Here is a 70,982-nt window from a genome sequence, read left to right as displayed (position 1 = left end):
GGGGTTTGATCAGGACTCATGAGCTTTTACATGTTTGTTTTCTTCATTTCTTCTCCTGCATATTTATTGGGGACTGTATTTCTCTTTTTTCTTTTTTCTTTCCATTTTTCTGTTCTTTTTCTTTCTGTTCCTCAAAAAACTCAATGAATATAGAAGCACTATACGCTAGATTGACAAGACAAAATCAAATATATTGGGAAAATGTCTCAAATTCGGTAGAAGGAAATATTCATGCACAGAGGGAGAGGGACCTGGATGTATCCTAGTGAAAGTATCCCATATGCTGGACCCTTTTCCATCTTGGTGTGCAGCCCCTTCGTACTTCAAAATGAATAAAAGCCACAAACATAATCTGAGACTTCGATAAATATAATTCTATCAAATATTCATCTAGCAATGTTTAGCTGAGAATGTTACGTTAGCAATATTGAATTATAAATATTAAATAAAATTATAATATCTAGTATTTCTCGTTTAAGAATGCCATCGAAGTTGGTTGCATATATACCTGGTAAGCACTTGACCCCGCTCCGAACACGAAACCGGCCGGAAAATCTGTCCGGCTAAGACTCTCAGTGCAAGCCAAAGAAGAGGCCAGAGCAAGGAGGTAGAAGAGGAGAGGATGCTGAAGAAGAATTTCCATGTCTCAGTTTTTTTTGCTCGACAGCACTCTTTGACTCCACATGTGTTGTCAGGTGCAAATGCTTGATGACTGCCACAATTCTTAAATATAATTAATTTATACACTTTTTCCTATCCATGTGGTGGATTTTTTTTAGTATCGTGGATTACATGGCTTAATATATATATATATGAAAGGTCACTGCCGGGGCAATTTTGTTGCATATTAGGCCTCGTTTGGTTCGCGGATTGTCTAGTCCATTGGAAAAGGATTAGCTACCACTGGGAATAGATTAACTAATCCTATTCTTTTGTTTGGTTGTAACGCTGGAATAAACTACATAATCATATTCCTTCGTTTGGTACAGTGCAATATGTTGGTGAATGAAATTGTATTGTGATCTTATTTCCTAAAATATCCTTATAATATAAATACAATTTATATTATTAAGGACTTTCATTTTTTTTTTTTTTTTTGAAACATAAACAATTTTACTATAATTTTTTTTTTTTTAGTTATGTCATGTATATATAATTTTATATATATATACACGCTTGAACAGGTATGAATAACCTGTGTTCAAGTGTGTGTGTATATATATCAATGTGATTTTTAATTCAATCATATATATATATATATAATTGAATTAAAAATCAAACTGAGAAAATATAGAGAAAGAGAGATGGAGAAACAGAATAAAAAAAAAAAAAATTATTTTTTATTTTTTTTTAAAAAGCCTAAACAGAATCAAAGAGAAACGATACAGAGAATCAAAAGAAAAAAAAAAAAAAAAAAAAAAAAAAAAAACAGAGAAACGTTACAGAGAAAAAAAAAAATCCAAGAAATAGAGAGAGAATGAAATAACCAAGAAACAAAGAAGAGAAATCGAAGAGAAGAGAAGGGGAGAGAGATCGCTTGCGCAGAGAAGAGAGATCGTTGCTCTTTGAGAGATGGAGATCGTTTTGCAGAGTCTCCTTAAGAGATGTGGGTGCTAGAAGGGTGGGGTTTTTGTGGGTAATTTACACGATAATTTTAATCCCACAGAAAAGGATTAGCTAAGCCACTCGTTTTTTAGTGGCTTAGCTAACCCCGTGTATATAGGATTAGTAATCCCATGGGAATAGCTATTCCCAGGAATAGAGTGTTACCAAACAAAAGACTAGCTATACCTAGTGTTAGCTAGTCCAATCCAAGGGTCTAATCCGCGAACCAAACGGGGCCTTAGTGTCACGGAGGGGAACGGGGATGCGGGATTAATAATTAATTAATATAAAATAATATTATATTTTAATAAAATTTAATAATATTATAAATATGTTTTTATTCCAAACACTCTAAAGAAAGTATTGCATTTTAAGATGTAATTATTTATCAATCATCCGCAATTATTTTGAAGTTATTTTCATTTAAAGCAACATTTAATACCTTCTTTTAACATGCTGTCTCTATTATATTTGTTGTTATCTCTACTTCACTTCACATTTAAAAAACATATTTAAGAGATAATTCAAACTACATGCTGTTAACGACCTTTGCAGATTGGAAATTTACTTATGCTAGCAGAGATGCTAACCGTGCAGTACATGCATTGGCTAGATGGGCGGTAAAGCAGTGTATGGATCAAGAGTGGGTCTCCAACACTCCATCTTGTATTCAGGAGCTAATTGTTTTTGAACAGTCTGTAATGGTTTCTGATGATTAATGATAATAGACAATATTTTACAAAAAAAAAAAAAAAAAATGGGTGAAACTTTACTTTCGAACCCTAAACTACCGTATGTTTTAAGAAAACTCCTCAAAATTCAAAAACTCTCAATTTACACCCATGAACTTTTAATTTCAATCAATTTACCTCATTCGTTAGTTTTAGCCGTTAACTTCTAACAAAAATGCCTAAAAAGACCAAATTGCCCTTCAATTTTCCTTTTTTAAAAAATAAAAAATAAAAAAAATAGTTTGGTGACCTGTGAGTTAGGCCAGATCCACGCTAGGTCATGGCCAAACCCACATGGGTCTGGCCGTGACCCAGCAGACCCAAGTTGGATTGCGGCCATGACCGAGCTGTGGGTCTGCTGGTGACCCAGGCAGGTCTCGGCCAGAGACCCAGCGCTGGGTCACGGCTGCGAGTCTACGACCCATTGTGGGTCTCTGGTCGAGACTCACCTAGACCGTGGGTCAGCAAACCCACGGCTGGGTCACCATGGGTCTTTTTTTTTTTTTTTTTTTTTTTTTTTTTTTTAACTTTATTATTATTTTTATTTGAAATTAAGGGTAAATTTGTAATTTTGGAAAAAAAATAGGAGTATAAATGTCATTTTATTACTTTTAACATTTTAAATTTGACGGAGGGGATAAATTGATTGAAATTGAAAGTTCATGGATGTAAATTGAGAGTTTTTGAATTTTTTTGGGAGGTCTTCTCAAAGCACGTAGTAATTCAAGAGTTTAAAGTGAAATTTTCCCTTAAAAAATCAAAGCTTAAATAGTATCAGAAATAAGTCAATTGGATAGTCAATCAAGTGTATAATCGTGTTTGCATTGCTTTATCTCTGCCAGCAATCTTTTTGTTGTTGTTTTTGTTTTCTTCATGAGTTGGATTATTTATTTGTCTCATTTTTACCCGTTACTTTGTTTTTTAGGTTAAATTCACTTTATCCCCTAAAGTTTTAAGGGTTTTTCAATTTGAACCCCAATGTTTAAAAATTGGCAATGTATTCCCCTAATGTTTCAAAAATTTTCAATTCAGACCCTCAATTACTAATTTCCGTCAAATTGGACGGAAATCATCTCACGTACATCTTACATGGGATTTTGATGCCCTCTATTCCAATTTTGCCCTCACTAAAACCTATGAAATTATGTAATTACCCTCAATTTCATAGGTTTTAATGGGGGTAATTATGTAATTTTATAAGTTTTAATGAGGGCAAAATTGGAATAGAGGGCAACAAAATCCCACATGAGACGCACCTGGGATGATTTCCGTCGAATTAGATGAAAATTAGTAACAGATGGTCTGAATTGAACATTTTTGAAACATTAGGGGGGGTATATTACTAATTTTTAAACATTTGAGTTCGAATTGAAAAATTCATAAAACTTCAGGGGGTAAAGTGAATTTTCCCCCTTTTTTTTAATTAGTTTTCGCACTGACTTCTCATTATTTAGGGGCTATTATTTGAGTTGTCCGCCCATTTTATATTTTTTTTTTTAAATTTTACTTTAAACCCCTGAATTATCACACGTTTTGAGAAGACTTTCATAAATTTTAAAAACTTTCAATTTCATCATTTGAACTTTCAATTTAATGTAATTTACACCCATCCGTCAATTTTTAAGCGTTAAAAGTGGTAAAATGACCATTATACCCCCTACTTTTTTTTAAAAAAAAATTAAATTTACCCTTAATTTCAAATTAGATTTTTTTAAAAATTTATTATTAAAAAAAAAATCACAAGGTGACCCACAGTTGGACCACTTTGTGACCATTTTTTTTTTTCAATTTTTTTCTTTTTTTTTTTAAAAAAAAAGGAAAATCGAAGGGTAATTTTTTCTTTTTAGGGGTTTCCATTAGGGCTTAACGGTAAAAAATGACGGAGGGGTAAATTGCATAAAATTAAAAGTTCAATGGGTGAAATTGAGAGGGGTTTTCTTAAAACACGCGATAGTTCAGGGTCCTTTGTGAATTTTTCCTATATTTTATGGATAGAAATTTCCTCCAAATTAGTTTGGAGGAAATATCATTCAACTCATTTAAAATAGTGCCATGTGTCTATAAACATTTAAAAAGCACGTTAAATTTAATTTAAATTAATAAACTGTTATTAATGACGTTAAGAATTTAATGTGTCTTTTAAATGTTTATAGACACATGGCACTATCTTAAATGGGCTGGAAGATACTGGTTTGGAGAAATTTCTGTCCATATTTTATTAGGGAAATGATAGGTATTCTTCTAGTATTCTCCTAACTGTGATGTGACTTTTAAAATCATCAATATATTAAAAGTCAATAATGATAATCTCAAATTCAACGATAATTTTAAAAGCCACATCACAATTGAAATAACACATAGCATTTCCCATTTTATTATGTTGTAATTCTCATATCCCATTCACCACATTGAAGGAAAAAGGAAAAAGAAAAGGTGAAACTTCACTTTAGACTCCTGAATTACCACCCGATTTGAGAAACCTCCCTCAAACTTTAAAACCTCTTAATTTAGACTCCTGAACTTTCAATTGCAGTCAATTTGAACCCCTCCGTCAGATTTTAAACGTTAAAAGTGAGACAATGACGTTTATGTCCCTGACTTTTTTATAAAATTTCAAATTTACCCTTGATTCCAAATTAATAAATTTTTTTTTAAAAAAAAGGACTGTTGCTCTCCTTCACACACGAACCCTAAAAAATACAAAGAGACCCGTCGAGTGGAAGAAAATCTTCAAAGGCGTAATCTCAAACCAGACGAATCCAAACTCATGCAAAAAACCAAAAACAAGAACACTCTCAAATCTACCAAAAACCATAAGCCGAACAAAACAAAAAAAGGGGAGTAATTACTTTTTCCCTCATTAACTACAACGCATTGTCACTTTGCCCCCATGAACTGACAACTCTACTGTCTGACCCCATCAAACTACCATTTTGTGCCCAAACCCCTCTTCCGTCAGTCAAAGACGTAACTCAGACGGTTAAAGTGACAATGCGTTGTAGTTTATGGGGGCAAAGTGACGGGTTGACCACCTAAAAATTTATTTAGCCCAAGTATAATAATTGCTAGTTGCCACAAAAAAAAAAAAAAAAATTATCAAAAGTCACGTGACCCCACCGGTCAATTTGACAAAGGTTTCTTCTCATTTTCTAAAAAAAAAATCAAAACTTCTTTTATTTATTATCACATCAATCAATTCATTCTTCGTTTCGTTTCTCAAAACTCTTCTCCAAACACACTCGTGAACTTGTCAAAGCAAACTCCTTGCTGAGGATGGTTTGGCGGCCCCAAGTTGACTGAATCCAAATCCAGTTGGGACAGGTTAGTGATGGTTACTCATCAGCCCGGCCACCTTTGGTATCCTTAAAAGAGGGTGTTGTGACATCTCGATCAAGTTAATTAAGGTTTACCAAACACATGCATCAGAGGATCTGTGGAGCTGCTTCTTGTGAGACCTAACCCATCACGATGCCCAATAATTCAATATGATGGGTGCAGCAGTCTGCAGTGTTGGTGCAAATTGGGCACCTAACTTTCTTCTTGCCAATTGTGTTGCTTTAGCCACCTAACAATCGTTTCTTACAAGGCTAGGTGAATGGGGGAAATTAACCATGAGTAATAACTCAGATAGAAAGCTTTCAACTCAAGGCAATAATGGCTACTAAATTATTGACACATATGGTCAAACATCCATATCAACAACAACCAATTGTTTATGCTACGATTGCAAGAAAATAGGTCTTTAGCGACCACATGCCATCCTCGCAAATACTTTCTCGTTATTGCTCAAGTGGCAGCGACAATATTGTCATCGCTGATAATGTCTAGGGCCGTTGCTAATAGCTTCAAAACTCAAAACGATATGTCGTCGCTGATAATGTCATATCAGCGAGGATAAAATGTCGCTGATACTTTAGAACCCAAAATGAGTTGTCATCACTGATGATGATGAGTTAGTCGTTATGGATACTTTGTTATCAATGTATAAGTATTCAACACTCTCTTTGAGCAAAATATGATTTACGTTTAATTAAAAATATGAATACAAAAAGTATGTATAAATTACACTAATCATTGTTTATTATTCTACACACTCTGTTTGATACATTGACATATTCACTACACCTTGTTGTGACTTCACTGTAGATAGCAATCCCCATTTATGCTAAGCCTTATAGCCCAGGGCCTTGAACAATAACTCTACAGAATATCACCATTTCCTGACTAATATATCACATAATACATCTAAAAAAAGGTGTCCATGAACATCATTATTGTTTATTGGTATGAACGGGCATTTGTTGATAATTGGAGAATCAAGGGAAAAATATATTTTACTCCCTAAAGTTTTACTATATTTTTAATTTGGCCTCTAATGTTTAAAAATTGGTAATGTACCTCAACAAAGTATCAAAAATTCTTAATATAGCCATTCCGTTAGCTATTTTTGTCTTAATTGACGGAAAATAGCTCATGTGCGCCACACGTGCGCTTTTTGCCCTAAACTTTTCAAGATTGCCCCATATTTTTTGGAGGAATTCCAAAATGTCCCAATTAAATAAATAAATAAATAAAATTGGGGGTGGCTGTCAGCCACCATATGACGTAATAAATTCATTTGCTTCACTCTTATTCTAATCTCCCACTTGATAACTTGCATCAAACCCTCTTCTAACTCAGGAATTCTTCCATCAGTTATAGCTTTCCTCCGAGCCTAGATATGGTAATTGACTATATTTCAAGTCAGCTTGCACAACATAGCTCTAAATCCCTTTCCTTTTAAGTTTTGGAAACCCGTTCAACAACTTATTGCAACAGTTTTTTCAATGGTCCAGATTTGATTGATTTCACTTCTTTCTTTCTCATAGAAAATTTGGAATTACATTTGACTATCGAAAAATTTCTTGTAAGTTTTTTAACAGCACCTAAGTCAAATCCCATACCAACTATCCTTGTTATATATCACAATTCACAACTAAGACTAATATACGCTTCTTTGTTTCTTACCATCAAATTTGTATATCCTTTACGCCATTTTCTCTGTTATTTATTGAGTTTTGCTTAATTTATTTTTCCATAGTTAGCCAGCGACCCCTCAAGCTGAGTTTTGCCTATTGGCAATTTGGTTGGAGATGAGTTATTGTTGAGATAGGTTGTCTTTGATAGTTGGTCATAGCTGGGATTTGATTTGGAGACATAGGTAATGTCACTTGTATGAGATATAGAGATGTTTGATTTTAGGGAAAAATATAAAAAAGCCCCCCAAGCTACTAAACGTTTTCGATTTAGCCCCATAATATTCTAAAAGTGATAAAATAGCCCCCCAAACGACCAAACTATTGCATTTTGGCCACTCTGTTAGTCAAAACCGTCAGTTTGGACGGAAACTGCAAAACGACGTCGTTTTGTTATGGGTAAGTTACTACAATGCCCTTTTATGAAAAAAAAAAAAATTTGGAAAAAATATAAAAAAGCCCCCCAACTATCAACCATTTTCATTTTAGCCCCCGAATGTTCATAAAGTGATAAAATAGCTCCCAACAAAATGACGTTGTTTTGCAGTTTCCGTCCAAACTGATGGTTTTGACTAACAGAATGGCCAAAATACAATAGTTTGATAGTTTGGGAGGCTACTTTATCACTTTTGAAACATTAGGGGGTTAAATCGAAAACGGCTGATAGTTTGGGGGACTTTTTTATATTTTTCCCTTGATTTTATAATTATCATGTAGAGTTAAGACCTGAGAGGGCCATTTCCAATACATGGCTAATATATTGAAAAATAAAAATAAAAATTTCAGTTTTTATGAATCATATTAATTTCACTATCAGATGGACCTGTAAGTAGCTTGTTTTAACATCAAGTTCTGCAAGTGCAAGTACAGCTTAATCATGGAAAAGAGTTGGCAAGATATAATAGCTATATTTTGTATGATATTGAGTTAAATACTAACTTTAACTTCTCTAGTGGAATCTCAAAGACATGCTCTAAAAGACCCCCAAAAATATATATATTTAAAAAAGAAAAAAGAAAAAAAAGAAAAAAATCTATGCCAGAAAGGACTTCTTCACAATCCGTCACCTGCCCAGTGCAAAACTTTTCGAAGCTCATCTGCCATTCCTTGCAAGAGAATAGGTTTTCGAATCACCCCACTCATTCCTGTTTGCAGGCATCTTTCCATCACATATTCCTCAGCACTGGCTGTTAGGGCTATAATTACTGGCCAATTCTGGCTGCGGAGTTTCCGGATTCTTAACGCCACTTCAAATCCATCCATTTCAGGCATATGAAGATCCAAAAGAACAATTTGGTAAGTTTTTTCAGCAGCGGTAAGAGCACTCAGGCATTCAAACCCGGATGAAACAGAAGTTACTTGACAACCTAGCTTCTCGAGCAGCTTGTTCGTCACAATCCTGTTTACATCATCATCATCAGCTAGTATGACCCGAAGGCCTTTAAGCTTTGAGTTGGAAATTGGCTCTGAGGAACTTCCATGCGCAAATATGGCTCTTCCAAAAGATCGAATTTGGAATCTAAGAACAAGTGTCATGCATTGTGCAAAACCCAGCATGTTGTTGGATATCCATATATTACCTTGCATCATCTGCACAATTTTTTTTTTTTTTTTTTTGCAGAAAATTCAGAAGTTATTAGGATAATACTCTTTCATCCATTGCAATGTTAATGCATCATACTAACAATAACTAAATAAATAAAAAAAGAAGAATTACAATGCTATTGCATGAAGGTTTTGACACACGGAAATATATAACAAGCTCTGTAGAGACCATTCATGAGCTAACAACAGAATAAAAGGTGGAGGCAAACTTTCTTATCCCATATATACATATTAAAATGAAGATGAAAACAAACATGCCCACCACGAGCAACATGTAAGGCTTGAAAGTTGATTCTATAATTTGCTGAAAACTGAAAAATTTGAAGAGTCTTTTAATGTGATATAATAGTGGGATGTTGTTTGGTGGGGTCCACATTCGAAAAGTGTTTCACTTTTTTTTTTTTGTGTTTTGAATTGTTTGTTAATAATTTTAATAAATGTGTGTTTTTTGTTTTGTAAACAGAAAAGTGGTTTTAAAAATGTTACCAGTTCAGAAATTTTGCAGTAGACTCAAATGCCTCAAAATGCCAGTTTAAATAAACTAGCAAGATTATACGCAAAAGAATCCCACAAGTGCAATTTTTATTAGACCAAAAAAATGTGCATTTCTTAGGACATAATTGTTTCATAAGAACCTCAGTCCACATGTCAGTACCCTATCTCAACGCTGACAGAATTTTGTCTGGATCACTAGTGTTTTTGGTAACTTATTTCTAGTGGAAGCTTATCACTAATGGCTGCCTAGTTGATGAAACTAGTAAGCAAAACGGAGCCTTGTATTATAAGTAACAATGAATATATTTAAAGACAGAAAAGATTACCCTCAAATATATAGGAAGTATACAAGAGAACCTTAGAGAAGGTAGAATAGAAAATATAACAAATCCAGAAAACACAAAAAAAAAAAAAAGGGATGGTATACTGCCCAAAGCAATTAAACATTCACACAAGAATCTTATAAAGTATAAGGAGCAGCCAATTATTCGTACGCCGTTGAGTTTTTGTCTCCCTGTATGAATGAGATACCAAATTGTCCAGGTTCAGCAACATCATATTGGGTATTGCAGAAAGTAAAGGATATCCGCCTTATTGTGGTGTGGGGTTATTGCGTGAGGGTTTTGAAGAGGAGCTTATGACTTTGCTTACTGCCATTTATGTGAGTCTCTTCCGAGAGGGTTCGGCCTCCAGTTCCAAACTGGTTAATAGAGGAAATAAGGAGCTAAAAAGTTTGTCCTGCTCCATTAATTATGATTCGAAAGGTGGTAGTTCCAGCCAAGGCAAAGTTAAGGGGAGGAGTTTCTTCGGTTCTTTTTGAAGCCTAGGTTACTCTCTTGGAATGTGAGAGGGTTGATGAGGGGGATAAGCGCCAAAGGTTTAGAAATCTGCCCAGAGAATGGAAGACAAAAGTTATTTGCCTTCAGGAAACTAAACTAGATCACGTCTCGTAGCCTTGCGAGTAGTTTGTGGGGCTGTCAACGCGTGTATTGGTGTTATTTGGACTTTAGAGGGGCCTCAGGTGGGATTCTACTCTTGTGTGAAAAGAAAGTTGTGGAAAAAGTGGTGTGTATGGGGGAGTTTACCATTGCCTGTTCTTTCAGCAATTTTGATGATCAATTTATTTGGCCGTTTAACTCTGATTGCGATAGAAAGTTTTTGTGGGATGAATTGACTAGGTTGCTCAGTTGGTGGAACTTGCCTTGGCGCATTGGGGGAGACTTCAACTGCACTCGTTTTTCTAGCAAGAGATCAGGTAAAGCCCCTTTTTGTTCACCTATGGAGGAGTTCTCAAAGTTCATTTTTGAGCAAGGTCTCATGGATATGCCCCTTGTAGTTGGGACTTTTACGTGGCCAAACACTCAAGACCCCCTCTTGTTCTAGAATAGACAGATTTCTAGTCTCTCCTGATTGGGAAGCCCAGTTTCCTTAAGTATCTTAAAATGGATTGCAAAGCCTTGCTTGAATCATTTCCCTATTCTTCTTGATTGTGGATAATTTCATGGAGGAAAACAGTATTTTAAGTTTGAAAACATGTGGTTGAAGTCAGAGGGTTTTCTGGATAGGGTGAGACAGTGGTAGACATCCTACCACTTTCAAGGTTCTCTGAGTTTCATCCTGCCTAGTAAACTAAAGGCTTTGAAAGCTGATTTTAAAGTCTGGAATGAAGGTATTTGGCAATATATATATATATATATATATATATATATATATATATAGAGAGAGAGAGAGAGAGAGAGAGAGAGAGAGAAAAGTTTCTTTTGGAGGAGTTGCGTTTTCTTGATCATTTGGAAGATGAGAGAACTCAATGTGATGAGGACAATTTGAGGAAGGTGAAAGTTATTAGTGATATGGAGGTCTAATCTTTTGGAGGAGGTAAGTTGGAGGCAGAAATCGGAAGTGTTGTCATTCAGAGAAGGAGACAAATACACAAAGTTTTCTCATTGAGTGGCCTACTTGAACAGAAGAACTAACTCCATAGAGTCTTTGATGGTTAATGGTACAGTTTTTACAAATCCTTCTTAAATTAAGGATCACATTGTGTAGAACTGTAGTAGTTTACATACTAAACAGTTCAATTGACGACCTAAGCTGAATGGGTTTCCTTCAACTCCATTAGTGAGGTAGAGGCTAATTAGTTGGAAAGAGCATTTGAGGAAGGTGAGGTGGTGAAAGATTTGAACAGTGATAAGCCCCGAGCCTGACAGTTTTTCTATGGCATTCTTCCAAGCATGCTGGGATGTTCTAAAGGATGATATAATGAAACTCTTTCACGAGTTCCATGCTAGAGGCAAGTTTGAAAGAAGTGTAATGCCACTTTTATCACTCTTGTTTCGAAAAAGTCAAGGGCTATTGCTATTAAGGATTTTCTCCCTATCAATCTTTTGGGGGAGTTTACAAAATTGTAGCTAAAGTTCTTGCCAACAGGTTGAAAATGGTTATGGAGATCATTTCCAACTCACAGAATGCATTCATTGGGGGAAGGCAAATTTTCATTGCTAATGAATGCCTCAATAACAGGATCAAATCTGGGGAGTTGAGTGTGATTTAAATTGAATATTGAAAAGATTTATGATCATGTGAATTGGAGTTTTTTGTTGCATATGTTGAGGAGGTGCGGTTTTGGAGATAAATGGTGTAAGTGGATAGCTCATTAAATTTCTTTGGTATGTTTCCCTGTCTTGGTGAACGACACTTTGGTGGGTTTTTTTATTAGCTCTCGTGGCTTGAGACAAGGAGATTCTTTGTCTCCTTCGTTGTTTGTCATCATTATGAAGGTTTTAAGTAAAATGATTTCTGCTATAGTGAAGGAGGTTTGTTATTAGGCTTTTCTATGGGGTCGAGGAATGTTGGCGGGCTTAACTCTTCATCATGTGCCCTTTCACTTTTTAATAAATTTCGATTACCTATAAAAATAAAAATAAATATAGCTTTTAACTTGTCTACTAAAACCACCTCCCTATTGAAAGTTTGATTATTTCTTTCATGCCAAGTAGTCCACATAATACATAGGGGATGACTCTTCAAAAAACTTTTATGATACACCCCTTTTCAACAAAAAAGCACTTTAACAATCTCTTCAGCATCACCCAGTGAACCCCAAAGAAAGAAGAAACAAGGGACCATAGGCTTCTCATAGTGATCAATTGTCTCGCCACTAGATTTACATATGCAACACCAATTTAATTGACAATATTCCTTTTAATAAGATTATCCACCATCAAAAGCTTTCTCAAGGGAAAAGAATAGCAATAAACACTCTCAAATCCTCATAAAAGGTCTGAACATTGTTTCAATTTGGTCTCCAAATCCTCTTATTAGCTCCTTCATCAGACGACATTAGAATACAACTCAAGCAAGGAATCCACCAATAATTCCCAATCATGAAAAACACGCACAAGTCTCAAATTTCAAGCTTGAACCACTCCTCCCTCCAAAATGGCCAAATAAGAATCTACCGTTATCCTCAGTTGTAGAAAATAAATCAGAAAAGATGTCTTTTAAGGCAATCTCACCACCCCACATGTCATGCCAAAAATAATCCTCTTACTGTCCCTCGTCATATACTTAATAAAACTAGAAAATTGCTCCATCCCTAATACTTTTCCGTAGGGTACACAACTGTGTGGCTGTCATACAAAAGACGTTCTCCAAGTCCCAAAATCCCCATATTTCTCACCACTTACACACCTCCAACACTGCTCCCTTTCTTCACCATACCTTCAAAACCACTTCCCTAGAGTTGCTACATTAGAGGCGCTTAACATCGTCACTTCCACTATGTATGGTCTCCCATTTGCATCAGCTTTTGACAATGCATATGGGTAGTCATTGAAGCATTAGAGACGGGTCAATCTGACCATCTTCATTCTAAATAATCTTGAAATTGGAGATAATCATCTTCATCAAATCTCAGAAAGAACACCTGGTCTTTAATATCTATATTCACTAGGCACAAGGATAACTGGGTAATGGTTTACAAAGGTGCTCTCACTAAAAATATGTTGAATAATATCTTGAGAAATCTGATAGGCAACATTATGCTTGGGTTTTAGAAGAGACTGATACAAACTACTCTAAGCTTCATAAATAAGCGTGCACATATGGTCCTATTTCTGGCCTCTTAGGTGAGAATCCAAGAAATTTAATAACATTTTCCTGCCAAGGTGCTCAAATAAGATGGTGTCTGGTGTCTTTCTGAATGCAATGAACTTCAAATCCTAGCATCTTTACATGGGGAGCAAGTGAAATATCATGCCAGAAATAGGACCATATGTGCACGCTTATGTATGAAGCTTAGAGTAGTTTGTTGTATGAGTTCCTTGTTGTATCCTAGTTTAATCATATGTCTGATTCAGTGTAATTTGGAGTAACTTTGTGGAAGGTTTGAGAAAGTCCTATTTTATAGTTTTTTTAATATATATATTTTTTCCTATTTTATAGTTGAATGCTAAACATACCTTCTTATTTGGGTCATGCCTTAAGATGTGTGACCAGACTCGAAACATTTTACTATCTATTTGGTTGATATATAATCCACAAAAGTAGACCTTCCTGATCTGGAATTTACTAGTGAACCCAGAAAAGCATTGCAAATGCTTTAGCTAATCCATCATCGAGACAGAACTTAGCATGTTACCAAATTGGTTAGAGGAAAAATTGCAATAATCTCAACTGGAAATGGATAAATCAATCCATCAAATAACAACACGTCCAGACATTCCTAAGGAAAGGAAATGGTTCATTGTATTCAACAATGATCCACCAAAGGTCCATGTATTATGGTGTAAGCATGGCATCTGAAGAGGTGAAGAAGGTTCAAGGATTAATCTTAATTTCATATGATCAGAAAATTCAATATAACAGTAATTTCTTTACAAGCAAATGTTTTTGATAACTTATTGGCTCCAAGAGGAGGGGGAAGGGGAAATTCAAACAAGTGACCTCCAAGGAGTGGTCGCAAGCCGATTGACCTACTGCTAGGGGTTTTTTTTCTCTACATGCAAATTGAAAGTAGTTTAAAAAATTCAATGAATTGAAAGGGCAATAATTCATTTCTGACAGGTAAAATTTATCACTTCCGATGCAGCAATCAACAAAGTAAAGCAATCAAAACAGAAAACTGATATATACCAAATAATTAGATTACCTACCTGCACGAGCTTCTTGCACATGCTGAAGCTCAGACCCTCCTTAACTTCATTGCTGTTGTACCGCCTACCAGCATAATTTGCTGCTGAGATTGATCCATCTGACTGAGAATCTTTCTCGCTAATCTCAGTTTGAAACTTTATGTAAACATATTCATCTGGCATGCTTGATCTCCACATTCCCAACATTTTATCATCCTTGGCCTCAGTACCACTCTCCTGAAAAACCCGAAAGATGACAGTCCCCCGTCCATCATAGACATTCAGAAGATATCCAACCATATGCAAAATCAATTGAAAAGCCCTTCTCTCGTCACCTATGACCTGATCAGGCAAAGAGCTTTGAATATCAATCTCAAAACCAAAGCCTTTGTACACACACAAGCACTTGGCAAGACAAGAAGCTTCCTTGATTATGGAATGTAGCCCAAAAGGCCTCATCTCTAACGGGAACCTTCCATTATCCTTTCTTGAAATGTCCATCACGTCATTTATCAAAGTTGACAGAACATTGCCAGTTTTCACCATTGTGTCAACAATAATCCTCTGTTTGAAGCTCATATTCTCCTCTTGAACTATTGACAGCAGGCCCAGGATTGAATGCATTGGCCTCCTCATTCCGTGACTCATCACCTTCTGAAAGGTGTTCCTTGCCTGACTTGCCATCATTGCGTTCTTCCTGGCTTGTTGCAATGCACGATTTTTCTCTCCCAGTTGCTCTCTCATTAGCCGAGACTCTTCAAGAACTGCAGCATGAGAGAGAGCCACAGCCACCTGGTCGGCAACCACATCCACTATCTCCATTTCATGATAACTCCAGACTCTAAAGTTTGAAGCTGGAAGAACCAAAACCAGTATAGCATAACAAGTGTCAACCAACTCCGGTGTCCCCCCTTTGAAATTCGAAACCTGAAGCATCGGCATTCGAATTGCTGCCACGGCACCTGAAACAGAAGGACCACCACTGCTTGCAGCCCCCAGGGCCGACTCAGGCCTTAGAATCCTCACTCCCTTGCTCCCTCTTATCTCCAACACATCAGGATCATTGATTGGGATAGAATGGCGGAAATTCTCCGAATAACTTGTTTTCAACTCGTGCGTCAGGTTCATCTCTGTTCTACTCTCATTCGGCATCCAAACCACACAATTCTGCAAATCCAAAGTCTTGGAAAGCTCAACCAAAGTGGTGTATAGTATAGTATGCTTGTCAAGTGACTTTCTGATTTCTCTGGTTAGCATTCGTACATGCCAACTCGTTTCCTTCTGTTTCTTCATCATCCCAACCTCTTGATCTAACTCCAACACATTTTGCCTCAAGAAAAGCTCCCTCACTTTTACTTTGAGAAGTAGAGGGATCAAAGTCAAAAGGGTTATTGCAGTTGCACATGAAACCAAAGCTGTCAGGAATTTGAAAATGGTAAGGGACAGCATCAACTGGAACGAGTGAGGGCCATAATAAGTCCATCCGTTGAGCAAATGGGTCAATCCACAAAGCACTATAAATGCTATGAACTGAAGAAGTACCCATTTGAATGGAACGTTCGAGCAGCTAACAAAGTAAAGGAGCTCAATGGGGATCGAAAAATATGCTACTGCAATCAAGAAATCACTCACTTTTTGGCACTCTAAAATGCTTTGTATGCTCCAAAAGCCCTCATCGTCACAGTTCCAGTTCACAAACTCATTATCAACGGCGGCAACGTAGATAACCAGATAAGAAATCAACAAAGAAAGAGCTAATGCTCTTGACATCGCAGTCAAACGCTTGCTTGTTTACTCCAATCTTCTCACCAAAACAGCAATAGCATTCATTCAACCACAGCCCTTGAACCCCATTCTGAATTCTGATTCCCTATAACAGAACTCCTCAAGGAAATACCAACACAACCCGCATTACAGAAACCAATTTTTCGTAACTCGTTATAAAAAAAATTACTAAGCAAGCTTTGTCAAGAGTTAAATACCCATTAATAGATCCAATGATCTAAGACACCCAATTATCAAGAACGTCTGGTTTCCCTATAACTATGGGTTCTCACATTTTTCTGGTAGCTTATATCTCCTCCTAGTTTTACAATCAACAAGTGAAAAGAATGCAGAAAAGGAAATGATTTGTTCAACCCCACATAACCAAAACAACCCATCAAGAAGACGAATTGAAAACCACCCAAGTTCAATCTGTCCAAAAAAAAAAAAAAAAAAGAATAAAAAAAGAACAGAAATAATGATAAAGTGAAAAAGGGTATCTAAAAGCACAAACCTCCTGCCTCCTGCGGCAAAACCAACTTCAAACCTTAAAAGTATTACCAAAACAAATTGAAACACTACACGAATCCCACCACCGCCTTTCCTTGACCCAGTGGGCTATCTTCAAGTTCAACCCTCAGATTACCCAGAAAGAAAAATGGCAGAGAGAGAGAGAGCCAAGAAAACAAAGCACGACCCAATACAAAAAACCCAGAAAAATCAGAGAAACGTTGGAAATAGACAGAGAAACGACAAGGACAGAATAAAGGAAAATACTCAAAAAGAGTACTGAGAAAGGCGTATCTGAAAGCTGGAGAAGTGGGTTTAAGGTTGGAGTGGGACCCAGGGAGGTTTACGTGAAGAGAACCTGGACTCTCCCTTTCCTTTTCCCTCTGCATTCTGCGTTTGACATCTGAGTATCTGACCCCGTAAAACTGCTTTCTTTTATTATATTCTATCACCTTCTTTTTCTTATTACAACTTGTTTTTTATTATTTATTATTTATTGGAAAACAGAGTGCTTGGTGTTTCTCACGAGTAAGCATGTCCGTCCGGTTAACCGTCCGATCTTGTGACTTTTTTTTTCTTCAAAGAAAAACAATCAAGAAGAAGAAGAATATCATTTTTTTTTTCCAATTCTAAAACATATGAAGGGGAGATCAACTTTAAGATATTATTATATGTTCCATGGTAGCTGCACAAAAGGGGCATAATAGCTTGACATGACTATAATAGCACATGTCATTGGAAGCTAAACAAAAAGGGCCTAATTGTTGGTTGTGATCTTAGTAACACATATTCAGTAGAAGCTGCACATAAAAATTTTAAATGGCGAGAGCTAGATGCGCTCTCTTAAGTCTGATTGAGCTATAGGCTGAACTCAAGGCAGCTAATACGAATAAGATTGAAGATTCTATATTTTAGGGAGTCGAACTCTCATCCTAATACGTGTTCAATCAACTTGAGAATTTTTTTTAGGCCACTGAACCATCACCATTGATAGTGCAGAATTTCATATCAATGTAAATAGTAATGTTATTTACTAGATTTATTAGGTAATTATCATACTACTAGAATAATTTGACAGTAAAACTTAATGTTTAATTTTTTTTTTTTTTTACTAATTTCCAACCCTTTGATAAACCTAGAGGCAGGAATTACCATTTCAAAAGGGGTAGGAGGAGTTGACTAGTTGAGGCCCGCCGTGGCTCCCTTTGAAGTAGCTCTTCATACACGCTAAATTCTTATTGAACATATGTTGAAAAATACCATCTACTACATCTACCATTGAAAATTGGATAGAAAATACATCTTCATTATTTGTTATTTGATCAAAACTCCTATTATTTTGTTAAATTTTAAAACTTGGAGCCTTATTTGTTATACAACTTGTTAGGGCAATTTTTGGCTCCAGACAAACTACACGGCTAAACTGAGATGGGCTCTCCTAGTGTAAAAATGGTATGTCTGCAAAATAAGAAAGTTGTTACAGAGTCCTTGGCCGGAGTTAAAGACACTTTGATGCTTCTGATGCTTTCTTGTTTTGCAAGTAACTAAAATTCAAGAATTTATTTTAGATAATTTCTCAACATAAATGCGAGGAGACGTCGTAGCATGTTATGGAAACTTGGAAAATATATATTTTTTTTTGATAAGTAATGTTTATATATCAAAAGCGTAGAAGGGTGCAACCCTAGTACACATGAAATATACAAGGGAAACGTCTAACTAAAAGAAGAGAAAAGAATAAGGAAATCAAGATAGCTAATTACTAAAGGAGCGAGCTAAGCTACTGTCCAAGTGTAAAGCGTATAGAAGAAAAAGGCCGTGAATTCCTCTAAGGATCTCGCAGAATCCTCAAAGCATCTCTCATTCCTTTCTAACCATAGACATCACACGATGCATAGGAAAACTATTTTCCAAACAACGGCACTCTGAGAGCGACCTCTCGACCACCAATAAGCAAACAAGTCTGCCACCTTGCTAGGGATGACCCATGACAAACCAAAACAACTGAAGATGGCATATCATAAGGATGGAAAATATATATATATATATATATATATATATATATATATATATATATATAATGACACTCAAATGTGTAATACAACATATTTTAGTGAAGAATACAAAACAATTAGAAAATGATTAGATAAAAAAGCAAAGAAAGTGAATATGTTGATAAAATATCATATTCTATTTTTAGAAATAAATATGATGCAAGTTGATGAAAGAATTCAATAGTGGCAACCTCGTGGGATTAGATGTAGACCACATGCCCTGTTTGGGGCTTATTTTATTGTACTTTTACTATTTTGGGGACCCCAAAAACAAACAAATTGTTGTTCGTTCGTTTACGAAGGCAGATTTGAGCATCAAGAATTATGACTCATTGAAATGAATATTGAGGCAGAGGGCGTCTGCTATGGTGCTTCACTCGCAGGGAAATCTAATCACGCTCGGCACGTGTCCTACAAAAGAGGGGTCAACCCGACCTATTTATTGTTCCAACAAAAGACGATAAAATCGATTACTTTATTTAAAAAATAAAGAAAAAACCTAATTCTGGAATTTTCTTTTAATTTACAGCCGAATTGTTGGAAATATTACGAAATTAAAAGGGAAAATATGAAGGCAAAATAAAATTGGGACTTCAAAGCTCGATCGTAATGATGATATTTTTGGAATGTACGTATTTTCTCTCGTTTCTAAGTGTTAAGGGATTTGACAAAAATAGTTGACCGATACTTACGTATATGTATGAAAATAAAAATGAAGGTACGAGATTGTGCGTCTTTGCAAATGAGCAAAGGTTCATATTTATAGTGATTTTAAACACATTTAATGGTCCAAAACCGTTTGATCCAATGATCACGAATTGTAACTACCAAATCTAATTTATTAGACACTTTAAATCGCACATTTAACCTTTCCAACAACTAGAAAACGTTTAGATTTTCATTAATTTTACATTTGAAACGTCTCATAGCGCTCATTGCCCATCCGAGTGTTGCATCATACGGGCCAATATCTCTTTTCTTTATCACTCAATTTATTGTTAAGAGAGGATGATGAATTATGATTCTCTCCGGTTTATTTGAACTCGTAGTTAGAGTAGATGGATATTTTTGTCCCTTCAAAAAGTGAAAAAACAAAAATACCCCTAAAATATAACTAATTGTTATTCTCAAGTTCATTTGAAATGGAGAGGATCTTGTTCTGATAATGATTCCTTATAAAATAGTTGACTTCTTTGTATCTAATCAATGTGGGACAAAATTTTTTTCCCTACACTTTAAAATTTAGGATCGAATTGAAAGATGTTCAATGTAAAAAAAAAAACTTTTTGATATAAAATATGTTTAATAATTATTTAAATTAATCAAAATAAATAATTTTATAAATCTAACATATTAGAAAGTGGAAATTCGCGTTGGCGAGCCTCTTCAGATGATAGCCAACGGCCCAAACCCATCTCCCAATTCGGGGGCCCACCAGCTTCAATATTAATATCATATACTAAAAATAAACACACCCAATGGCCATGGCGATGACTACATATCTTGTGTGTGCCAATTATTATTGCATGATTGATGTGTCACATGGCTCATGATTTGTTTTGCACAAATTATTTTTTTATTCCATTTGTTGAGGGTTGGTTTGCTTACACGTGTTTAATAGACGACCATGAGGGAAAAATCAACAAACATGTCAGTCGATGAAATTGACTATTAAGTATTAATAAGAGAGTTACAAAAACTTAAATAATGATAAAGAGTAACAATTATGATTATTAATGTACAAAGAATAGAGATATGCAATATTCATACTACTTTTTTATAAATAGATCGTTGTATACAATCAAATGAGAAAGTGAAACAAAAGATGTAGCAAAAAAAAACTTTAATGTATGAACATAAGCAATATGCCAAACTACCTAAAATCTCTGTGTTTCATTTTTTTTCTTTTCCTATTTAGTTTCTTATTTGTTCTAATACTAAGATGGTTGAACTTAGAACCCAAAAGGTTTCGGCACCTCTAGACACTAAGGACCATTGACCAACTGAGTTGTTGACACGAAGCATATTATCTCTTATCCATTTCTTTTATTATGTAATTTTATCTTTTTCCATGTTTATCTTATCAATAAATGGTTAATTAGTAAGTTATACACACCGTCAAATATTTTGACGAAATTTGATTATAGGAACTAAATTGATATTTTGGCCTATTTTGATAATTTTTGAATTATTTTTATTTTTATTTTTATATCCTATAGATGGATTTTTAATTTAGACAACCACATTGACTGATTTTGTGGTTATATATTTTTAATTTAGGTCTTTTTTAACTGTTTTTTAGTTTTTTATATTTAGTTTTTTATATTTTTATAAATAAATTTATAAGTGTTTTTTAATTTTAATATATTTATATTTTTTGTTTTAATTTTTATTTAGTTTTTTAATTTTGGTTTTTGATTTTTTTTTTTATTGATGGTACGAATATATTAATAATATATATTTTTGAATTTGTTTAATTTTAAGGGCATTATATGTAATTTTTGTTTATAAAGTAAGGGTATTTAGGTCATTTCAAATTTTTTAACGAGTTTGACAAATGGAATGAAGGTTTTGAGAAGAAAATGGTAGTATGATAGGATCGGACAATAATGTTGATAGTTCATGTGAGAAAATTGGCAATACATTGAAGTTGATGAGAGAAAAAATAATTACCCTATAAATTTTTTGGGGTTATAAACTAGGAACAACTTGGAAGGGACTGTTTGCTCAGGATCTGGCTTACATACTGTTATTTTAATAACATATATGTTGTCATTAATTTACTTTAAGAAACTTTTAATAGGAGACAAGAAATAAAAAATAAAATCTAAAAATTTAATCTTAACTATTGCTTAACTACAAAATATATATATATATATATATATATATGAGTAATGATACAATGCACGCGGCGTGCGTGGCACGCCCACGCACGCCAGTGCAAAATTTTTTTTTTTTTTTTTTTTCAATAATAATAAAATAATAAAAAAAAAAATTTTGTGCCTGGCGTGCAATGTATCATTACTCATATATATATATATATATATATATATATATATATATATATATATACCGCATATAAGCCAGATCCGTTTGCCCGACCCAATGATTTCTTTCACCCTTTCTGAAACAGCATAGGAAACTGTGTAGAAAGAAAGAGATAGAGATAGAGAAAGATAGAGATCGAGATAGGAAACATGGGAACTGACGACATTTTTCAGCTTTTTTTGCGGGATTTGTTTTTGGGTACAAGATAAGAGATTTAGAGAGCGACAAGTTGGGTGTTTGAGAGGCTTATGTGGTTGGTGTGGGTGATGCTAATTATGAGCCTTTTGAAAAGGGTTGTGTCATCTGTGAGTTAGGCGGTTTGGATGTTGACTCACCCTGGTAGCCATGATATTTTTTTATGCATCAAGGAATAATTATTTAAGGAGTAATACTAAAATTTATATTTATATTATCTAAATATCTAAAAATGCTATAGTTTTAATTAATTTATATATATATATATATATATATATATATATATATATTTTTTTTTTTAAATGACTTATTTAAATATTGATTGAAATTGTTACGTTAACATTCTAAAATATTTGTACGATAAAAATATAATTTTTAACGTTACTCATATGTCTTAAGAATATATAAATATATGGGTCAATAAAAGCACAACACTATTAATGAATTGTTTCGAAACTCATAATCCCAACACAACATATTCCACAACACATTCAATAAACAAGCCATCCAAGTAAACCATTTAACAAACAAGTTGGGTATTTAAAAGAAGAGTCATATTACACATTATTTTCAATTTCATCTCATATTCATCTATTTTACAAATTCAACATTGAATTTGTCTATCCACTATACAAGACGAGTAAGAGATAAGATGAATAATTTCTATCATTTTTCATAATAGTCGTACTTGGTTGACACGAATATTTTTTCTCCAACAAATTAGTCTTATATTTATATTGCGATACAACCCTAACTCGACGCACAAACATGAATTACCACCCAAAGTCGTGAATGTGAACCTATCGAGGAAGCCAATAATAAGAAAAAGAAAAAAAAAAAGGTGATGGGCTCTCTCATGCTGCCTTAGGGTATGCAAAAGGAAAAATAATAATAAAAATTTGATAACAGAAACAAAATAAATAAATAAAATAAGGGGTTGGACAGCGACCTTGCATCTCAATATATTAATTCAATAAATCAGGTCAAAAATGGGCTTTGCATACATTCTCTGCCAACACCACCATTGACATGATGAATAAGGGTTTGACTACTTCAGCCACAATTCAAGTCTCATTCACACATGCTTGTATTTCAATTTTTCTACTAATATTCTATTTGGTAGGGTTGGGGACGCCTCATAGAATGGCTTCAAACAAACTTTCCAAATCAAATGCAAAAATATGACTACTTTTATGATGAAATTTTAAATAAAAACAAAATTGCATATAGCTAGAAGCCTAGAACCCTAATTATTTTAGCATAAACAGGATTTAGCCCAGCCACCCAGTATGCAAATAAACTAGCAAAAATAAATGGCATTACACCATGAGCAGTGGAGACAGGGAAGGGAAATATTTAAACAAAATGCACAAGCATGTGATTTTCATGGTGCATATTATAAACAGCATTAGCTGACACAGCAAAAGAGTGCCGGTGTGCATAAATATCATACATCTATCTACCACAAAACAGTGCCTTCCAACCCCAAAAGCAATCCCCCCTATTCTGGAAGTTGCTCATAGTCCCCATTTTCCCCCTATTCTGGAAGTTGCTCATAGTCCCCATTTTCCGGAGATTGATGCGCTCCACGACCTGTTCTTCCTGCAAAAGAAACCATTCAGTTTCACTATCTTTCTCGCTCTCTATCTATCTATCTAGTATGTTATTTAGTAGACTGCTATACGACTGAATGATGTAGTAGTAAAAATCAGTCATTGGATCAACACTTGTAAAAAAAAAAAAAATGACGGGTTAATTTTCACTGCAACATCATCCATCATCCCAATTGTATGACAATCGTATAGTTGTATACTAAATAGCATTACTCCTTTATTTAAGTGGGTGTGTGTTAGAGGGAAATGATACCTGTCAAATCATAACCAGCAGCACTTCTAGCATCAGGACCAACCCTCCAATCTGTGGGCCGTGAAGTTGTCATATGCATTGCCTGAATCATGAAATGACTTCCTCCAATAGCTTGGTGATCATCATTTCCCCTTACTGAATTTCTACCAGACGCATCAACAGCTGAGTGGAAGCCGATATTTGACATTGATGCCCCACCAACTGGTGATGACATTTTGCCAGCAGAAGCATCACCTTTTGCACCCGCATTGACATCCTCCTTGGTGTCAAACAGAAATGTACCAACAATAACCTGTGGATGCAATTAACAACTGACTCAAATAGCTGATTATCCAACCTGCTAACTAAAACAGAAAATGCCATGAACTTGGGCAAAGGAATCTTTTAATGTCTGATTACATGGTGAAGAATCATTTCAAAAACTAGACACCATTCAAAGCACCAAGACTAAGTGAATGCTACAGTCATGTACCCTACCCATGTCTCTTGTGCGCACACGTGCATATGAGAGATGACAAAAATCTCAGCTAATAGTCATGCCGTACATGATACAATAGGATCTTTTCTTCAACCAAATAACATTTTGACAAAGTACCTGTACCGGGCCTGCAGCCTTTAGTGGTCCACCAACACCTCCTCCAACAATTTGGCCATCTGTACTGGATAGACAAACACTGAGCCCGCCAGTCCTCCCTCCAAGCTCAGTACGTACATAAGATCCAGAGAGTGAAATAATCTCGAACCGACCCTAATATCAGGGCATTCAGGAAACAGTAATACATTGACAAAGCAATAAACAAATTGTAGACGACTAAGAAACCACACTTCAATTTATCAAGTTCTCAAGTGGCACAAAGGAATTAACCAGATGAAACTCAAATTCTAAGTAATGAACAAACCAGAATTAGACTAGTACATCACCTTCTGAGAATTCAGGCACAGAATAATAATGATACAATTTCAATTTTCATAGAAGCTGAAATAATAAGATTTATTCAAAACTAAAGAAGTGTATTTGCTTTTCTTAAAATTTCATAATAACAAGAGTCAGTTTGCCAAATCTCACATTGGGTGGTTCAGACATACAAACAGCTGTTCTAGCCAGCCAGAACCAACTAACTAAATTGGGAAATTTGCAAAAGGCAGTCTGAGCAATTTTTGGTACTTGCATCCATCCATACCACTGGACCATCATCATCAGACCAGAATAAGTGGCCAAATATTTTCAATTTCCAAACAGCCCCTAAAGTCATTTTAGGATCTTCATAGAACTTGTCCAAATCTTAATTTTTTCTTTTCCCAGCCAGATAAGCTGGGAGAAGAAAGAGATTACCTAATCATACTTAATTACAATTCTAGCAATAATTCACATTGACTAATTTTGTGAACTCACAAGCTATAAAATCAACACTCGAAGTCAACATGGAGGTGGTTGACATAACAATGAAATTGATCCTGTCTTTCACATTGAATCGAAATAGACAAGTTGGTAACCTAAAATACCACCAAAATATAAAAAATTAAACAGAACAAAAACACCCACTAAAACCCTATATGCCAAGTCAAAACAGTTTTGAATCAAAATACACTAATTTAGATGCTGTGAGAACAAACTATAGATATTTAAACCTTAATTAGAAAAAAAAAAAAAATGCAACCCTACGGTATACTAAGCATAATTTTTAAAAACCACTAACAATAAGGGGAAAAATATCAACAAAATGCCCTAAGATTAAGCCTCATTTGAGATCCTATACGACGTAGAATTAGAGGCAAATAAATTTGTAACAGGGTGTATAATTAGTGTTACAACATTATGCACCAATCAATAAAACTTTAAATACATTTCTTGGCCTTTTATTTGGAAAATTTAGATTTTTAAAGAGAACATATAATAGATTAGAGACGCATAAGACTCATAAGATTTTTCCTTCCTACCAAAAGACTCATAAGAATTACTTATCACCAAAGTAATTAGAGGTAAAAGATTACAAAATTAGAGGCAAATAAATTTACCTATCAAAAAAAAGATTTTTCCTTCCTACCTAATACTTACTTATCACCAAAGGGCTTGCCTTTGAAAACTGAACATTATAAGATCAATCTAAAAAACTTGGAATAATTAGCGCATGTATCAACATAAGATGTTGTCCTCATAGTTTTTTCTGTCTTATATATTCAGACTAATTTAGTATCTTGTCTTTCCTCTTTTAGAATAACCTTTAACCCCATGATATTGTCCATAATGAATTGAACCCAAAACCTTACACCTTTGAAAGTAGTACACTTGGACTACAAGGCCATTGATATAATATCTTATTATTGGTTGGGGGTGCTTTCAGATTTCAATATCTGGCATTTTTTATAAATGTAGAAACGTTTTCAAAATAGTTAATGAAGGACAAAGAGCACATATGTACTATGAAATAATTATTTTTCTGGCTTGATATTTGATGTGGGGATTGGTCCCTGAAGGAAGTCTTCTTGGAATTATTTCGTATTGCGAGACATAAGGAGGCGTGGGTTAAGGATAATATGCAGATTTCTAATGGTGTTATTCAATGGACTGTACCTTTTTTATGAGTGGCCCAGGACTAGGAGGTCAAGGTGGTGATGGCTTTTTTTTTGGGATGTTGTATGCTCTCCGACAACGGATAGAGGGGGAGGATTGTATTTGGTGAACTCATTCAAAGTGGAAGAAATTAGAGGTGCAGTTAATTTTTTCCCGTGTGTTCTTCTTCAGGGATGTCTACATTGGGGGTTTCTTCCTTTCGTGGAGGAGTATATGGAGAGTTAAAGTTCCATTGAGAGTGAGTGTTTTTGTGTGGACGGCAACTCTCGGTAAGATTCAGACTTTGGATAATCTGCATAAGAGAAGAATTACTGTGGTGGAATGGTGTTGCATGTGTAAGAGGAGTGGCGAATATGTCAATCATCTCCTTCTTCATTGCGAAGTGGCACGAGCCTTATGGAGTGTAATATTTACTCTCTTTGACGTCACATGGGTCATGCCTAGAAGGGTGTTAGAATTGTTAGCATGTTGGCGAGATCAGAGAGGTAATCGTTCAATTATGGATGTCTGGAGAATAGCCACATTGTGCTTAATGTGGACTATTTGGAGAGAGTGGAATGCACGATGTTTTGAAGATCATGAGAAGATGCCTGGCGAGCTCAAAAACATGTTTGTTAAGACCTTATTCAATTGTGCGGGGATGTTTAATGTTTCCCAATTTTCTACTTTGCCTCAATTTGTAGATTTTTGCTCCTCTTTTTGCCTTAAGGGGGCCTTTCTTTGTATACATCTTGTGTACTAGAGTTGCATCCCTCTGCGTTTTTCAATGAATTAATTATTTATAAAAATAAAAAAAATAAAAAAAAGAAGTTCTTGACTAAATACTTCCACTGAATTTCATAAACTAATTCCATAACTTCATAGTCCAAAGTATGACCTGAAATTTCATGTGAAAACTTGACACTGCCATAATGAAAGGAGTCCAATAATGAACAAGTTTAGATGGGAATTTTACATGCCAATATAAAATTAAGTAATACAAAATTAGTAGAATGTACATATTACTATGAGCAAAAGATCTTAGAAACTAAACTCATATCTTTAGGCCACTTCCAACGAATAATTTGAAAGCCTAGTTATTAATTCAGTGCATCTACGTGACTTCTTCCAATTGTTGCCCACCAAGAATATTTGGGACTAAGGCAAAGCAGTGGCCAGCCAATGCCCAATGCCAATGCGATGCTTTAAGTGCATTGGCACAGGCATCCATGCTCATACACACAACATTTATGAAAAATGCTGATTCTATCTACCCAATACTGAATAAGAATTACCCCCTTTACATCACAATATAGATTTTTGATATATAAGAAAAGGTTTTTTGCATTACAATATACCTCAGTGAAAAGATTCACCTATAGGTAAACTGGAAAACTACGCTAGAATCCCAAGACTTACAAAAGTTAAGCGCGTGTCTTTGGACCTGGGCTACTGTGAAGATATTTACTGAAAAATAATGAGTGTGTGATAACACCCACAGAAAAAATTGAAGCATGGCACGTTTTGCTACTAACTTGAATTTACTGGTCAAAATCTAATAATCCAATAGAACCATGTTGTTTTCATCAAGTAACTTCCACTCTTGAAAGATCCTAACCTTGAAACCTCTATAAGAAACTCCTAAGTTTTGTGCTGAAAGGATATGAGATGGCACACATGAAATAAATTCTCACAATTTCTTACAAATATGAATATACCGATCAGAATCTAAGGATCTAAGTCAACACTGAGCTTATTTTTGACACAGGCTCTACCTGTACCTTCTACCCCTGAAGAAGCCCAAACTTGAATTTCATCAAAGACCGTGTGAGTGTGGGTGCGTGTTAATAGTGTCATGCATCTTTTTTTTTTTCCCAGTTCAGTGTTATCACATAATACAACATTAAAGCAAACTAACAAGTCACCATATAATGGACAAATGACAGCATACTTGATTAGGGTACACAAGATTCTAAAGCATCTGTTCTTTCTAATATTTAACCTAATTTCTTGACTCACTTATTAAAAAAAATAACTAATTTTTTTCACTCAAATTAGGCATTCTGGTAGTACTCTTTTGACAAATAACAGAAAATCTATTTACCTCATATGTAATGTTGCCTCCAGAAGTTGCTGGCTGTCGGAGAGAAGCATTAGAGATCGAACCAGATGCAGACAAAATGCATATTTCACGCTTACTTTGTTGCATGAAAAACATAATTTTCTGGCCCACATCCTAGTGAAGGCACCCATATTTTGTGTTAGGAGGTAAACACTTAAACATATCATCCAACTTAACTAGTTAAACATGTAATGTTAATACCAACAAGCAAGGTAAGGATAACTATCAAGGATAGATATACATCTGTGGTGAGATGCAGCACGCGATAATGAGAAAAAAAAAAAGTGGAAACCAAGCAAGTTAGGCTGTTCATCAGATGCAAGGACAAAGCTGACAAAAAGACTATATCCAACATTGGCACGTGCAGTTATAAGATGAAAATGTATCAAAATATTTTCATGCACACAATCAAACTCGTGGAAGCTGCTATAAAGTTTATTCTATTGGATTTAACTTCAGTCCCTTTCATAAAGTGAAATGACGCATCCTTTACTTTTAAATTGGTCCATGCATGACAAATGGGACCTTCCAGTATCCAGTTGACCTGTGCAGTGAAGTGCTGGTGGGTCCCATATTACACATGGCCCAATTTGAAGTAAACAAAGAATTATGTTAAAAGGAACACAACCGCGCCTTATTCAATGAATTTGAGATAAGTTTATAAATTAGGGAAAGATATTTCCATGGATAATTCAAGTTAACTGCCTTTCAATACAAAAAGAATAAGAGAACAAATGGATGAAGGTAACCCACCAATCGAGTCATAGTTATAAGAACCATGAAACTCCTATCAACAATCAAATAAATTTTAATACAATGATTAATTCAGTAGAAGCATGCTAGAAGCATCTAAAATATAGTATAAAATTTAATATCAGCCTGAGCAAAGTTCTCCAAGCACTAATTCCCTTAGGCTGGGGTTAATCCGATACAGATCACCTTCAACTTCTACTAGATTACGACAAACCATGCATGACAGGTAATGTTCCATAATTTGTCAACCTGATATTTTCATGTTATCTATCCTACGTTACTTTCAATATTTCCACAAATCATTCTATTATTCAGATAATAAAATTAACATTATCAATATTGAATGAGGCATTCTCTATAGATGTGACTTCTCAGATGAATTAAAAGCATTTCCAAACCATCTCTATCTCCATCAATATTCTCTATCACCTTCATCATAATCTTCAATAGTATCTTGTAATCATATTTTTTTTTAACGATGATGACTTCTTTTATTCTCATCTTATCTCAAAGCAGTACCTAGTATTCATAGTTTAATACCGAGAGTTGTCCAACCCTTTCAATACATTGCATTATGGGGCAGAACCACCATTCATCATTGATTCCCGTTTTCATACATTCTAACAAATTTCTCAAATTCTCATGTGGTTCTATCATGATGAACGCAGAAGCTCCTTGACTGAAGCGCATCAACGTATTTACTTGGTTCTATTGGAAGTAAATACAATTTGTATCCTTGCTTGTTGCATATCACGTTGATTGTGCATCTGATGTAATCAAAGATATCCATCCATTCACGACTATCACATTGATAACCGACTTTTTTCTTGTTTAGATCCGTGTTTACACAAATATTTGACTGATTTGGAAGCCAAAGAAACTCGAAAGAGCCAAATTAACCAAAACTGACTAACAGAAAAGATGAACCCCCTGAAATACTGCATGTACTTATTTCTAACCCCAAATAATATATATATATATATTCCCAATCGAAAAAGACCTGGAAACCCCTATAACATTCTCAGTTTCCCTTTGAAATAATGACTATTCATGCTTGGAGATTTTTCTTTTAAAAGAAAAATCTCAAACAATAAGAACTGAAAGCTATGTAAATTTAATTAGAGCAGTAACAGCTATCTGTAACAAACAACAGTTACAGACCCAAAGAAGAAATGTTGACTAGTATCCAGAAAACTCCAAAAAGTTTCATATGGCCAAGCTGGATGCAAGTAGTACTGGTCATTGTGGAGACCAAATATGGAACTTCCACTCCCTCTAACAGAGGTCGGGGCTTCTACACAGACCAGATTCTGTCTCACAAAGACACATGGTAGTGGTACCCATGTTCGACCAACTGCACCAAGAGGCACAGGCAGGTAAAATAGGACAAGGAGCCCATCTTCTATGCCTAAAACATTGGCAAACTTGATGTAATTCGGAACAGAATTCAAAGGTTACAAGAGGTGCTATGTCCTCGAATAACACTCAAATATATGGCCTAGATGCTTGCAGATTTGTTTTTATTGATGATTCCCAGCAAGAATGTCTGGAATTTCACAAGCTATAGGGCTCAAAACTAAGTTTATATTTTGAAAAAAAAAAAATGGTTTATGCTACTTTGACAGCACATATGAATAGACTTTTATCAGACTTGGCCTCCAAGTTACTAATTTGCAACCACTTTAGAGTTTAGACCATAAAATTTCACTCTTAAAACCCTAAACCAAAACAAAAACAAAAAAACGAAAAAGGAATTCAAAAGACTAACCTGATCCATAACTAAAAAGAGGAAATTGAACTTGAACAGAAAGTAAATAATAAAACCTAAATCAACTTAACCCTTGCTAAGATTATGCGAATGTTATAAGCATGTGCAATAAGCACACATGGATATACATGTGCATCTTCAAGAATGTGTTGCATGCCTGTGTGCACATCTACAAAGAAAAGAACATTAAAAGACTTCAAGCAATACAGAAAATGTATACCTCGCCCGCAGCTACGTTAATAACATGTGGTGTAAAACCTTGCCCAGCATTGCCTGCATCAACCAGTTGCAAATAGGGGCACCACATAAGTATTGTAAAATAAACCTAATGATCAGAAATCAATACAAAATAAATAAATATAAATGTTATCCGAAAGAACATCCAAGCAAAGCAGAATAAGTTTACATCAATTTTTGTTTTTGGTCAGGGGAATATGATATTGTTAAATAATATAAATGTTTTAAGACAACACAAATACATTGACCACCTCTTTGCGCGTTGTTGGACGTACATACATACATATTTACATACAGTGACAACCTCTTTGTGCGTTGTTGAACAAGACACATGGCACACTAGTAGAGCAAGAAATCACGGCCATAAGTTATCAGCAAAATTTAGGTGTCATAAAATAGAACAATTAGGCCTTCTTGAGCTATTGCATTAAGTTACCAACAAAATCTGCTACAGGTCATGATTTGTCACTCATTTTAAATGTATGCTATTCCAGTGGAATTATCCATGCCACTTAGCCCCTACATTATGTTTACTATCTGAACCAACACCAAATTTTCTCAGAAGCTTATTGTTCAAATTTTTTTCAAGCTATTGCATTCCATGACAACCTTATTGTCTCAACCACATCCACCTACAGGAATTATTAGTTTAAAGGTTAATCAGCACTTTTCTCACAAAATAATTATTTGTTTTGTTACTTCACTACAAAAATTCCTATTGTTTAAAAAATGAAAAGCACATAGCAACCATAAGATATCATTTTTATTCCCAATTCCCAGCTATAACGTCTCAAAGAACATCCATCCTCAACCAATCTGATGTTACTAACAGTCAACACACACCAATAAATGTGGTAATTTGTATAATTGACCACAACTTACTGATCTTAAATATCACTAATATTTTTACTTCTACTTGCCAAACAAAAAAAAAAAAAAAAAACAAAAAAAAGGAATTTTTAGTTCTCTCATCTGAGTTCTATATTATATTATTATGAGCCAAATAATATCAGAAACAATAACAGATTTCAATCATGCATGCAAATGGCATTCTGGGCTGCCATATTTGAAACCAATTTTTTATTTATTTTTTTTCAAAAAATAATAATAAAATAAAAATTTGCAACAAAACCACCAACAGTTACGAAACATCTGAGAGAGCTAAGAATAGAATCTCAACAGCATAGTAAGGCACGCAAAGCAGGGACAAAAAACCCCATATCACATTCAAAAATCTGAGTGCACTGGAATTGGTAAGAAAAAGAGGCGTACCGGGAGCGAAGTGGGACTTCTTGGAGGCGGTGGGCTCTTTCCTGTCCTTGGAAGAGGAGGAGTGGGACGACGACGTTTGCTGGGCCTTCCTGGCGGCCAGGGCCTGCTCGGGCGTGCCGTACTTCCTGGGCCTCCCTCGCTTGCGCTTGGCGCTGGCGGTCCCTTCCAGGGCAGAAGACGACGTCGTCGTGGCGGAGGAGAAGGGAGGGTGAGGGTAGACCGCGTGGGGCCCGCCGCCCTCGGGAGGTGGGAGGAGGCCATTGGTCGGTGAGGCCCCGCTGGTGGCAGTGCTGGTGGGGTTCTGGTGGAAGTAGGAGCTCAGTTGGTTCTCATTGGGTTCCATTTGAGGAGTGAGAGAAAGCGTGAGTGTGTTGTGTGGAATGAGGATTTTTTATTTATTTTTTTATTTTTTTGTTGGGAGGAATTGATTTTTATGTTGTGAAAGAAACGAAACACAAAACAAAAACAAAACAATTGTGTGTTCTCAGCCGCAGGATTGGATTTGTGTTTTCTTTTTTTCCTTTTTTTTTTATTCAGATTTGACTTTAGTTTTTTGACTTCTATTTTAGCGTATCTTCGTCGCTTTTTTTTTTTTTTTAATGATTTATTTTATATTTTAAGCGCCCCACATTTGTGAGTTGCGACCGTGGATTCATTTCTTTACCACTGCTTCCACAGACCACCATTTTTTTTTTTTTTTTTTTAATCCTAATCAAATAGCAAAGGAAAAGAGGTGGGGACCATTACAATATATCAAACACATAAAAATAAAATAAAAGATTAGACAATCCAACAATAAGCCTCAAATATAACTATTGTAGTGTGGGTAAACATAAAATAAGAGTGAATGTGTCAAATGAAGGACACGGCCATGTGAATTCTTTTAGCATAGAAGCCAAGAAAATTGGAACTGCCTTAACTAGCGATTTAAGAAAAGATAAGGAATATGAATCTTGAAAGATCATTCAACCCTTCCAAGTGGTACAAGAAGGGGTATGAACCTCGAAAGGTCTTTCAACTCGTCCCGAACTCTCGTTATGAAACCACTATCTTAGCACATTGGAAAGAGAATCACATCAACAATAATGGCATTGATGGAGGTCGGATTAGAGCCACCGGCGAAAGGCACCAGCTTGATGCTCGAAAAACATCGCAAAACCACATACAACTAGATCTAGAAATCACCATGAGCATAAACAAGAAAATAAGGAAATTTGGTGTGGGAGAGAGTAGGGAGCCAAAGATCAATCGCGTGAAACTCAGAATAGCAAGAAAGGTAGTGGCTTGTCCACCACGAGCACGTCGGATTTGCACATGACGGACATGCATGGAGGCGAAGGTACCGAAGCGGAGAAGAACATGCGGGAGAAGGGGTTAACACAGTCGCCACACAACACCAACCAAGGCAGGTAAACTAGAACGAAGAAATGGGTCAGAAGGCTCGCCAACAGTGGATCCGGCAATACCACTCTAACGCTTAAGTCAAAAATGGTAGGTAAGATGGAAGTTTAGCAAAGTAAGGATATGTTCAATTAGGTGTACTTGAACTAGGGTCCTCTTGCCTCTTATATGGGCATTGGTGGCCCGCCCTCTCCTTTAGGGTTTCAGGAATTTCCTCCAATAGTTTTGTACTGACGTGGAGATTTTTTCCTAGGTTTGTTAGGGGAGGGAGCGCATGGCATGAGCAGGCTGTTTCATGAGCTAGGAAGGTCTTTAATCAAATGCTGGAAATGGTATTTTGGAAAGGGTGCATCTAGGGTCCTTGTTGAACTGCTTGGGTGGCGGGTCTTCAAGCCCTTTAGGCTTTAGTTGTCGGTTGCTGGCTCTTTAGGCCTTTAAGCCACAGGTTGCCGGTCCTCAAAATTGGTTTTTGGCGGGTGGATTTTAGTGGGCTTGCTAATAGTAACCCTCCAGGAGTCTCCTAATTCATATGAATGACTTGAGCTGGTAGTCATTCATAGGAATTTATCTTGTGAGCCCATCAATAGTTCGACTCTCTAGAAGTCCCTCAATTCCTTTGAATAACTTGGGCTGGTAGTCTTTCATCGGAATTTGTCTTGTGGGCCCATTAGTAATCCGACCCTCAAATTGCATTGAAAGGTATAAAACAAAAATTTATGGTGTACATGTTGTCAATGATGAATATGTTGTCCTTGTAAGCGATTACCTACTTGAAGCGCTTAATGTCCGAAAACCATTCGGACCATATGAAAAGCATTAAGCGGTTTTTAATAGGGCTGGCAAAACAAGTAATCGGGTAGACCCGATTAGGACCCGTTAAGACCCGCGGCCCGATTACCCAAGATACGAACACGACCCTTTTAGATAAACGGGTTAGCGGGTCTGACACGATTATAACACGGAAAATATCTGGGTAACCCAACACGACCCGATTAACCCGTTTAGCATAACTGGGTCATATCGGGTAGACACGACCCGACACGACTCGTGCGCTAAACGGGCAACACGACTCGACCCGTTTTTTTTATTTTTTATTTTTTTTTAAAAAAAAAAAACCTTAATCAAAATTGGAAAAAATAATTTAATAAATGGATCTCTTAGACCAAAAGACTAGTCAAATTTATCCTAACCATCCAAGAAGAATAAAAAGTTTTAAAAGAGACTGTTTTAATATATAAATAATGATTTAAAAAACAATGTTTTAATATATAGACCCACATAGAAAAAGTAACGGAAAAACAAAGAATAGGCCAGTGAAGTGAAGAGTGAAATAAAGCCGTGAGTGAGTCAGTAAGTGTTAGGGTTAACTTAGTTAGAACTTAGACATAGGTTTTTTTTAAAAAAAAAAATTAAAAAATTAAAAAATTAATTAATTAATTAATTAATTAATTAAATGGGTTTGGCGGGTCACCCGAGACCCGCCAGACCCGGTTGACCAGCCAAACCCATTTATTAAACGTGTCTGGCGGGTTGACTCGTGAACCTGCCGGGTCAACCCGCTAGACACGAATTTAATCGTCGTGTCTTAATCGGGTAGACCCGATTAAGACCTGAACTCAATAAGCCCAAACCCAATACCTGTTAACTTCGTGTCGGTTTCGCGGGTCGTGTCAAAATTGCTAGCCCTAGTTTTTAACATTGTTCCAACGGTTTCGTCACATAATGCATTTTTGAGTTTTTCACCCAACCAACTCCCATTTTCCAATCTCACTTGGTCCCTGGGTGGCGTAAAACCCCACTTGTATCTAAAGTGGGGGCTACCATATCTTGTAACGCCCAAAAAATGAACTAACTAGTAGTTAACTGAGCCCGCCTTCCAAGACTTATTTACCACATAAATAAGCCATAAAAGTTCTCTTAAATTGTCAACTTTGCATTTAAGTAGTGGAAAATTAAATACTTTTTTCAAGATAACAATCTAAATAAACTATAAAGCACTAAATTACTATATCAAATACTAAATCTCCAAAATCTCACAAAAATAAACTTCAAATCTAAATACAAAACATACTCCTCAAAACATCCTTAAAACAACATAAAATAAAGTAAAGTCTCCCAAAATGTCTCACTAAAAATCAAGGTAAAACTTGAGAATCTGAGCTATCTATGTCTTGAGAAATCCACTCCAAAGCATCAGGATGACACCGAGCAAAGTAAACCAAAAATAGAACTTCCATGAAATCATTAAGTTTCCTATCAAAACCATTCCACAATCTAGGCTCTATGTCCTCAAATACCATTCTCGCTAAGTCCTCCACAATCATATGCCTTCTCACAAAGCTCGCCATTAGTTGTTGGCTAACTGTAAAACATAAACATGTTTTATACAGGAAAAGAAAATCGAGTATAAGTTCCCGATTTAGTAATTCAACATCACATGAAGGCAGTTATCTATGTTGTGAACTTAAGAGTTTGATAAAAAGTTTCCATATCAAAAGCATCATCGTGTAAGATAGTTCTTTACCAAAATATTAATGGAATAATGTTGGAATCGTTTATGTAAATTTAAAAATAAATTCTTTTTACGCAGCGGAATAAAATACCATCCCCAAGACCTTTTACCATAAACACAAACATGTTTAGATCTAAGACAAACACATAAGTTAGATTACTTACATGTAGCTTCAACCTTTCATGGGCGTTGGGGCATAGGAGTGTGCATTCGTTCATCCCATGGTGTTGGACTGAGTAGTTGAAGTTCCAACAAACTTGAATACTTCAAGTATGAGTCCATACTCATCTCGCATTCATCGTGTTCATCGTGTTCTTCATGAACTTGAAGAACATCTTTATGTTCTTCATTGTATTTATAAAGAACATCTTGAAAACTTTGGGAGTTTATCAAGGTCTTCAAGATCTTCAAACAGTTGGGGAGAAGATTGTTCCATTAGATTTTATCTTTGATGACTGAATATGACTCACAAAGTTTTCTTAAGAATAAGAGAAAACTAGATGCAAAACTTTGAGAGAATAAATCTCCCTAGTGGCCATGTATTCACTCTTGTGGGAGAGTAATGTTGTGTTTTTCGTTTTCACAAAAATCACAAGTTTATGAATTGTTTCAGGCACTTTGCTTCTCAATTAAACCTTTAGTTATAATACTGGGATCCCAGAAGAAAAGTATTTTTAAACCATGTGGGAATGGGATTAGAAATCCCAGTCCTCGTAGAAGTCGGCTAAGGGACTCAAAAGACTTCTCTTTCCCCTCTACTTACACGGCCATGGGGAGAAAATACTCTCCCCATGCACCTAGGCTAGGGCTATAAAAGCCCTAGCTTACTCCCACTTGGTTTAGCACTTGGGCTTGAGTTTTATCTTCAAGCCCAATGCTCATTTCGCTTAACTTTGGCCATTTAAATTAATTTCATTAAGCCCAAAGTTTATTTACAAGTTTAAATAATTAAAATTATAAGCCCAAGGCTTATTTTAATTCCTTAGCATGTAGGAATTAAATTATGAGCCCAATGCTCTATTTAATTCCCAAACCTAATTTCTCCAAATAACCAATAAGATTAATAAATATTATGGTCCATGTTTTATTAAAATAAAACATTTTAATAAATAAATAAATAACTGATGAACAATATAATTTATCAGCCAATTTATATTAGCTCAAAGAGGGACCTAAAGGAAAAATATCATTAGCTTAATAGGTTTGTGACCATGTCTTCCTAGACCATGTCACACGACTCTATTTAATCACAATTAATTCCATTAAATAATTGTGACTACACTCTAATGATTATTTTGATTTAATTAATTAATCATTATGACGTACTTCTTAATTGCATGTTACCCCTCTATGGAATCATTCCGTAGTCGAACTAAAGTCTATCAATTGTCACTTTGTTCACTACCTCTTTTCCTTGAGTCGCTGATTTAAATTCATAATTATTCTTATGCACTTTGTGAGAATACATCTCACCTTGTACATGTATAAGATTTTCAGTCTACCTACTGAAAGCACTCGGGCCTGAGCTTTAGGATAATCTTTTCCATTAAATCTAAAATAAGAGGAAAATTGCATATCACTTTGTTATCTGACAAAGGATTTGGATTCCTTCTTGAAGTTGGTGTTCCCACAATGTTACAAGCGATTACCCAACGTACTGAAGTTGTTTCGACCGACGATAGGTCTTACTCTATGATACATCGAAGTAATTAACATTTCACATTTGAGTTCATGAACTCCTTAGGATTTAGAGTAAATGTTAAGTCTTCGTGCATATACATAATTTGTTATGACAATATCAACAAATGATAACTCACGTAGTCGTGTTCAGTGTATGACATAACCTTGCAAATATCCCAACATATTAACCTGAAGCCTCCCTACTTCTCATGACCAAGATAAGTCATTTGAGGTTTAATATGTTATGGTCTAGATGGCGTTTCTGTAACGCCCCCAAATCCGGCCTTGACCAGTCTAGTAGGGTTACTAGCAATTATCCCAGTTTAGCCAACTGGTTGTTAAATGGGGAACTGCCCCTCTAAGCATCATCAGAATTAATGCATAGGAAGGTGAAATAATCTGAGTAACCTATTAGTCATCAAAGGAACAAGTATAATCCTCAAAATATGAACACAGAGCAACTAATAATAACTTAAGCAAATATGATAACAATGTGAAGATCTTTCTTAAGCAAAGTTATTAGTGGCAACCGTGCCACTTTTTGGTTCTAGAAATAGGTTCCCTACAAGAGTAATAACCGTGTAAATCTAACGACTTAGTAAGTAAACCTCACAGTTAGGTACGACATGAGCCAGTTACCAACAAGCATAAATAAACGTGTAGTGTTGGTAAACAGTTGAAAGAGGTGTTGTCTTCATTAATACACCATAAAAGTATTGTTTGGTTGATAAAAGATGGTGTACTTCCGGCGGTAATCGCCTAAGTATTTTAATGTAGAAAACTAATGCTTCATAGGTCATAACTATCATATATGGTCTACCCGAGATACTACCCATTGTCAGCAGGGTTAACTCTGTCTTGAGGGACCTGTAATACAATGTTGGTGCCCCGGCCATTATACGCTACCGTCTATAACACTAGCAGCCCAACCGAGTTCGACCTCGGGTGGCCCACGCTACTAATGATGTATGTCCTGTAGTGACCCGCCTGTTAAGGCTGCGTTAGTCACAAAATAATCATTGGATCCAAGGCCTATATATCACATCCATACACAATTTGACCATAGAATCAAGTCTAAATAATAAGCCCGTGGCCATTATACCGCGCGTACTAGTGTCCCATGTCATACAATGCTCTTATCAACCAATTGTTAAAGCAGTTACCAAGTTGTGCAAAATATAGGCATGCTCATATCATACGCGTGCTCAGTCAGTTGACATATCACACGTTTTTAAGGAAAATGTTCGTAAGTGTTTACTTACCTCGCGCGCTTGCTTAAGTCCTCCGACATCACAAATCCCTGTTATAACGAAATACGACATGTCGTTATGTGCAGTACTAAAGAACTCATATTAGTAATGTACTAGGTCCTATCTAACAAAAAGTGTCGTTAAACCCTAATATTACACATTTGGAGCTAAGGGGTGAACGCCTTGCTTCCTGGGCGAACGCTCGAGCTTGAGAGTGAACATTCTGCCAGTAAGTTAGAAATCTCGGCCAAAAGCTCCAAACTGTGTTTTAAGGCTTCTATCTAAAACTAAGGGTTGATATATCTCACCTTATGCTACTAAGTAGACACATGCAAAGTAACACATCATGCTATCACGCAACTCAAAGCAATAAAAGAAGGGTTTAAAACTATTTCGAAACATTCTTGGTTCTTGTAAGAAAATAAGTGCAAGGACTTGTCAAAACATCTTTAAAACTTGTAATGCTAGTAACAATAATGAAAAGGTAGGAGGGATGGGTAAGGAAATTACATTAGAAGATGGCAAAAGTACCAAGCTTTCTTCCTTCTCTCTCCATGTCACTTCTCACACTAGGGTTAGAGTTTTTATGAGGTTAGGGGAGGCTGAGGGTCGAAGGCATGGTTTATATAGAGGCTTGGGGTGTGCCTTGCTCTAAAAAGGTGGAGAATGGGTTAAAATTGCTTTTCAGTGTGTCAATGAACGTTCGTGTAATATTTGGGTGAACATTCAAGTACTATTACATGTTGGATAAAAAGGTCCAAGCGTAAGTTCTAGGGTATTGTCCATTAGCTCAAAGATTGGTCAACGAACGTGTGGTCCCCCATCGAATGTTTGGTCAGAGAGTGGAGTTCTTAGATTTTGGGCTTGGAAACCTCAAGGGGTTGGGCTACTCATAAGGGGTTTAGGTCTTTTTGTTTTAAAACTTTGTTGTATGGAAACATTAACCCTTTTTTGTAGTAAGTCATTAATCTATTTAAAAAGGGTGTTTTGTTGGGGTATTACAATTGCCAATTCCATTTACAACTACGAACAACATGTTTTATAAGTTGTAAGGACCTTTGAGTATGATCTTCTGTGATACCCACACCATCACTCAAATACAATGCATCTTAGGGGTCTCACATGCATATAATCAGATAATACGCAATCACATGTATTGGCCATTCAAGAATAAGTGTATATGTCTTTTGTTCTAATCAAAACATTATCCAAACAATTGGAGTTTTGGACACCATTCCCAACAAATAATGCAATGTCGCATACATGTATGTACATCATAAGTAGTAAAGTAAATCATAGCTCTACTCCATATAGTATATCCGAACCCTTAACCCTTTTTCAGTAGGGTTTACACATTATCGAAAAAACCTTTAGTAGAACACTAGTACACTAGCAGCCTAACCGAGTTCGACACCAAGTACTAGTGATTCCTTGCTATCATGATTGATAGCCGCTGAATGTTGCACATTCAAGCCCCTTAACTCACATATGTTAATTCATTAGCATCGTTATCTTTTTGATTTTTTGTGTTGTTTTAGTGTTTTCAGGTTCTAAATAAAGATGCAAGAAATTCCATTGATTTTGGGTTTAAAACATTACATTTTGAGACGCTGAAGCCAATGGGCTCAAGCTCACCAATAGATCGACTGCTCGAGCACACAAGTGGCCTCGAGAGCAACATAATTGGGCTCGAGTGCATTCACATAGAAATGTCAGACAATAGCACATAACTAAAAAGGAAACAATTTTAGGTCTTCTAATTCAACTAGAAGACGAAAGTATGGTGTTTCTGGAATTCCAAGGGCTCCTAGGGTTTATTTTAATACTCTATAAATATGTCATAAACTCTTCCTACAAAAGAGGCCCGCGGGGGGGGGGGGGGGGAAACATTCTTGGAATCTTGAAGAGTTGAAAAGAAGATGAACATGAAGACCATTCCGACACCACTATGAGCAGCTAAATTTGTAATAAAGTATTGATGTAACCATTTCTATATGACCATATGCTGATCAATTGCCCAATCTAACGTGGGATATAAGACAAATTTCCTAATGTAATCTAATTTGATCTAGGGTACATGGTTACTTTCCCAATTTATCATGGGGTATATGACCAATTTGATCTAGGGTACATGGTTAGTTTCTGACTCTAGTTCATGCCCCTTGTAGGATTATGGGTGTTTGACTGCCTTTTGCCTATTTAACAACACGTGCGTATGTTCACTATGTTGTGCAACCTCTCTTTCTTTCTCTTTTTGGGGGTTACCTGGGGTCGTGGACCCAACATTTGGGCCTTTTTCTAATTTTCGGCCCACATTATTACGTACGTATGTTGCGAGTAATCGACTTTTTATTTATTTATTTATTATTATTATTATTTTTAGATGTGAACCTGACTTGTTGGTTGCAATGAAATTATGTTAGTTTGTAAAGCTGTCATGTAACACCTTTATGATCATGTGTGCTTTCAAAATTTAGGCCACGAGTCATTTTACACCCTAAATGTCTTCTTTTCCACTGACTTTTTGCCTGTACTCAACATTGGAGGAAAAAACAAAAAACAAAAAAAAAAAAAACAACGAAAAACATTTTTAGAAAAATAAAAAAGATTCCGTCAAAACGAACAGAGTTTTTTTTTTTTTTTTCTTTGACCCAACATATTTTTTTGCAATACTAATCACCAAAAAAATATTCTATACCAAACAAAATAAAATCTAAGATAAAATAGAATATATTAATCTCTTACAATGTTGAGTTTAGGAACATTTAAACAAGACCGTGGGTCATCTTTATTAAATTTTCATTAGCATAAGATGGGATGATGTGGATGATAAAACGCATATATATATATATAATAAGCGAAAGCCTTGTTAGATAAATGCAAAATAGTAGTGGCAGTTTTTGACGGTTACAAAAAAAGAGCAAGTTAACCTTTTTAATTTCAAACAAGAACATAAAAGACCCTCTCCTCTCGATCCCCTCCTTCTCTGTCTCTCATGTCCTGAGATGGGTGTTTTTCAGTTTTCTCAAAATTTGGCCCATTTTATCTCACCAACCATTTTTCTTGAGAGCAAACATGTTCTTAATAACTTCATACTTGGTTCAACTTGATCGGCAGCAACGCAGGGAAGATGGAAGCACAGCCTTTGTCTATGGAAGACCATCCTAATAAGAAAGTTACATTCTTGGACCAAGGTTATTGTCTTTTGTCCATGCAAACAAATGTGCCATCGACGGAAAGTGTGAAAGAAGTCGGTCCGTATACGACCGACTTCTGTAGTTTTTTCAACCGTTCAGATTAGTTTTTCTATTGTAACTTTTTGCAGTATTCTTGGGATTTTGTTTTTTATTTTTATTTTTTATTTTTTAATGGTGGTGTTGTAGGTGGGGATCATGAGATGAAGGAGATGATGGTTGAAGTGCAACTCAACGGTGACGCAGGGAATTTCAGTTTGCTAGAACCTGCAAATGTAGGGCACTCCGGTGGGCTTTATGATAAGCCTCTTTCATGCTTTGGTTGTGGCATTGGCTGGTTCTCGTAAGTTTTCTTTTTCTTTTTCTTTTTCTTTTTTGTTATTCATCATGTTTATCATAAAGTTGGTTCCTTAATTTTCATTCTTGAGCGACATAAACATGAAACAGAGATTTATGTGTCAGATTTGTTTTGGGATTTGCATTTCCGCCACTCTGGTATTACGCTACGGTGCTTTATTTTGGAAATTATTATCTCAAAGACCCGAGGGAACGGCCTGGCCTCGCAGCGTCTGCAATTGCTGTAAGTTTATTTTTACTGACACGTTATTTCAATTATATATCAATCTACTAAATGACATTGTTAAATTTATACTGATTTAATTTTACTTGCTTGCAATAATCTTGCAGGCATTAATTTGCTCCATCATTGTCTTGATTTCCCTGCTTGCCGTTTTCTGTTAGCATAGACAATGCACATCTTGGAAATTTGTCTTTCCTTCTGTCCTGCAAAAATCGACCAAATTCTCAGTGTTGGGCTTCTGAATGATTTTGGACATAATTGTAGCCAGATGAATGACTTTGTAACTCTATTTTCAGAGTGGGATCTATTATTTGCAATCGGATAATATTTTAGTTGGCTGTTTAAGGAAGCCGATTTCAAGTTCGGCAACGGGAGTTTTACTTTTCTAGTTTCCTTTCTTCCAATGCATGTTAAATCTATAACAATCTACTAAAGAACATTACTTTTACTGGAATGAAAGAAGAAGAAACAACTTTTCGGCAATGGGCATAACTTAATGGGAATACATCATGTCATATTCTCTAGCTAAACAACCACAGAAATACAACAAAGAAAAATGCTGGAGGGGGGGGGGGGGGGGGGGGGGGAGGATGCGGGCTGAAATCGAACTTCTATACTATTGAAATAAGCCAAATGTGAAAGGCCCCCTCCCTCCTTTTCTCCAGGAGAAAACAACCAAAGGGAAAATAACACAAAGATAAGTCCGGGTGGGTCCGTGCTATGGATACAACACTCTGGAAAACAATGGTTTCTCACTTGTTCAATTCAGCATAACAATGTAAAACTTCTTCCACTGCTCCTTCAGAACCCATCCTTGTGAGCCTCCCCATCAATGCTCTCCTTTGTGGATGCCATTGCTGTGGCATGTGAGTTCTTATGTTCCTCCAACTGCAGCACAATTTAGAATTTGGTGACTTGAATAAAGGCAGTGATATGGCCATAAAGGGGAATGCATCGCTAAAAAATGAAACAGTTGACAGCAGGAAAGATTGTCATGAGGCCAAGTCACTATGCTCAAATTTTGACTTGTGGGCACCCACCTGTAAGAATAACTATTGAGTTTATGTTGCAAACATCCTTTTTGGCAACAATTTTTGAACATCAGAAGGATAGGAATAGTTTCTTATTGTTATTCATCAATTACACTGGACAATTATAAAAATGCACATCTTTTTTTTTTTTTTTTTTTTTCCGTAAGGATGTTAAATGCAATCTCCCAAGTTCATCAGTGTCAGAGCAAAAGCAGTTATAAACACACCATATAGTTTCTGATTATCTTGATCTTCATTTTGTGCCTTGGTTAAGTAGGTGGTGGAATAGTGATGAGTCTGAGGAGAACCTAATGTGAAGCATACAGAAGAAAGGTTATCTACCATGATCCACTTTCACCACGTACGGATGTTGTCACTATGAACAAAATTGCAAAGTACCCCAAATCAATTAAGGCATTGTTTACATGAGACGTTATACACTTAAATCACGAAAACATCAAAAATGGGAACCATAAGAAACGTTGTACTAGCTTGTCCGATCTTCAACAGAGCAAAACGAGCAAGATTTCAAGTGATGAAAGTGAGTTCGAGCTGGGGTAGCATTCCAGTCTTAAGCAAAGGCACCCTACCCACTGCCCAGCCATATATCCCACAAACCATTAAAGCTGCTTATGCCTGTAATTGATATAAGCAGTGTCCACTTCATAACTGCTTTAATCTCAAAAGCATCTAAGCTGGACATTTTCACATCTATCACTCTCAAGGTCCAACTCAAGCCAACTAAGCCTTAGTCCTACCCAATTGGGTATTCCATTGGTAGAACTAAAAAGTAATCTTTCTTGCTAAAACTGAGTGAAGGAATGCCTCATACTTGATCAAATTAGTAAGTACTTTAGCAATGCTTATAAAAGACCATCATCAAAAAAAAAAAAAAAATTAATGGAAACTGTACTTATAAATAGTAGTCATGAAAGTAATCAAGGGTTTAGACATAAATATCAATCAACACACATAAACATTGCTTATAGAATCGGAGGCTAGAGACTAATAATTCTTTTTACATGTGAAAACAAACACATGAAAAACATTCCAAATGTTTCCTTTTCCTAAGGAGTTGAAGAAAAAAATCATCATCGTTTAAATAAAGATCTTTAACTAAATGATGTTTGCTTGAGATCTCTACGTAATTTCTCTTCTATTGTATATTAGTACTTTCCATTTCAAATGCCAAAATACCAAAGGCCAGGTAAGTGGCAGATATAACTCCATATCAAACAAGAAACTCTCAGTGCATCTGAACATGTCAGACAAGTCTTGTATGTGTAAAAATCTAGAGGATTAATTGAATTCCAACAACATAGTTTACATATCAATGACAGTAGTCAGACACATAGTGGCAGGAGAAAAATCGGTCCTTTACCTCCACAGAGAGCATAATCATAAAGAAACATTAATATAATATATTTTACAGAGACTACCATTTCAGACCTGGTTGCCAGCATAATTTTATCATTTTGTGTTAAGGTGGGTACTGGCATTTAGGAATGATTTATGAATGTTGTTTCATCATAAAAATTGAGGCACTTTGATCAATTCAAATAGAGGTGATGTAATCACCTAAATCTACAGCAAACTTGAAAAGCAGGGAGCTTGAAATCCAAAAGATTTTTCTTAAGAAATGAGATGTCTCCTAGCATCAAAAACCCTTCGCTAAATTTGTGTTATTTAGCTTAGAAACTTGCTGAAGTAAGAGATCAATAAGGAGGATGAATTTCCTCACCACGTCCATATAAAGCTTTCACTAAATTTGCCATTTGACCTATTCATACCACTCAATCTATATGTGCACATATGCAACAAGGAATAAATAAAACCAATAAATCATATCAATTGATGATGATCTATGAGCTAGCAATATTGTATTAAAAGTCTATATTGTGGAACTTTGGCAGTGCCCCTTGGATCTTTGATGAATTTACTACTAAAAGAAAATTCTGTTTAGTGAAACTCTGATCACAGACAAAATGATCCACATTTGCACTGCAACCTATCCCTCAAATTATATGATTTTGTACTTTTTTTTTTTGATAAGTTGAAAGTAAATTAAGAAAGCATTTGGTAAGAAAATTGTACTTTCATTTAACAAATAGCACTTTTGATGATGGTGCCACCATAAACTCATCAATGTAGTTATTAATCTTTACACTCAAATTTCTGATCAACATTTTCTTAACTGCTTTATTCATCTGCACTCATTTTAGTTATTTTCACATTGTTTTATCACCTATTGACAAGTGCATATTTGAGATCCAAAAATGAGGAAATAATCCGATATTATTAGCCACTATTTGTAGAAAGTACAAAAATGCTGGCATATTTCAAAATCATAAACGCACCTCTTTGCAGGTTTCCTGGTGTTCTGCTACAAGCTCGTCATATTTTATTTTCAAATTTGACATTTCAGCTTGTAGCTTTTCATATTCTGAAGCAGATGGACCACCTAATTTTTGTTGGATGAATCTGCCAAAAGAAATAAGGAAGATATCGTATCTGAAAACTTCTAAGCACATGCAGTCACATGCACAAGCATAAGCATTGGCATGGTAACTCTTTTTATGATGTATATGGCATTGATGTATTTTATCCAAACAAGCAAACATAGAATGATGACTTCTCAAATAAACTGAACTCGGTATAGAAATGCTATATATTTGTCAAGTCAAATTCTTAACTATCTTCATTATACTAGAAAGTTAATCTACGTTTTTCATTATTATAAGTAGATTATTACTTATAATAATGAATGAACCTTTTTTATGGGTCTTGTTTATAACTGCCCTAAGGGCATTGTTTAAGAAACATTTTACTTTTGAACAGCATCACATTTAGCAAGAAAAAAATATAATTGCTCTTGTATACTCACGGAAGATCTGATGTTTTCCCCTTAATAGTGAATAAAAAGTTGACTTTCTTTTGAAAAAGGGGCAGGTAGATTGGATGCTGAAAAAAAGCATTTAATGCTTCTTAAACAATGCCCTAAGAGCATTCATTAACAAAACCTTTATTAGAAATGGGTCTTGGGCCTAACTCAACCCAAAAGCTAGTTCAAGAGTTGAGGTTTCCCCTCAACCTTATAAATGACCCATCTCCTTAATACCTAGGCAATGTGGGACTTTCAACACGCCCCCTCACGTGTGGTGGGAGGACATCCAAGCCAACACGTGCAACAATGGGTGACGGTGGGCCACAGCTAATTGGGCTAGGCTCTAATACCATATTAGAAATGGGTCTTGGACCTAACTCAACCCAAAAGCTAGCTCAAGAGTTGAGGTTTCCCCTCAACCTTATAAATGGCCCATTTCCTTAATACCCAGGCAATGTAGGACTTTCAACAACCTTTTCCATTTAATTGGTAAGTGGCACACACCCAGTGGATCTTGAATCGACAATCTCTCTCTACCATGTTCTTATAGTGGAGAAGGTGTCATTCAAGCTATAGCTTATTAGCAATGAAAATGGTTGATCCTTGTTACCAAATGCGCTCATGCGCATCATTACATATCATGGAAAAGATTCATTTACTCTTTGCATACACATGAATAGAAAATAGATTTCAGCTTTAAATCTTCTTAATCATGCAATCCTTTAACACAACTTTACTATTTCGTAGGAAATCAATCAATTTGGACAACCAAACACTCCAAAAGACGAATTTGTAAATGAAATAATTATGAATAGCTTTATGTTTGCAATTTAAGGACAAACATGTTAAAGTAATGGTTAAGTGATTAAATTTACCTCTTTCTATAAGCTTAAGCTTTTGGGATAATTGGTAGTTTAACATAGTATCAGAACCAAAGGTCCAGGGATCGAACCTTGACTCCATCAATTCACCTCCATTTAAATTAAATATTCCATGTGTTAGGAATCACCTATTAAGAAGGGAGTTTGAGCCCACATTTGAGGGGAAGTGTTTTTTTTTTTTTTTTGACATGTCCACTTTTTTTGATATGTCCACGCAAGGGGGGGGGGGGGGGAGAAGGAGGGGGGAGGGGGGGGGGGAGATTCGAGCTAGTGACCTCCATTTTAAGTAATGTTTAAGTAATTAAATTTACCTCTTCCTATAAGCTAAAGCTTCTGGGATAATTAGTAGTTTAACAAAACAAACGGGCCCTCAAACATTGCCTAGTTTCTTGAAAATGTCTATCAAACATTATATTATCCTCCTATTTACTTAAGAGACAGATCAAGCATTTACCGTGCAATGAGAAATTTTCTGTCTTAGCGTGTATATCAGAATTCATTCTCATTGAAATGTCACCTAAAAAACTAAAAATAGGATTTGAACAAAAATGTCAATTTTTATAAAGCAATTATTCATAGTTATCATTAGATTGCATGATGCAATAAGATCCGAAGATCTTTGCTACATTTTCTTAGCTTTTAAAGTAAATCCATGTAATGCTAGCCATATGGTTTACTCTGGAAACCACTGCACCCAACACTTTGAAATGGATTAAATTCTTTGAAGAAATCAAAAAATTCGTTAAAGTGATGGGCACTTTTTTCATCCATTCAACTAAATCAGACAGACCCATCTTCTTTTCTGCCTCTCCTGCTATTCATATTTTAGTGATCCCAACACAGCTATAGAAGAAGAAATTTCCATAACCAGTTCATGCCCAAACCACATATATTTGAAATCAGATCAATTGGTTTCAACAAACACATTTGCTTCAAAAAATAAAAGAAATGAACTTACTCAAGGGCAGAAGAAGGTTTGTCATTCTGCTCATACAATGCAACCAGAACTGGAAAAGAAAAAAATGCGCAAAGAAAAAACAGATAAAGATTAAATACTTATCAATTAGCAAACAAAATAAAAGCAGACAAAAAGTAAATACACAACTCAACTAAAAAATCATATGAAAGTACGTATTTTGAAGAGACAAGAAAGAGACCTTTTGTGAGAGCATCAAGAACCCCACTTGACTCCAAGTATTTCCTAAATGCCTCCTTCTTTGCCTCTTTTTCCTATATATACACACAAATATAATGTGAATCTTGGGAATATAAATGCACAACAGTTATATATTCACTTTCATACCTCTTTGTATTGCATCATGATCTTCTTCTTCCACTTCTTCAGCCCTCGAACACTGACGTGAATCTCTTCTTTGGGTATTTTTTATTTTTGGGTCAAATCTTCTTATATGTGATTTTAGGTGCACCTTTTGTTTCGCAAGGTACAGTGGACCTACCTGAGGAAGACGAACTACTTTCTTTTACTTTATATTTGGTAGAGAGATGCGGGAGAGCGGTTGATGCTCACTTTTTTCGCTTTTTATATAGTATTATTTATTTTTTATTATTATTTGTTGTCAATTGTTGAGGAAAGAAAAATACCAAAGAGAGTTTTTTTTTTTTTTGACATGTCCGCACAAGGAGGGGGGAGGGGGATTTGAACTAGTGACCTCCGCTTCATTAAGCGTGGTCCCAGCCGATTGAGCTACCTCTTGGAAACAAGAGAGTTAATTTGAATAGAAATTTGCTAGTTCAAACTAATCTAATAAAGTGACATATGTCACATAGCTATTAAAAAAATATGTAAGAAACACTTGTTATTTTAAGTGACATGTGTTGTATAGATATTAAAAAAATATGTGAGAAACACATATTATTGTACATGCTAAAAGACACATGTCAGTTTATTAAATTAGTTTGTATAAATTATCTACAAATCCGTTTATAGCAAATTTTCATTTTGCTTTTAACTCACTTGATGTTTCTCTCCCCCTAAACAAATTTGGTATGGACCCAAGGATAGAATATATATATATTATCAAAGTTATAATATATTTTTATCAGTGATATTTATGATGCATTTGACATTGCGATTTTGTAGATAAAAAGTGAATCATTTGGAATTATATTTTTTTAAAAAAAAATTGCAATTTGAAAACCAAAAAAATATGCATTTTCAAATTGTAGGCAATGAAATGCTTTTTTGAAAACCCACAATTTTAAATGTTAAACTACGATTTTAAAGGTCAGACTGCGACTTTGTCAAACGCTTAATTACGTTTTTAAATCGCTATTTTAAAACCGTACTTTTGAAATCGCACACCCAAATAAACCATTAGATGATTAAATCAGTCAAGGTTAAGTGGCCAAGTTGATGAACTCATTACCACTTGAAAAAAGTGAAAATGAAGGAAAAGAAAGATAGATAAATCCAAAGATGTATGGCCTTAATAAGTCTTTCCATTTTTTGTAATTATCTAATAATTGATGTGCTTGTGGGGCATGCAATCATGAGCTTACAAAGAGGGCATCTTCTTTCACAAACAAATGTGAAATGTGTTTACTTCGAGTAGCGACACAAAGAAACCCCCAAGGCTTCCATTGATAACTTTGGATAGCTACGAAATATGTCGCAGAGAGACTCACAGGTCATGACATGCAAAGGTATGCCAAATTCAAGAGTGAATTGAGAATGCCACATCAATTGAACATGAGAAAATGCAAAATATTATTTCTCTAGTTAAAACAACTATTTTAAATCATTAACCTCTCTCTCTTTCTTTCTCTCATTTTTTGCCGTCGGTGGGTGGCGGCCGGCAGCGGCGGTGTGTTGGGGAATTGGGGAAGCAGTGAAGGTGGAAGAGATACAAGTAGATCCACCAAAATCAACTGAAGTTCGTATCAAAATCCTCTATGCTAGTTTGTGTCATACGGACATCTTATGCAGCAAAGGGTTCCCAATTGTTAGTATATCTTTCTTCTTTGCTGGATTTTGTGCATGTCCATATGCTTGAGTATGTTTTGATATTGTTGCTTGTTGTTCTCCAGCCTGTTTTCCCTCGAGTTCTAGGTCATGAAGGTGTTGGGTGAGCCATCCTTTTAAGTTTCTGACCAATAATTATGCATGATAGATAAACTTGTTGAAGAAAAGGATTTTCATATTTTACTTTTTTCTTTTTTTCTTTTTTCCTCTAAATAATCACTTATTTTAAAGTTTAAGTTAGTAAAAAAAAGTGAATTTAATCATTTAATTAGGGCATGTTTGGGTTTGGGATTTAAAATCACAGTTAAGCATTTGGTAAATTTGCACTTTTGCCTTTAAATGCCTTCGATTTGAAAATGCAGATTTTTCTATATTTCAATAATGATTATTTAAAAAGGCACTCCCAAACGATGCATTTTATGTGATTTGGTTTAAAACCGCACTTTTAGTCTGCAAATTACAGTGCCAAACGTGCTCTTTAGCACTTTTCTCATCACGAAATAGAGGGTCAAGTATAGAGTTAAAGTTCAAACTAGAACCCCATAACTAATACCATGTTAAAAGCTTAAACTGATAAAATAAATAAATAAAAAATAAAAAATAGTAAATTTATTGTTGTAAAAAATGTTAACCAGAGACACTAAATTTTGAAATGGAGTACTTCTATATGAAGTAAATTATGCAATTGCAGTGTGGTAGAGAGTGTGGGTGAGGAAGTAAGAGGTCTAAAAGGAGGAGATCTTGTAATTCCAACCTTCCTTGGTGAGTGCCAAGAGTGTGAGAATTGCTTGTCAGGAAAGACCAACTTGTGCCTCAAACACCCTGTGCCCTTCAGTGGCCTGATGCCTGATAACACTTCAAGAATGTCTATCAAGGGCCAGAGGCTGTACCATGCTTTTAGTTGCTCGACATGGTCTGAGTACACGGTTGTTGACGCTAATTACGTTTTGAAGCTCGAGCCAGGTCATTAAATCACTGTTTATTTCAAAAGTTTAAACAGGTAAAAAATGATTAGTTTAGTTTAATTTATATTCTAACATGCACAGGTATTACTCTTCCACATGCTAGCTTCATCTCATGTGGATTTTCTACTGGATTTGGGGGTGCATGGAAGGAAGCTGAGGTTGAAAAAGGATCTACTGTGGCTGTTTTTGGCCTTGGTGCTGTTGGATTAGGGGTATGTATGCCTTTCCCTTTTGTTTTGTAGCAGGATACAAAGAACATGTGTTGATGCAGGATGAAAAATAAATAATTGGGTCTTTTTTTTTTTTTAATTTTTATTAATTAATTAAGTTTTTAGTATTTAATTTTATACTTGAGAGTTAGTGTTATTTTGTAATCCAATAATGAGTTTGGCACAAAGACAGTCAAATTAAGGTCATTTTGTATTCCAATGGAGATAGATTAAAATTGATGAAAATACATATTTTATTCTTTGAAAGTTGTGATTAATCTTCTCATGGTGAAATACCATTTACTTGAAATGACACTAGATTCTTCTGTTTGGTGAGACGCCAATAGTTTATCTTTCTAGTTCTTGATTCGTGCTGCGTCACGTGTCCAAATCCCAAAAAATACAGCTCTAAAAGGAGTTACAGATAAATAAATACTTTAATTGCAATGACCAAAGAGATAAATAGTTCACCCCATGAAACTAGGATAAAAATTAAGATTTTGTAGTTCAAAATCTCCTTTTTTTTTTTTTTTTTTTTTTTTTTTTGTAAATTGCAGGTCCTAGAGGGGGCTAGAATGCAAGGGGCAGCCAAGATAATTGGCATTGACAAAAATGAGAGGAAAAGAATAAAGGGACAAGCTTTTGGAATGACTGACTTTATAAACCCTAATGAATATGATAAATCTATTTCTGAGCTGGTCAAAGAGTTAACTAGTGGAATGGGCGTGGATTATTGCTTCGAGTGCACCGGAGTCGCACCCTTGGTCAATGAAGCTCTCCTCGCAACAAAAATGGTATGCCTACTAATTAATTCAAATATTCAAGAGTATTTATTTGAAAAATATTTGTGGTGTTATAGTTTTTATTTTACAAACTATTATTTGTTCTTTCTCTTGTCTTTTTTTTTTTTCATACAATTTTTTTTTTTAAAAAAATCAATCATTAGATCTGTAGGACTTATATCTTCACCTATATTTATAAATTGTACAGATTCAATAGCTGATTTTTTAAAAAGTTGTATGAGAGATGGGGAAGGAGATGGACGTTTTAGGCTTTCTCTTTACTATAACTTCGTTATGAACTCGAGTGAGTGCTACATGGATGAAAATTAAACAACAAAATTTGACGAGTAAAATTTTTAATTTTTAATTTATTTGTTTTTTTTTTCTTAATTTATTTGTTTTTAACCTTTGGTGATGGTGGTGATAAGGGAAAGGGACAGACAATAATAATTGGCGAAGGAAATCATGCAACGGTGGAGATCAATTTCATTCGCCTCGTGTTTGGCGGAAATTTGAAGGGGTCCATTTTTGGAGGGATCAAAGTCAAAACTGACCTTCCTATTATAATCGAAAAATGCAAAAATAAGGTGACTTCTTATTCCAAAAAAAAAAAAGCCCTACTATTAATTGCTATTTTTTATTTCCTTCCCTTATATTGATTTTTTTTTTTAAAAAAAAAGAAAAATAGTTGAAGTTCCAAATTATGTCGTGTATAATGCTTTATGCATGTATTATGTTCCACAGGAAATCCAACTTGATGAACTTATGACCCATGAAGTTTCATTGGAAGATATACATAAAGCATTTGAGCTTTTGGATCAACCTGATTGTGTGAAGGTTCTTATCAAGCTTTGAGATCTTGGTAATAACAAGAGTGTTTGAAAATCTGCCCCTCGTCAGGTGAAAACGCTACTCAGCTTGTTGTCGTATGCTATATATAAAAGCAGAAGCCTTCAAGCGAATAGCTTAGAATTGTTACAAGCGGCCGTTTAAAATGCTGACAACTGACAAGTGTCATTTAAGTTAAACACTGTAAATATGCTCAAGTGAAATGAGTGTTTATGGTAATATCCGACGATGTATTAACGGCAGGAAGCATATATATAAGCACTAATCTATATCAATGTATTGTAGATGAGAAGCTAGATGCAATTGCCTTGGAGGAAAATGTTTGAATCTGCTTCTTGGCATCTGAAACAGAAAAAGCACTTGTCAAAGTAAAAAGAACATAAAGAGGCATATTGAATCTAGAAAGTGAAAGAAAAAAATGTTGACACATTATCCCACAGTAAGTAACCATGTAAAATGTAAAGGATATATGAAAGGAATTTGTTCCCTTAATACATTACTATAAAGATAAAAGAGATGAAGGACGAATCTCTTTCTAAACAGGAGGCTGAATCATTTGAAATGATGGCAGAGCATTATCACAGTAACACATAACATGGCATTCCAGACCAAGATGAATATAGCTTCTTCTTCTTCTCTCTCTCTCCCCCCCCCCCCCCCTTTTTTTTTTTCTAATCAATATAGCTTGGAAGGCTGATAACCTTCCTTGGTGTTAATGCAAGGATCATCCTTAGTGGCTCTTGACCAACGGGTCCTAACCACCCCTCTCCTGGCCGTCTTCCAGAGTGGAGCTCCGCTTGCAAAATAGAAAGGGGTGGTTAGGAGGCCGTTGGTGCAAAGCTACTGTGGATGTTCTTTGCATCAACACTAAGTATTGGAGAATAGTAGGGTGGTTTTTTTTTTTTTTTTTTTTTGTTTTTTTTTAATGAATGAGAATTTTATAAAAGAAAAACACCCTCCAGCAAAACCACTAGCTATTGCTACACACAGCAGCATAAAACCAATCCAAATCCAAACTAATCAAAAGGTAAACAAATCAACTAAACAACAACACCCTAGAATGAACTACTTACATATCAACAATTAACAAAACCGTATTCTATACAACTCAAGAACATCTTTCTGCAGCAACTCATCTATTCTGCAGCAAAGTATTTTATTTGGTAGCTCCCAACTGCAGCAGAGTTCTAAGTTTCCCTTTGTCCTTTTAAATCAACCTTTTTCCTTAATCCGAGCTCTAACCTCTCAAGTGATGTTCTGCGCAATTTTCTCTTCTGATTTAAGCTGATTACCATGTTTTTAATTATTCCTCTGCCTCCATATGTTGTACAATGTCGCACTCCAGCTCAACTTACACAAAGCAGCTTTCAACTTCCTGCTTGAGTCTAATCTTTTAATTACCAATGCAATTATCTTAGTTTATTTAAGCAATTAATCAGCTCATGATCTTTATCTATGAACCTAAAAAGTTGACAACCCAAGTAAATGTTTGCTTTGTATGTGAAAAGTAGTTGCAAAAATTTCTATCATCATTTAGACACAAAATCATAAAAGTAGATAAGTGCATTGACTTGTGAATCAACAATGCATGATAATTGTTTTTAGTTATCATTTATTGGTTTGGAACATTTGATGATACTGGTAAACAACCACTTTCTTTATAGTGAATCCTCGTGTTCTGATCATGATAATTTGATAAGTTAATTTCATATTTGTTACTAATGTTGTTATCATTAAAAATTCCAAAAAATCCTAAAAAACTATCCAATCAAAACACCACATAACAAGAATGCTAGAAAGAGGTGAAGCAAGATTTTCATAATGCCATTGATAGGAAGACATAGGAATAAATGCAAATAATATATGTACAAGCAAGAGTTTCAACCCTAATCAATGTATATTTAAAGAGATTATATAGAAAGAGATTCTCTCTCTCTAACACATGAAAATATGCTGGCTAACTAAGCTAACTATAGCAAGAAAAGACTTTACTCTCTTTTTACTTAGTTTTTGTAAACAATCATATCCCCACATAAAAGGACTAATCCTCAAGTGAATATTGATTATTGAATTTGCATTGAATACATTCTATAGTCAATTCTTGAAAGGACTCACCACAAACATCACATGGATGGGAATGTTCAGTCTTTTGGACAATAGTAAGAGGATGCTGATGATCTTCATTTAAATAAGTTCTTCCAAACTTAATGGACAGATTCTCCCCCAACAATGCATCGAGGATGAGCAGTGAACTTACATTTTACACAGTAATAGAACCAGTAGTCTGGATCTCGTTCTTCTTCACAAATTAGACAATAATATTCTTCAAAATCATCTTCACATGTAGAGGAGAGCGTTAGGAGATGTGTATCATGTTCATATCTAACTATGAGTGGAAGAGTTGTACATCTAAAACACATGGCGAACTTGCAATTAGTGCACACGAATTTCGCACCATCTTCACCACAAGCACTGCAAGTTTCGAAAGAACTCATAGCAAGGAAGAGAGAGTGTTGGTGAGCTTCATATTTAAGGGTTTCTGGAATTAAACAACACTGAATGTCTAAGTTGTACCATCCACATTCGTCACATTTATAGGTGAAGCCATGGCGAAGACGTCTACAAGCTCGACACCGGAACAATCCATCTGTGTGCGGTGCTCGTGGGAAGAGTGTTAGTGGATGTTGGTGAAATAACCCTCGCTTAATCGTTGAGGGGAGTTTAGCACATCTATTATGAAGGAAGAAGTTGCATTTGGTACATCTGTAAAATGTGGCGCTAGAGATTATAAATTGCATACATGCCTCACAACGCTTGTACTCTGTAAGCTCTTCATTGCTGAGGAATAAGTTATGTTGTGGATGGCTGAAATGTTTGATCTCTCCAGGGCCAGCTTTTTCATCCTCTGTTAGATTGATTCCCTCCACCAAATGAACCAAATGAGATTCATAGCCAACAGAATTAGTGGGCACCGACTCAATGGTTGAACTAGAATCTTGGACCCAATATGCACAATTCAAGTGAGTAATGTAACTGCATTCCCGACAAAAGTAAGCTGCATGCTCTGTATTCACCTTTTTATAACATAGTTTACATAATACGTTGTCCTGCTTCTCAACTTGACGAAGAGAATAGGTGCGAATAAGGGAGTGATCATGTGTATAAGTTTTAATGGTGTGTGGAAATCGATCACACTTATGATGAATCAAGACCCGGCAAACGCTACATAAGTAGGCGATACCCTTGCTTTCCTCTGCACAAGCTTCGCAAGTGAACTGCATCTGCTTCCGCATGGGGATGAGTGTATGTTGGTGGCATTCTTCATCACTAAATCGCCAACGGGAAACACATTTGATGTCAACATCAAAATCGCAGGGGAAACATTGGTAGAAGAGGGATCCACCGCAAAATGATCTGCAGACATCGCAACAATTATTCATTGATGGCACTCCAAGAGTAAGGGTGTGCTCTGGGTGCACAGGGTGCTGTATCATGTGGGGTAGCTCAGTGCACGGTTTATGAAGGAGAAAGGTGCATTCAGGTATGGAGCATTTGTAAGCGGGACCAAATACTGGTTCCTCGCATCCCAAGCAAACAACTTCCTCCTTCCCACCATTGTTCAGCTCTTCTATGAACATCAAGTGATGTCTTTCCCTCAAATTATGTTTCACCTCCATCTTTATTGTGTGTGTTGGCCCGATGCACGATTTATGTTGGAGGAAGTTGCATTCCAAGCATTTGTAGGCGGGACATCCCAATACTGGTTCTTTGCACAGCCAACAAACAACATCATTCTGGTCATCGTTTTCCATCTCTTGACAAAAGATCAAGTGATGCCATTGACTACAATCTTGGAACTCCATCTCTTTTCTAATTTTTTATTTTTTATTTTATAGCAACACAACTTTACAAAAGTCTTTTCAATAGACAGACCACCGGAATTCAAATCAGCAATTACACCAAAAACCTCAAACTCTCAATACAGAGAGGAAACAATTCAGATCTCCAAAAACAACAAACAATCTAGACAACTAAAATTCACACTAAAAGCGACTAAACAACACTACAGCAATCAAGAAGAGACCAAAAACATCACATATGCACACAAGAACTTACAAAATTTTTGGACCTCCATATATCTCTCTCAGTCTCTTATGCACACAAGCACAAAACCCAGATGTGTGAGAGGATCAAATCCACAGCATGATTTATATACAAACGTTATCAAATTTGCTACGGAGTGGTGCATGCCAGCTTTTTGATCTTCAGGAGGAAAAGTCGAACAAGGTAGTTTGTTTTTCTTTTACACAAGCCAAAATGAGGATATGTATCACGGTCGGCAGGGGAGAGTGGAGACCAGAGAACTGACCTAAACTCAGATTTTATCAGCTGGCAATTGGCAAACTCTGACGCAGTCAAATGCTGCTCAAATGCTGCTCATAATAATTACATATGCAACAGCTCTACGATATAATTAAAAATTGGGGAAAAAGACAAAATATTTCAAAAATTCTGGCAGGTCATGTAATTCTTTGCCTTTGGTGGGAGTAAAGTTATAAATGGTGGTTATGACCAAGGCTTCACACTGCTGTTGATCGGATTGTGGCCGCAGGATGCGTCAAAGGTTTCACAGAAGTCGGAAACACAAAGGTTGATTGTTTTGAGGTGGCATGCCCCTTAGGCAATAAAGATTAAGTGGCACCTTCGAAAGTTTTTCTATAAAGAATCGGCTAAGTTGTTGGCTTTTTATTGGGGTATGGCTCTAGAAATTGTTTAAACCCGTAAAGTATTTAACTTTAGATCTTAAAAGAAGTAAATCCTTCGGACCAAGATGTTCACCGCTTGAGCCAAATATGAGCTAAACGCTAAATAATATTTTTAGCTAAAATAATTTTCATTGAATTTAAAAAGAAAAAAAACATTTTAGAGAGAAACGAACCAAGCGTAAATAGATGGGACAAGAGAAGTATGAGACATATGAATCTACCAATTGAATGGAGGCAGCGGAGTACTTCTCCAAGGACTTCGAGTGGGAGGAGCTGAAAGCAGAGGTCGAAAACGACTCTTCGTTTCGCTTCCACTTGCTCCCGTTCCAACCTCCAAATCGCCCTTCTCAAACGGCAACAGAAGACGATTCAGCGGCATGGAAGAGATTTCACATCCGTCACTCCTCCGGCAAATTCTTCAAGGTTTCAATCTTCTCTCTCTCTCTCTCTTTTTTTTTTAAAGCACGCTTTGCTATTCAATCAAGATAAATATCGAATATATGGTGCTTTTTTTAATTAATTAATTTTTTGTTTTGTTTTTGCAAATTATCATGAAGTTTAGATTTTGGTTATGATCTTATTTTTAACAAATTGTTGCTTGGAACATCACATTCTAGAACTCAATGTTGCATAGCTTTGATTGGGAAAAGAAAATAAGAAGAAAAGTAAATTGAAACTCACATATAAAGCTCAAATTTTACCCGCGAATGCTTGCTTAGGATTGCAAATAATATAGAAGTTATGACGATTATTCTTTTTGTGATGAAATCATATTAATGTTGATCATTCAGGAGTTGCTCATCAGTCTTGTTAAAACCTACTTCTAAAGATAACTTATAGAACACGCGTACAAGCTCATTAGGTAGTAATCCGGGAGAACATGCGTCCTTAGGCTTTGGCTCCATAAATTTCCGGGTGCAAAAGGTTCGGCTTTCCTTACCTAGCATATGACTTATCTAGCATTTTCCGCCATTGAACCGCTATCTCCTTTGACTCACAAAACATACCTTCCACTCTTTAACATAGTTTCGGTTCCAATTGACTCTTTAGCCACATGGCTTTACTAGGTTGCTTTGATACTATTTGTAACGACCGAGAGAAAGCGCTAACCACATCTGTGTTCTGACTCTAAAAGGACTAGTCAAGTTGCAATCAAAGCTTCCTATAACCACTTATAAAGCCAAATTTCATTTTTTTAAGGAATCAATGTGAAATTTAGCACTCATGAGTATCTTTATAAACCTTTCACTCTATGTGGGACTAACTTTCTGGAGTGTCATAGACTCTCCAAACTAGAGTCCCAATCAAGGTAACCTCCACATGCATCATTCCATGTCAGTACAAAACTTCAATGCTAATTCCCAAATTAAGATTGAGTGCTCTGGCTAATTATTCGTCTAATCCACCACTTTTGGGTTTATCTTGAATCCATGGATTATGAAACAGTTTAACTTGCTCATCAATTGCATCTTTTTCCCTGACACTTCTTCCTGTTGGTTCGAGGTTTCATGCTCACCTTTTGGTGCCTCAATTTGGGATCTTGTATGATCTCCATGCAGGCTTTGTCTCATCCTTTGCATTTGCAACACCTCTTGGTTTTTGAGCTATCACAGCGAAAAAATATTGATTTTCTGCTCTGATACGAGATTGATGGAAAAACCTACAAAACCCATCTGCTTGGTACTGGAGATGCTTAATGATCAAAGAGAGAGCAATAGAGATCAAAATTACAGCGTCAAAGGACTGGTCTTCTAAGCTAAAGAGCCAAGAGAAAGAAATAAAGAATTTCTTTGCTGGACAATGATCAAGATCTCAGTAAGAATCAGTTTAAAGCGCTTAGACTCACATTTATACCATAAAATCTAATTAAATCAAACCCTAGCCCTTGAAATAATAAGACCTCAGTGGTCTGAAGTAAACTAAATAAGGTGCCCTAAAAGACATAAAAATCCCCAAGTATAAAATTGCTACAGTACCATGAACATTCTTGTACTACAGTAAGCAGTGATTTTCTTGTTTCATTGTTTGTGTTTTTATTTTTCTGGTTTGCTGCTCGTGCATTAGTGCATCAATGTTTTGTGAAGGCAAACTGAGAGTCTGTGGCCAAAGAAGAAAGAAGGCTTGTGAAATGCTGGTTGTACACAATCCAGGAAGTTTGAACTTCTGGTTGAAAGAGCATAGATTGTAGTTGTGGAATTTCTCTTCAATATTTACTAATCATTGTTTTTTCTTCCTTTCTTTTTTCTTTTTTCAATATTGAATGATGTTAGGAAGGTAAAGTGGAGTTAAGAAGTCGGGACAACACCAATATTAAGAACATAGCAGTTGCAATGTAAATGCTATTATTTAACAATAAAGAGGCACATCAAGAATAATTTTCCATTTCTAGTTCCTTGTCAGAATCTATGATTAAAAAGTACTACTTATAAACTTATACTTATTTTGTTCATGCTTCTTAACAAATACAAAGTATAGTGACTGTTGGGGTAACAAAAAGAGAACAGTGGCTTTCTTTGCTTGGTTTGTGTTGTTAGATACTTATAAATCTTAGGAAGTCTAACAACATTATTTTATACTGATGTTGTATTTGCTAAGTCTGTAGCAACACAATGGACCATCTATTACTGTATTGCTCCATTTTTTTGAAACTTTAGTTACTTGTTTATCATTGTTTGGAATTATGTGGGTGATGCCTCAGATGGTTGGGAGAATATGTTGACATATTAGAAGATGCATTTTCGTAGGGATTGGAGTCGTGCAATTTGCAATGTCATGCCCTTGTACTTCACTTGGTGCATCTTGAGAGAAAGAAATACTTGTACCATGATGGCACTGAGCTCTCATTGTCTAGGTCGAAGCTTTTGACTCTGTGATTGCTGTATGACTTGATGGTGGCTTCAGCTTGTTCTCTCTTCTTCTTTTTTTTTTTTTTTTTTTGACTATGTTTAATTTAGGTCTTAACTTTGTGCATTGCTAGTAAATTTTATTACTTTCTGAAAAGAAAAGAAAAATGAAATAGGATAATGGTTTGTTCTCTTGTCCTGTTCATTGCATGTTTATCTTTGGGTGTCCTATGTTGTCTTCCGTGAGAGAGAGCAGTGTCCTTTGTGGTCTTATGTGACCAAAATATGAGCATGATGAAAAAGTTATGATCAGAAAGATCTTGCTGTTGACGTGTAAGTAATTTAACAGATAATGTAAACAGAATATCTAGCATAGAGATGTTTGATCTCAGAGTAAACTAAAGTGTCAGAATCAATTCAAACAAGTCCCAAGGCTTTCTTGCAATTAAGATATCATCATTATAAATTTAACATAAGGAGACCTAAAGTTCCGAATTATTCCTATTTAAAGCATGTATTTTGGTTAACAGGGTAGCGGTAGAGATTAAAAGGATAGGTCTTTCTTGCAGAGGTCCTTATTGAAAGGCTTATTTTTTTTCTAATCCAGTGCTGCATAGATTATTAACTAACAGCAATATAAGGTTTTTATTTATTTTTTCACCATATACAATTATAATGTGTTTGATTTTAGATAATCTGATAATATAAAAACTTAATTTAATTGGGTTTTAATCTTATGTAGATTATGGACCTGTCTCTTGTGTCTTACCCTTTTTGTTAATTTTTAAGTTTTGACCTTTCATTACACATGCAGTACATTTTAACTTTATATATGTAAGATTTTTGTTTGGTTGTCTTTTGTCTTACTTTCTCACTTTGGATGTAGGAGAGACGGTACTTACTGAAGGAATTCCCAGAACTAGTCTCCCGTGGAGAATGTTCTAAGGTTTTGGAGGTGGGATGTGGCAATGGCAGTACTGCTCTCCCAATTTTACGGTAACCTCAAGATGGCCTCAAATTGAATGCACTGTACATCAATGTTTTTCTTAAATTATGCATAATTATAGAGAACTGCCTAATCTATTCAGTTAATTATTCTGAATTAGAGTTTCATTATAGTAGCTCTTGCTTTTGAAACAGTATATTGAAATGAACCCAAGAGACTGTTCCTACAACCCTTGATGGAATTTCAGGTTTAGAAAAAGTTTGAACCTAGATTGAAATTGAGGTAGAAATTAAATCACTGCAAAGCAGAAAGAGGAAAATGATTTTAAAAAAGTTGTACCCTTTGTGATGGTAACTTATGATTTTATTTATAATTGTTATAACATTTTGATCTTAAACAGTAATGTCCTACTTTTAGTGTAATTTATTACAAATGATGGGAATAGCAGAGTGAAGTAACAAAATAGAGAAGCTGCAACTGTTATTTAGTTTTATTGAAATGGACTAGCACAGCTAGATCAAATTTTGAGTTATGGTAGTTAGTCTTGTCGTATGCATTACTAGCCTGCCTTGGTCAACTAGATGTTGTAGATATGTCGATAGATGGGGTTAAAGTGTGGATACTGCAGAAAAGCCTGATATTCATTCACTATACTAGAGGATGAAAATTTGATTGACGATAAACTCTGAATTTAATAGAATCAGAGCACAACCTAACTTTTACCACAAAAGAACGTGAGCAATCTTTTGGAATTTTTCAATTTTCAAGCTTTTACTTATCAAAAAAAAAAAAAAAAAAAAAAACTTTTGGAATTGAAAAAGAAGCACTGAATAATGTAAGGCTCTCTTTGGGTCGAATTTTTTCCTTTGATTTTGAATAGCAGTTTTTTTTTTTTCTTGATAAGTAAATAGCAGTTTCATTTATAGTTATACTATTTAGATATTTTTGTGGGATAAAGTACTTATCAAAAATTTTTGTGGGATAAAGTAAAAATAATATAAGCAAAAATATGCTTTGTAAGTCTGTCACTGATTGAGCTGAAATGTTCAAGATAGAAATATACAAACCCTCCTAAGATCAAGATGCAAAACTTCGCCTGTTTTTCTTTTGATCCTCTTGGTAGCATAATTTTTTATTTTTTATTTTTAAATGCTTAAAAGCAACATTTTTCGTTTGACTTATCAAAAAAAATTCGTTTTCAGTACATAGCCAAACAATACTTTTTTTTATTTTTATGTGTTTTTACATTGTAACAAACAGCTTTATATGTACAAGAAATCCCTTCTAGTTTTTTATTAGAAAGTTTATCTAGCATCACAAGTACCGAGAGATTTTAAATTTTGTCGTGGTGATTAGGGAGGACTATGGAACATATTCAGAAAACTGGCAGTAAGTCACACTTTTAAATGCATCAATTATTAGAAATATTTTTAGGTCTCTTTATGGAATTCTTTATCACCATATGGCTTGAGTTTTTAACAAAATTGCCAGTTTTGTTGAAACAGGCAAGCACAAGGTGCAAATTAGTCATATCACATAATGAATTTGCATTAAATTTTGTTGATTGGAAAAATGAAAATAAATATCATAAATTTAATCAAGTTATAGATCTTTGTCGTAGGCTCCAGATCATGCTGCTAGCCTTCTACCTGATTCCTGACAGACTTCAATTTCCTGTGTAGTGGCAATGAACACATCATTGTTTATGCATGCGATTGTAGCAGTGAGACTCTGGAGAGGGCTGAAGGGATTATAGATGCCGCTACTTCTGCATCTGTTAGACATCGTTTCCATACATTCTATTGTGATTTTTCAATAGTTGGTTTTCCAAAGTGGTTGGCCTGCCATACCTGCCAGGAAGTTTTTCTGCAAAAACAGCAAAGTTGCTTGTCAGGTTTTGAGCTTCACCTGTTCCCTTGCTGTGCACTGTTGTTGGCCACCTATGTGAAATATACTCAAGATTTCTTTTTTTCTTTTCCAGATGTGAAAGAAAGTAATGGAAGTTATTTTAATGATTCGTGTTCACCGGAAGAAAGTGGCTGTTGCATTGGTGGTGTGGATTTTGTTACCTTGGTATTCATTTTTATTCCCCAAAACCATTTTGAGTTCACATTGCTATGGGACCTCTGGATGTACCTTGAGAATGTAGAAAGATAAATTAGGGGCCCCGTATCTTACACACACATAGGGAGAGATAACTCTGTTTAAGTGAGTTAAGTTGATTTTTCTCACGTGAATGATCATTCATTTAAAAATTGCAATATAGCTTCTTCATATTTTCATTTGATGTTTGTGATGATGTCATTGCATATCCCTACCAAACAGAAATATGTCCGTGGCTTACTGGTAGTACTTACCACTCATGCTGTTTGAATTTTTTTTTTAAGTGAAAACCTTTGTGTTGGTATCCTGTCTTTTCTTAGTGCTCTTGTTATGTTTGATATTGCAATACATGGAATCTGGATTTTGCCTCAAGTTCTCTAAGTTTCTTACTATTTTGGATCTTTAAGTCCCCTTCTCAAATTCATCTGATTGGTTCTTATTTCCATTCATGATGCATTGTTTGATTGTAAGTACAACTCATGCACCCTCACAGTATTGAACGTCTGATCTCAACCTACAACTCTTATTTATTCAGGGTGGGGGATATGCTATTTGGTGTTAGGACCATTGGCAACCAGGTGAGACATTGTTGTCTACTGTCCAGTGATTGCATGCATCAAATAGTATAAATGATCCCATATTTTTATTACACATTTCAACAGTTGTAGAGAGAGAGAGAGAGAGAGAGGGAGGGGGGGGGGGGGGTGGGGGGTCGTGTTCTATTGTATATAGCATGTTGTTGTCCCAATTTAGGCATCTCCTGAATATTGCATGTTGGTGGCAGATAATAAAATTGTTTTATATATGAAAATGAAAAACATTTTGACTTCTGGTACATACAATTTACAAGCCAAAAAATGTTCCAACGAGTCAAGTCTCAAGGTCAAATCTTTTGAACAATATTATAATTAACGTACACATGCATAGAGCTTTATATCAGTACCACAGTCGTTAGAGGGAAATGATATTTTGAGTGCATGTAGGAATATCCTGTTGCTAAAGCTAATGAGCTTAGCTCAAATGGTGCCTCCTCCTTCTATAAGAATAGGTTGGAGGGTGTGGTCGTGGATTCAAGACTTATTTGGGTGCGCATGTAACTTGTCAATGAAAGGCAAAAAGAATAACCTCATTGCGAAATTCAAAAGAAAAAGAAAAGAAAAAAACTATGGCTAATGTAGAAAACAGAATACCAAGTTTTGTGTTCATGTATTACAAGTTGGTAACCTATGATGATATTCAATGTTATATAAATATGTTGGGGAAGTCATCACCTGTGTCTTGCTGTTCTGCATGGCTTTCATGGTCCACCGTCTTTGTTATCGTGATTGAGACTCCTAACTTGCCTGCTGATGGAGATTAATGTACTGTGCACTATGAAATGGTGCAAGGCATTGCTTCCAACATTTTTTTTTTCTAATTTGAAGGTAGTTGTCATCATGTTTTCTTTTGATTATTCATTAAAGTATGTTGCAATTTTTTTCTTGAGTCTCGTGTGTCAATGGACTTATTCAGGAATTAATTTTGTGATATCTCGATAATCATCTTTAGTCACAAAGTTCATGCAGAACATGCTTCTTGCGTATGGTTCTATGTTAATACTTGCTTTGTTCCTCGATTAAGAGTCTTCAATCCTGCTTGAACCTTTCTCGCTAATCAACACCCTGAACATCTGCATAGAGCATGGTCTACTTTTACTCTGATTCCATGAAAAAAGTATATTCATTTTGATATCTGAGTTTTTATTGTGGAATATGTCAGATATTTACTCTATCAGCTGTACCATTCCAGAGGATGCCAACATCCATCAAGGAGTGCTTTTCCGTTTTAAAGCCAGGAGGCATGCTCTTATTCAGGGATTATGGTAAATAGTTTTTTAAGTTAGTAGAAGTTTTTTGATCTTTTGTCCTTACACTTGCTGACACCGGTTAAGCTGAAGAATTCAGGTCTATATGATATGACTATGCTTCGATTTGAGTCTGATCAAAGAGTAGGGTTCAGGGAATACATGCGATCGGATGGAACCCGTTCTTATTTCTTCTGTTTAGATACCATAAGAGATCTCTTTGCAGGTGCCGGCTTCATTGAGGTATACTCTTAATTTTGGGTTGATTGGTGCTGATTGACAATCTTCAACAATTAAATTTATACTTTCCTCCCCCCCTCTTTGGTGTTTCAATCTCTAAATAATTTCTACTATTTGGAGATTGAAACTCCAGACTAGTGCTTATTTTGAACTTCTTATGTACCCATGCAGCTTGAGCTTGAATATTGTTGTGTTAAATCTGTGAATCGCCGAAATCAGAAGAGCATGCGGAGAGTATGGGTTCATGGGAAGTTTCAGAAGCCCATGTGAAGTGATTTGTCAGAGATACCTCTGTTGTTGAGGTACCATTTGAAGAGTTGATGAATTTTTCTTACCCTACGGTTTAGGGCTGCAATCGAGTAGAGTCGAGCTGAGTATTGTTCAAGCTCTGTTTATTTAATTTTATTTTGAACAAGAGTTGAACTCAAGCTAGATAATTTGTTCAAGCATTACTCATTTATTTTTCGAGCAAATTCGAGCTTGTTCACGAACTTCTTAGTCAACTTATTCATTTCTTCTATAAAGTAAATATCAGGATTTTTTTTTTTTTTTTGTAAATTCATACTAATTATTAGTTAATTAACTATTGTTGAGATTTTATCATTTGAGTTAATTAAACAAATTAACTTGAATCTTGAATAATTCAATCTCAAGTTTATATGTATGTATATCAATTTCATTATGCATGAATGACCACATACATATTTATATCAAGACTCATAATAACAATTCAAGCTATATTTATTATATTAAGAAGAGAATTCTATCTTTACTTAAGCTGTTTTAATTACGAAATTAAAGTAACACAACAAAAAATAATAAACTTCTATGCTGGGTCATGTGTGGAGTCTTTTTGCTTGGTCAGGTTCTATTTGGGTAGCTTGGATAAAAACTAACTTCTTGAAAGGTAGGAGCTTTTGGAGTGTTGGTGTTACTCAAAATTGTTCTTGGATTTGGAGGAAAATCCTCAAGTTAAGGAATATTGCTAAAAGTTTCCTTAAATTTGAGGTTGGGAATGGGGAAAGTATTCATATGTGATAAGTTTGGGTATAGAGTTGTCTATGATACTCAAAGTAGGTTGGCGGCCAAATTATCTACTGTTTTGAAAAATGGGGATTGGTATTGGAGGCCAGTCAGATCTGAAGCTTTGGTGGATATTCAAGCTAGACTATCGAAGGTTAATAAGGGCCGTTATGATAAACCGGTTTGGATAGGTTCCAAGAAGGGTGTTTATGTGAGTCTAGATACTTGGGGGATTCTTAGAGAGATTCGTAGGCAGGTTGATTGGTGGAAGTTGATTTGGTTTCCTTATGCTATTTGTAGGCAGGGTTTTATTTTATGGTTAGTCTTGAAAAATAGACTTACAATTAGTGAAAGAATGGCTAAATGGGGTTATAAGGGTGATGTCTAATGCCTGGCGTGAACCATGTTTTTATTTTTTGTGCTATAAAACTTGTTATTCATCCTTAAAAATAATAATAATAATAAAAATGAAGTTATACGAATTTATAGGAGTATAGTTTGTTTAGTAATCGAGCTTAATTTTATGTTTACAATTGGCTCATTTATTAAATAAAACGAATTGGAGTTGAGTTTATATGAAGGAATATCGAGGACTTGTTTATTTTTAGCGCCATCTGTTTTGTCGAGATACCATTTGAAGATACAAGGAATTTTTCTTACACTACGGTTTGATGAAAAACTGTTCTTTTGTATTTATAAAATGCTGCGCAATTGTTTTTATAAAATTTCCAAATGATAATATTTGGTCTGCATGCTGTTTGTCTCATGTTGAATAGGGAGCTTGTGTCCCTTGCATCCTTTTCTTTTATTCTAATTGCTATAATTAAAGATTAGAGAAAGTATTTGAAGGGGTCGAATCTTTGTCAACTTGTCATGAACTGACCTCAATTGCAACATGCGATTGGAGATGTTACTTACTGAACCTCTAATCTTGTCATAAAGATTAGAGAAAGTATTTGAAGGGGTCCAATCTTTGTCAACTTGTCATAAACTGACCTCAATTGCAACATGTGATTGGAGATGTTACTTACTGAACCTCTAATCTTGTCATAAAGATTAGAGAAAGTATTTGAAGGGGTCCAATCTTTGTCAACTTGTCATAAACTGACCTCAATTTACTGTAGAAATTTTCTATGAATTCCACATCTTCTTCTTCAAAAAATTTTAATTTTCTCTCTATATATATCACATGTTATAGACCTAACTATCATTGAGATGCAGTAATTTTAACTTCAAATAATATCTCTTTTTTGAGCTCTCAGTACTTAGTTTTTCTATCATGATTTGGTGTGGTTAAAACACTTTTTTCTTTTTTTAATCTCACCCTTTTAATATGAACTGCATATTTTTAGAAGTTTGGACGTCCTAATTAATAATTACTAATTTACTATGAAGTAATTAGAAGAAGCTAGTTTGAATTTTTAATCTCACTAATCATCCCTCTCGGAGAGAAGAAAGCCATAATTAACTTTGTAAATTATATATAAACCCTAGACATTAAAATATTCAATGAAAGATATTAAAACAAGTTTACTTAAAAAAAAAAATATTCACAAAATTCTTATAAATTTCCACTCGTTTTGACATTACCCTCACAAAGTTTAAAAACTCTCAATTAAGGATATCGAACTTTCGATTTCTTTTAATTGTCTCATTAGGATTTTCTATTAAATTTTGTCAAAATTTCCAAAATACCCATTTTATTTATAAAAATAAATTAAATAAAGCAAAGATGCTGCAAAAATATTGCAAACATGTTTTTATTTTTTATTTTTTTATAAAAAGAAAAACATTTGAATCTTTATAATTTTTATTTTATTTTTTTCTAATAAAAATGGGTATTTTGGAAATTTTTAACAAGATTTAACGAAATTTTTTAACAGAATTGAGTAATTAAAAGTTCGATACCCTTAATTGAAATTTTTTGAACTTCAAAAGTACTTTAAAAACACGTAAAATTTCAGGGAGTTTTGTGAAAATTAAGATATATATGTATAAGAAGTATTCGAAGATAAATTCCCAGTTATATCACTGCACGCGTGTATGTGTATCCACGCCACGTCCATGCATATATGTACTTTCAATCACCCTTGGAAATTTGGAATTGTACTTACAACCCCATATTTTGTCTTTTTTCCTATATTTGTCCTTATGAAAAGAATATTATCATATATGGGTTATCACTTTCACTGAATCTCACTTGTGCACCCTTAGAAGTTTTGAAATATCACGGGCATCCTTCAAGATGTGTGCGTTTAATTCCCTTGTCTTTTTTATTTTTTAGTTAATATATATGTGTGATTTGTTCTCGTCATGTCATGTGGTTAAATTAAATAAATAAATTGTAACGTACATAACTTTTATGCAAGTTTTTAAAAACAAATTATCAATAGATCATACGCAGTTAAAAATAATTTAGACATACCTTCAGTTATGTAATTGTTCAAGCTTACTATTGATTTCAAGTAGAAAATCTCAGTAACATAAATCTTGAAGAAATTGTAGAGAGATTCTGCTAATCTATGCCTTTTGCCCATATTAATGGAATATATATATAACTCTTTATTTTTAGGTTAGGTTGGAACCCGGCCTCAATTAAAAGTATCACCTTATTTATTCTTCCCATTAAAAAATAAAACCTAATTTCATAAATAATTTTTTTTTTAATTGTGAATAAATTAATGCACCCCTTAATTAACTAGTGTTTAATTAAACTACACTAAATACATGTTGAACATGTGCCACACTTTATTAGGAAATTTTTTACATTTTTCCAACTTGGCACACAACATGTGTACAATACTTTATAATATAGTAACTTGATGTCCATAGACCAATAGATACGAATAAGTATATATAGTGAATTAATGAGTCTCGTATGATCCACATTACTTTTATACTACTACTTTACCAGTAAACTTTTAATCATGGGATTTACAGCCATTAATTCAGTACTTATATGCTCAATAGACACTTCATATTTCTTTACGTTTTCTCTCACGTACGCTGAGATATATATTGGGTGTCGATATGCTTACTTCTGCTCTTATTATTCTTGGAGAAAAAAACTACAACAAAGTTATTGCAGAAGTTTGCCAATGTCAAAAGTGTTAAGTATACTTAAGAGTTACCTTTAAACTTTAGTAAGTGTTAACTTAGAGTTACCATATTTCAAAAGTTTGTCAATGTCAACCATTTTGTCCAAATTCAACTTTAAATCCTAACAGAAAAAGTGAAATCCCCAAAATACTCCGTCCAAATTCAAGGTATTTTTGTAATTTTATGAACATCTTA

At 35.1% G+C, this 70,982-nt stretch overlaps 7 protein-coding genes and 1 pseudogene across 12 annotated transcripts in view; 3 read left to right on the top strand and 5 right to left on the bottom strand.

Annotated features, from left to right (window-relative positions):
- Positions 1-684, bottom strand: part of LOC132171121 (beta-glucosidase 17) — a 7,976-nt gene extending 7,292 nt beyond the window's left edge. For both annotated transcript variants that reach the window (XM_059582350.2, XM_059582351.2), the window contains exons 1-2: positions 509-684; positions 252-321 (exon numbers count right to left, since the gene is read on the bottom strand). In XM_059582350.2, the coding sequence (XP_059438333.2) occupies positions 252-321; positions 509-643 (205 nt within the window). In that variant the 5' untranslated portion in view covers positions 644-684. The remainder of the gene's footprint in view (positions 1-251; positions 322-508) is intronic.
- A 7,435-nt stretch (positions 685-8,119) lies between these two features.
- EIN4 (Signal transduction histidine kinase, hybrid-type, ethylene sensor) lies at positions 8,120-17,253 on the bottom strand. The gene is made up of 2 exons (XM_059581376.2): positions 14,605-17,253; positions 8,120-8,941 (listed from the first exon to the last, which is right to left on the bottom strand). Exons 1-2 carry the CDS (start codon positions 16,351-16,353, stop codon positions 8,405-8,407), a joined length of 2,286 nt encoding a protein of 761 aa, XP_059437359.2. The 5' UTR covers positions 16,354-17,253; the 3' UTR covers positions 8,120-8,404.
- Positions 17,254-23,532: 6,279 nt separating this feature from the next.
- On the bottom strand, positions 23,533-33,124 carry LOC132170494 (AT hook motif DNA-binding family protein). Its single transcript, XM_059581491.2, has 6 exons — positions 32,724-33,124; positions 31,435-31,487; positions 28,676-28,807; positions 24,616-24,768; positions 24,021-24,312; positions 23,533-23,756 (listed from the first exon to the last, which is right to left on the bottom strand). Exons 1-6 carry the CDS (start codon positions 33,064-33,066, stop codon positions 23,692-23,694), a joined length of 1,038 nt encoding a protein of 345 aa, XP_059437474.1. The 5' UTR covers positions 33,067-33,124; the 3' UTR covers positions 23,533-23,691.
- A 9,425-nt stretch (positions 33,125-42,549) lies between these two features.
- Positions 42,550-43,551, top strand: LOC132173026 (uncharacterized). Its single transcript, XM_059584588.2, has 4 exons — positions 42,550-42,760; positions 42,950-43,103; positions 43,223-43,340; positions 43,448-43,551. The coding sequence occupies exons 1-4, from the start codon at positions 42,697-42,699 to the stop codon at positions 43,499-43,501; spliced, it is 390 nt and encodes a 129-aa protein (XP_059440571.2). The 5' UTR covers positions 42,550-42,696; the 3' UTR covers positions 43,502-43,551.
- Positions 43,552-43,912: 361 nt separating this feature from the next.
- Positions 43,913-49,642, bottom strand: LOC132172043 (c-Myc-binding protein). The gene is made up of 5 exons (XM_059583470.2): positions 49,440-49,642; positions 49,294-49,366; positions 49,095-49,143; positions 46,729-46,852; positions 43,913-44,228 (listed from the first exon to the last, which is right to left on the bottom strand). Exons 1-5 carry the CDS (start codon positions 49,455-49,457, stop codon positions 44,142-44,144), a joined length of 351 nt encoding a protein of 116 aa, XP_059439453.2. The 5' UTR covers positions 49,458-49,642; the 3' UTR covers positions 43,913-44,141.
- A 1,041-nt stretch (positions 49,643-50,683) lies between these two features.
- On the top strand, positions 50,684-53,947 carry LOC132168805 (alcohol dehydrogenase 1). Of its 2 annotated transcripts, none has more exons than XM_059579863.2 (8): positions 50,684-50,800; positions 50,957-51,099; positions 51,185-51,222; positions 51,793-52,082; positions 52,166-52,296; positions 52,851-53,087; positions 53,504-53,662; positions 53,820-53,947. In XM_059579863.2, exons 1-8 carry the CDS (start codon positions 50,764-50,766, stop codon positions 53,928-53,930), a joined length of 1,146 nt encoding a protein of 381 aa, XP_059435846.2. In that variant the 5' UTR covers positions 50,684-50,763; the 3' UTR covers positions 53,931-53,947. The 2 variants fall into 2 exon arrangements, with proteins under 2 accessions (XP_059435846.2, XP_059435847.2); XM_059579864.2 differs by having other exon boundaries at positions 50,685-50,800; positions 51,811-52,082.
- Positions 53,948-54,036: 89 nt separating this feature from the next.
- LOC132168804 (uncharacterized) lies at positions 54,037-58,345 on the bottom strand (annotated as a pseudogene). Its single transcript, XR_015911111.1, has 2 exons — positions 56,040-58,345; positions 54,037-54,266 (listed from the first exon to the last, which is right to left on the bottom strand). The product of XR_015911111.1 is annotated as an uncharacterized LOC132168804 (transcript).
- A 492-nt stretch (positions 58,346-58,837) lies between these two features.
- Positions 58,838-67,214, top strand: LOC132168806 (Methyltransferase family protein). 3 transcript variants are annotated; one of them, XM_059579866.2, is made up of 7 exons: positions 58,838-59,113; positions 62,420-62,529; positions 64,162-64,373; positions 64,461-64,552; positions 66,341-66,443; positions 66,526-66,668; positions 66,885-67,214. In XM_059579866.2, exons 1-7 carry the CDS (start codon positions 58,919-58,921, stop codon positions 66,933-66,935), a joined length of 906 nt encoding a protein of 301 aa, XP_059435849.2. In that variant the 5' UTR covers positions 58,838-58,918; the 3' UTR covers positions 66,936-67,214. The 3 variants fall into 3 exon arrangements, with proteins under 3 accessions (XP_059435849.2, XP_059435848.2, XP_088368615.1); XM_059579865.2 differs by having other exon boundaries at positions 66,837-67,214; XM_088512489.1 differs by having other exon boundaries at positions 64,162-64,552; positions 66,837-67,214.
- The last annotated feature ends 3,768 nt before the right edge of the window (positions 67,215-70,982 follow it).

Source organism: Corylus avellana, chromosome 1 (assembly GCF_965113065.1).
Source record: "Corylus avellana chromosome 1, dhCorAvel1.hap1.2, whole genome shotgun sequence".
NCBI lineage: Eukaryota > Viridiplantae > Streptophyta > Magnoliopsida > Fagales > Betulaceae > Corylus > Corylus avellana.
This window is presented reverse-complemented; position numbering and strand designations above follow the sequence as displayed.

Coding starts and splice junctions, on each gene's coding strand:
- LOC132173026 (XM_059584588.2), top strand. CDS start 42,697: ATGGAAGCACAGCCTTTGTCTATGGAAGACCATCCTAATAAGAAAGTT. Junction 43,104..43,222: donor TGTGGCATTGGCTGGTTCTC/GTAAGTTTTCTT, acceptor TTTATGTGTCAG/ATTTGTTTTGGGATTTGCAT. Junction 43,341..43,447: donor TCGCAGCGTCTGCAATTGCT/GTAAGTTTATTT, acceptor ATAATCTTGCAG/GCATTAATTTGCTCCATCAT.
- LOC132168806 (XM_088512489.1), top strand. CDS start 58,919: ATGGAGGCAGCGGAGTACTTCTCCAAGGACTTCGAGTGGGAGGAGCTG. Junction 64,553..66,340: donor GTGTGGATTTTGTTACCTTG/GTATTCATTTTT, acceptor GGAATATGTCAG/ATATTTACTCTATCAGCTGT. Junction 66,669..66,836: donor CAGGTGCCGGCTTCATTGAG/GTATACTCTTAA, acceptor GTACCCATGCAG/CTTGAGCTTGAATATTGTTG.
- LOC132168805 (XM_059579863.2), top strand. CDS start 50,764: ATGTCGCAGAGAGACTCACAGGTCATGACATGCAAAG. Junction 50,801..50,956: donor ACAGGTCATGACATGCAAAG/GTATGCCAAATT, acceptor GGCGGCCGGCAG/CGGCGGTGTGTTGGGGAATT. Junction 52,297..52,850: donor TTGGTGCTGTTGGATTAGGG/GTATGTATGCCT, acceptor TGTAAATTGCAG/GTCCTAGAGGGGGCTAGAAT.
- LOC132170494 (XM_059581491.2), bottom strand. CDS start 33,066: ATGGAACCCAATGAGAACCAACTGAGCTCCTACTTCCACCAGAACCCC. Junction 31,488..32,723: donor GAAGTCCCACTTCGCTCCCG/GTACGCCTCTTT, acceptor TGGTTGATGCAG/GCAATGCTGGGCAAGGTTTT. Junction 24,769..28,675: donor GAGGCAACATTACATATGAG/GTAAATAGATTT, acceptor CCCTGATATTAG/GGTCGGTTCGAGATTATTTC.
- LOC132172043 (XM_059583470.2), bottom strand. Junction 49,144..49,293: donor TCTTGATGCTCTCACAAAAG/GTCTCTTTCTTG, acceptor TTTCTTTTCCAG/TTCTGGTTGCATTGTATGAG. Junction 46,853..49,094: donor AAACCTTCTTCTGCCCTTGA/GTAAGTTCATTT, acceptor TTCTTTTGGCAG/ATTCATCCAACAAAAATTAG.
- EIN4 (XM_059581376.2), bottom strand. CDS start 16,353: ATGTCAAGAGCATTAGCTCTTTCTTTGTTGATTTCTTATCTGGTTATC. Junction 8,942..14,604: donor TGTGCAAGAAGCTCGTGCAG/GTAGGTAATCTA, acceptor AAAATTGTGCAG/ATGATGCAAGGTAATATATG.